Genomic DNA, 72089 nt, shown 5'->3' on the forward strand with positions numbered 1-72089 from the left:
TTTACAAAACACTGTTCTTAAGGGATTAAATGAAGACCTGCACACTGTGCTATACTGTACTGTCCAGACTGAAACAGAACACAGACTGGTTTAAGTACCTGCATTTGCTGCAGAGTGAAGCTACTGATAAACAACACCCTCAAGAACAAGTCTGATATTACTAGGCAGTAAAACCCACCCTTCTGCTGATCTGCTCCCTCCCCCAGCTGGGAATATGAAAGTCTTCATTTATACTTTGTCTGAAATGTACCTACATCCCCTAAAGATCCTGGAACAACACTAAGGGCTGCATTAACTCTTTATCATCTGGAGTACTTGGTAGCTACAGATCATTCAGCACTGGTTTCTAATAGAGATATGGAAAAATTATAGTGCTTCTTGGAAGAGAATGAAGTGTCCCAGTAAGCATGCCTGTAAGCATATGTTCAGCATATGTTCCTTATCACATTTTCCCCAATCCTGCTGATGGTAACTTCAGGGCCTATAGAGTTTTACTACAAAAAATAAGGAGCTGTGCTAACCACGCTTCTACCACTTTTCACCAATATCCAATTGTTGGCGTTTCCTTGTACTCCACAGTTTGGAACTGCATCATCTAAATTCTCATGAATATACCAATGTCAGCTGCTATCCATTCTTTGTTCTGCTGCACTCCACAAACTACACTATAGTGTATCCCTCAAAATAAAACAAGTATTACTATCTTTGACCTCTATTTAAAGAAAAAAAAATAATATTTGTAAGGAATGACACTGATGACAGCAATAATCTAAGCACTAAGGAAGAGCTACTGTAATACTTTCTCAATCACTCTTCCTTTCCAAGAGCTTCATTCAATCTAATAGTTACTGGAAGAAACTAATTGTTTTACAACTGTTTGGACATGATCCCTTTTATATTATTCCCACTGCAGGAATCACATGTCTATCCAAGAGCCACAGAAGAGATTTGCACAGGTATTAGTACATATCCACAGATCAAAATCTTAACTTCCTGCATTGTAAGAGTAACTTCGGTATACAAAAAAAAACTTTAAGGGACATATAGCATTATTTAGAGAAATACTTTCTAGAAACTAGTCTTTTCTCCTTTAGAATATTAAATATAGCATAACCTACTGAAACAAGTACAAACACTAGAAACATTCTTTAATTTCTGAAATAGCTTCATTGGAGTTATCTTAATTGAAAAATACATTTGAATACATGGCTATTAGGTATGTAATGTTCTTACTACTTTGTTCAGATTTAAGACTCAAAGAGAAAAATATTTTAATTGCAACTGTTTTAGGAAAGTAAACCCACCCCTCATATATAAGAAAAAATAAATACATCTAATAGTGAGAGGGTGTACATGCATGAAGGAGAAAGTGCAGGAGACCTACTTAATACAGTGGAATTTAAGCAGAACTTGAAGGAAACAGCTGCCCAGCTTTTATGGATTCAGCCTCTTAGAAATTAAGAATATCATGTACTGAAGTTCCAAATTCTTATACTTATTCAGGACCTAGTCTTAAAAATAGTATTAGTATTTGTAAAAAAAAAAAAAAGTCCAGGTATCAGCAATATAACAGCATTTCTGATAGTATGAAGAAAGTTTATATAGAATAAAGGGGTAAGATAGCGTTTCTCAGTGAAACTTATTTCCAGTGAAACCAAACTGTACTGTTGTCAAAGAAGATCTTTGCATTTGATGTAAAAAAGACATCCATTACAGTCAGTCATTGGCAAATAGATCAGTTATGAAAAACAGATAAGCATAACTTCAGTAAGCTACAACTGCACTGCAGTTGCAGGTACTTAGAGAGACAGTGCCACATTAATTATCTGTTTGGACAAATTTATCATAATACAAGCTTTAGACTTTAGAAATTTAAAGTATTGCAAACCTAAATAAGTTTATAAATTCTAGCATCTTCTTCTTAAACTGAAATATATAATATATGAAGTATTTTACATGTAATATTTTATATACAATTGTTTTTTCTTTTTTTGCAATTTAACAGGCAAAGTTAACATTTTTATTTTGGCGAAGGAGACTTCATTTCAGATGCTAGAGTTTGGAGCTCTTGTAACATTCTGAACAGAAGATGGAAGAATCATGATCAGATAGAAAGGGAGCAGTTGTAGCAGCTGTTTAAGGATGCACGGGTGCAAGCACGTTGCGACAAATAGGGCATGTTCCTGACTACAAGAAAGAGAGGAAAAAAGTGGGTCATTCACATAGTTTGCATTCCGTTTCATTGAAAAGCTGAAGTTTATGATCTACAAAGTATTAAATGTCTTAACAACAGTACTGTCTCAAAGCCACACTTGACAGGACAGATAACTGGAGCTAAGAAATCTTGCATCTCTGATGAAAGGTACATTTTGTTCTTATACCAGGTATATGAAGGTTACATCAGACTCTAGCAAGGTCTTCTTCAAAGTGAGGATTTTACATTTGGGAACTCTTTTGTTTGCCCCATTACTCCAATGAAAAACTTCGTACAACCCAAATCTAACAAAAGTATTACATCATAGTCATCGGCAAGAGCAGTTTACTGTGGCAGCAGAAGAAAGTAAGGCGTAATACAAGCAATATTTACCTTGAAATCAACACTATCAGGGTACAAAAAATATAAACCCACCAAGAATTCATGCTAGAGGTCATCTGATCTCCCTAGTCTGAATCAATTAACCTTTTTTGTTTAGTTCCTGAGGAAGCGATGCATTACCTTGTATGTTCAGCACTATTTCTAACAAACTAGTTGAGAGCCATCAAATCCAGGTTCATTCTGTCTGTAAAGCAGTGTGCAAGTGTGTGGACAAAAATACTAGTAAATCAATTACAGTTTTTAGTCTCATCTCAGCACGATGCTCAATATTTTGAGGGAAAAACTAATTACAAATGATTAAAAAATCTAATGCAATTGGTTTACTATAGGTTCACATTGTAAATTAGTCTACATGTATTCCAGCAGATTCTTACTTCCTCTTTGTTTCTTCAAGATTATCTGTTACAACAAATGGGCCTGACACATTCTGGCAGGACAGATACTTGGTTCTCTTCAGAGAAAACCAAGCCATTATCTTCACTTCCAGGAGGGGTATAGTAAAGAAAACTTCTCTTAACCAAGTGAAGTATAGCATCTGTCTTCTTCATTCTTACTGAAAGCAAACCAAGTTTTTCCACACAAAAGTCCTCTCCCGTTCAAACACCACTACGCTCCAGTCTACATAAATAAGCGTTCAGATTTAAGGATTTATAGTAATCAGTTTATTTATACTAATAATATTTTATTTACATTATTAACACCCATGCCTAACAAAGGCCAGGTCATTCCCCTTCAGGTGATTATGGATATAAATTAATCTCCTCATTTGCATTAGAGCTTGGTCCCATAGTGCATATAAATAACAGGTAGTTATTTCATGGCATTTGCTCCTACTTTTTCTACAGGTTTTAATAGGTTTCCTACTAGGACACAAGTACTCAAAAAAAACAAAAACATCCTGTTTCAATTACCTTCTGTAACCAAAGAGTGACACAGAGCTTGTGAAACAAATGATGACAGGGTAGCTCTGTTATGATTTCATCTTTCACATATTCACTGAAGCAGATAGTACAGCAACACTGGTCTTGACCTACAGCCATGAAATAGAAAAAGCATTAGGTTTTGGGTGTTGTTTTTTATTTTTATTTTTATTTTTACATCTAACATTAACTGAAGTTAAAAACAATATATACCAAAATTACCAATAATGCAATAATTATGAAATACAATCACACTTACTGAAGATTAATTTTCCAAACTGACCAAAGGTTATATTCAGTCTAGATCAAAATTCAAAACCTTACAACAGCCTTGTCAGCTGCATAGTGCATTAAAATACTATATCTATGCTAATATAAAAAGCTAAGTTTGATCTTATAAACTTTACAGAAATTAATTCTTAATTGTTTTGTCCATACCATTACGGTCATCCGTGATGATAATCTGTGGCAGACAATCTATGCTTTCTTTAGGAGCTGGTGGATGCGCCTGTTGATCATCAACTGCAAGAGACTCCAAATGTGCCAGAGCGTTCTGAAAAGGGTGAGCAGAGACCAAATTCTTACTCACTTTATATTTTTCCATATAAAAACAAATAAGAAAAGAAACCCTGTCAGACTAACCATTACATCATTTTTATTTTTGTAATGAATGAGCTGAAACTGAAGGTCAAAACAGTAACAGCTTGTTTTTAAGACTTCTAAAATATCAGTACAGACTCACAACTTATTCTGTAATGAATGTCTGCTCGTGTTACAAAATTTCAGAAAAGAGAACAAGTCAAAAATGCAATAAAACTTGCCAGTACATTTCACTACATTTCACGTTCCGGAAAGAAAAGTTTATTAATTTGTTTCTTGGCTTCAACTACAGCATTACTCAGATATGACAAATATCATGTACCTGGGCTAATGTAAGCATTCTCAATGGAAGCATTCAGGAAAAAAGCAGGATCCACAGAGATGTTTCTCATCTGTGTAAGATAGCCTGCTCTTTGAATTCATCCTGTTTTGAAACTTAAAATCTCATTTTTCATCATACAAAACCACTATGAATCCAATGCCAAAGCAGGCCAATTTGATGTTTATATCATACATTCAACCACCTAAGACACTGGAAGGGAAAGGATCTTCAGCAAAAAAAAAAAAAAAAAAAAAAGCATAGCAAGAAAGCAAATATAGCAAATCCAGGTTCTAAGAAATGTACAAGATATACCTGATGAAGCAATCAATACAGCAATACAGCAGACTAAAACTGAAGAGTCACCAACACGTAAGCACTGAGTTCATATCCCGAATGAACTATGCACAGCCCTCAAGTACAACTACTTTCTGTTCTAATCAGGATGAAATGCATTTATTCTAATAGACAAACTTCCAGGCAAGAATTTTAAGAGAAACTGCCATTTTTATAGTGTCAGTGGTTTACCTAATAACTGAAAAACAAACTAGAGAAACATTGGATTACTTTCAAGAGTCTTTCCTCTGGATCTTTACAGAAGGTTATCAGCTGCAGCCTGACTACATATCTGCTCGTCAAAGTGGCAAGGTAGCTCTGGCAACCATTCCACCTAACAGCTTTACACCTACAGTCAAATATTTGTGGCAACACAGATCAGCATGAGCTAACAAATACTTCAAGCTCCTACTGCCACAAGTATTCTCACCTAGAAATGCCAGTTTAAAGCAAACCCTGGAACAGTTTGGTGTGGTGGAGTACACAAGTCTACCTGCAAAACAAGTACCTTCCTCAAAGTCAACAGCTTAAAACCGATCTGTTCTGCCACAACAGACAATGCTGCCTTACTACCATTAGGATAACTGTAGTATTTGCAATGGTGTTTTGCTACTGCTGTGAAGGTCTGAGAAAAACTTGTAGGTAGTAGTATTGTAGTTAATCTAATTAAATACTACAGCTGGAAAAGCTAGATAAGCTCCAAGGCAGACAGAAGGATGCAGTATTACCTGTGTCAAACCTCTGTGCCTATATCCAATATTAGCACAACAAAACAGAAAACAATTTACATTGTACTGCTTGCTTTTTGAAAGCTACATAACAAGCACCACAGATGGAAAGCCTCACAATGACTTTAAGTGATGTTTAAAACTACATCTTCAAAAAAAGCAAACCAAAGAAAGGTCCATTTAATAACTTTTCTAACTTTGGTTTCAAGGCTTCAGAGATACCCTAATTTTCTTATTTCATATGTGACTGTTTACTGCTCCATGTTGCATAAGCCACATGTTGGACACTGCTAAAACCAGGGGTGTTATGGGCTACAGGTGTGTGAGCACTTCACAGCTGTGAACCCGCACAGGAAATACTCAGAAATGAAAATCACAAACAATGCAGGCACACCCCACCTGCTCTATATTGCTACTCTAACACTCCCAGTTAAGTAACTTCTTTAAAAAGTGATAGTAAAAAAAACCAAAACAACCCACATACATAGGTCATTAAGGACAAACTACTTAGCAGAACCCAAGAGTCTTATAGAACATGGCTTTTTTTTTTTGATTGCTTTTAATATGCATTTGCTTTTTCTCCCTTCCAGATCTCACAGTTGTGACAGAATTCTCCCTTCCCTCATCACCCAGATATAGCAAATTTGTTTTGCTGGATAGTTTTTTGTTTGTTTGTTTGTTTTTCCCCAGAAAACTGAGCTATAATAGAGTACAATAACAAGTAATGTCATCACAGGTGAGCTGTCTAGTTGAAGAATCTACTAGTTTCTTTAGGTAACAGAGCTGTGTGGGACTCACAAAGGGGGATTAAGTAAATCAGTAACAGGCTGAATAAGGTCACAGTTTTTGGACAAATTTTTAATGTTTTAATTAAGAACTCAATCCAACCTGTTCACCAAAACAGAGAAATAGAATCAGAGAATGGTTTGGGTTGGAAGGGACCTTCATGACTTTCTAACTCTAACCCCCTGCCATGGGCAGGGACACCTCCCACCAGACCAGGTTGCCCAAAGCCCCACCCAGCCTGGCCTTGAGCACCTCCAGGGATGGGGCATCCACAGCTTCTGTGGGCAGCCTCTGCCAGGGCCTCACCACCCTCTGAGTGGAGAATTTCATCTTTATGTCTAATCTGAAGCTAGCCTCTTTTAGTTTTAAATCATTACCCCTTGTTCTGTCACTACATTCCCTGGTAAGAAGTCCCTCCCCACCTTTCCTGTGGTACTGGAAAGCCACTCTAAGGTCTTCCTGGAGCCTTCTCTTCTTTTTTTTTTTTTTTTTTTGCTCACCAGTATCCCCAAGTCCTTCTCCACAGGTCTACTCTCAATTCATTCATCACCCAGCCTGACATCATCACCTATCATCACCCACTGACACTGGTGATTGCTCCAGCCCAGATGAAGGACCTCGCACTTGACTTTGTTGAACTTCATGAGGTTTGCAGAAGTCCACCTCTCAAGCCTGTCAAGATTCCCCCTCGAGGGCATCCCTTCACTCCAATTTGTCAGCCATACCACTGAGCTTGTCATCATCCACAAACTTACTGATTACACTCAATCCCACTGTCCATGCTGCTGACAAGTGTTCCATAATACTGGTCCTAATTCAGACCCCTGAGGAACACCACGTCACTACTCTCCACCTGCACATTGAGCTACTGATCACAGCTTTTCCAGTGCAACCATAGAAACAGTTCCTTATCCACTGAATAGTCCATCCATCACATCCATTTATCTCCATTTTAGACAAGGATGTCATGCAGGACTGTATGAAGTGCTTTGCATAAGCCCAGATAGATGACATCAGTTGCTTTCCTCATACACCAGTGCTGTAAACCCATTGTAGAAGGTCACCAAATTTGTCAGGCAAGATTTGCCCTTTTTGAAGCTGTGACGGCTGTCACCAGTCACCTGTATTTTCCATAGCTTGCAGGGAAAGCAAGCTCCATGACCTTGCTATGCGAGACTGACTGGTGTGTAGTTCCCCAGGCTTTCCTTTTTCCCCCCCCTTTTTAAGCATGAGGGCATTATTTCATCTTTTTCAGAGACACAGTACTTTAAGCTAGCCAAAACTTAGACTTCTACATTATGAAACCTCTGGTGCAAAGATACCTCATCACCAAGAAACAAATGGGTTAGTTTAAAGTCACAACAGAAGCAGAGGTGCAGTGCACATCTTCCATAAGGTAGAATCAGACTAAGCAAGATTTAAATAACATGTTGGCCCTAAAGACAGATCTAAATAACACTAAACGCTAAAACACTGTAACTGACAACTAGGTGAAAGTATTTTTGAATACTTGGACTACAAATACCACAACAAGAACAAATATTCTATTGGAAAGCTGTTATAAATATACAGATAATATGCCTGGGTTCAAACAGGGAAAGTTGTTCATACAGGGAAAGGAAAAACACATGCAAGCAGTAAAATCCGCAAGGTGAAAGCAAAAGATGTACAACAAGCAGGAAAGATATCTAGTGAACTGGAACCAAATCTCCCTGTAGAATAAGCAAGAAAAATGCCTAGCAAAAACAGAACAAGTCCTGATCTCCAAAATAAAATGCGCTATGTCAAGAACAGATGAAATCACTCCCTTTACTCTTGGGGAGGGAAACGAGAAGCATAGAATCACATCTTTATTCTTCATGACTGGCATTTTAATTTTTGTATCCTTCAGAGCTCTAAAGCCTCATCACCTTGACCTTAGTACCTAGGATATCCTTCCTAGTGATCTCTTTACCTGATATACATGTACAGTTAATTGAAACTGCAGAACAAAAATTGTTGTATTACATTTCCTATATAATGAATAAAAAGACTGTATTAAAAAGTACTGCATCAAAAATTGGATTTTCTAGTTTTAGAGAAGATATTTTCAAGAGTCTCTTATTCAAACTTGAAGTCTTCAGTTTGTTCTTCACATCACAAAATGTATTTATTTTTAAATAAAGTTCTTCCCCCCAAAAAAGTTTTGTATTCCGCATTTTGGATTTCTGACCAAGCACTGTGACCACAGTGAGAAAGATAAGGAAGAGGCTTTGTAACATTATGACATTTACGTCATTCACTGTTCCAGTGAACGATTTCTCATTTTTATATTTGTTGAACAGAATTCTACATCCTACGTCTACAGCTGCCTGATTACCAGGGAAGTTTATTTAGAGGTTGCTGTTCCAGCTTTCACACACAAATTTCTAGTCCTCGTTAATCCAGTGAGAGATAAAGTCACATCATATTTTATTAATACAGATTATATCAGAATAGCCATTCACAAGTCCAGAAAACATTATATCCTACATCTTGCTGTGATCGTTAAAAGATATGATCTCAAACAATCGAAATTAATTCTGGATGGATAGATAAGATGGGAGGTAATAACCCTTAAGAGAAAGGATATTAATTTTGTTTAGTCAAATAAAAATATGAGAATATCACCTTTAAAAGGTTGCTTCTTAAGTTAAAATTTCGAAGAAAGAAGAGTACTGATGGATTTGATCTGAAAGGACACACTATATTCAGGAAAGACAAGGAGCTGATATATTAATCAGCTGTTGCAAGACATCTAGCTATTTCAGGCAACACAGATATTCTAGATTTTCTTACAGAGTATTTTCTTTTGTGCCAACAATACAGAAATTGACACACAGATAGTACCAGTACACTTTCTAAAGGATACAGATTGAGAGCATTATATATAAAAACAATTAAGGATCTATCCAAGTATGACACTAATGTACTTCCCCTTAAACTCTGAAGACTAGAAACTTCTTATGGAGCAGTTATTTCCTGTTGACTAATTCCAATTATGCCAGACTTCTTATGCTCACCATAAAGTTTCAGAGATTCGAGTGCTAATTTCAAGTAGTAATACTATTTCAGAAAATTGGCTTTCCCTCTTGTCCAATATCCAGAGCGACCTGATCCACAGGCTCCAGAGAATAACTACATTTTAAGTTATCTAACTGCTTGCCATGCAAGTTCAACGGCGCTCAGTTCCTGGAGACACTAACATAATTACAGCAGCTCCTCATATATATATTCACCTACAGCTGTGTTTACAGGTCAGCCTGACAGAAGTCCACACATTTCTTCTGACAGAAGAGCTACAGAATGCTGCTGCACAGTAATGAGAAACAAAGTGTCAGATCTGTAATAACCTCAAGTCACCTCTTCAAGTGTTAACATACAGATAAAAAAGGATGGGATTAGTTTCCCCTCTCTACACAGATCCTTTCTTTGGTGGTAAGGAGGAGGTCAACTGCTTCTATAGTTCTCCCTTGTCTGATGTGGTGAGAACTGGCAGCTTATGAAAAGGGCATAGATTTTCGCCATACAACTTCAAAATACTGCTTTTACAATAAGGATATCAACAGACACATCGATAAACAGTTTTGAAATATCTCCAGATAAGTAACACTAACAAGATCCAACAAAGCTGAAGAGGACCCTGTGGTACTCTATCATAAATAATGCTAACCTCCCATATTCCTTGAGGGATGCACAATACACGGAAATTCAATGACTGCCAACTTCAGGGAACAAGCTTTTAATCCCCTTAGAAAATTCACAAAATGTTTGATTTCACTGCTATCTATGAGGAAAGAAAAAAAGCTTTATGATTGTTTCCACTGACAGCCAGCTTTAGAAAACATTTTAAAATGTCCTTGGAATTGTGCCTGCAAGCATCCTATGACACAGCCTGCCCTATTCACCCCTTTTAACTAAAAGCCAGTTGCAAAGCTGCCCCTTGCTGCCCTCTAAACTTCACGTAAAACAAAACCATTCAATTTAATTGTTGCAGCACCATATTATGTCTACCAAACACTTAACTCTTATTTTGGAAAATATTCTGCAGGGAAGATTTCTAGCAGTGCAGGAATTGTCACATTGCATCAACCTGAATTTCAGCTAGCTCCATATTTATTCTGACAGTGACCATCATCATGTAACTCAAGAAAAAACAAACAGGAAAACAAAGATTGTAACCATGTAACCATGACAGTTTATTTACCCAAAGTATGAAATGAAATCTATTAGTGTAAGGTAAAGATAAACAGGATTTTAAAAATACATATGGAGCCAAGACACCAGAAAAATCTTGTGGTGAAGTATAAAAAATAAAGACTTCCATTAAAAGCTCTTTAAAAAAAAAAAAGCTGGGATAATCTATAGGTACAGATTCAGGTATAAACTTTCTTTTGGTATGTAGGGAATTTAGCAACATCTTTACAGCAATTTACATGATGTGTTTATACTTGCAGAAATTATTTTCTCTTAGAGGAAAAAAGATAGTAAAGTTCTCAAAGTAGTGCTGATCATAACTTCTTGCTCTGTATCACTTACAACAGCTTTATTTTCAAGTTTGCATACCTGAAAATTCAAGATGGACCAAGAAATTAGTTTTTTAGTTCTCTGTCAACTTCTGAATAAGAAAAAAATTGTCACAACGCCACTTATATAATACTACCAAGAACACATGTACAATTCCTACTTTTTCCCCAAACACTGATTGAAATAAGGCCTGAACACCTTCATATCTATATTTTAAAAAAAGAGAATCTGAAACTTAATGACCTGAATATTTGCATACTAAAAACAAAACAAAACACAACACAAGAACAAAGGGCTCTGGTTTTATTTCACACAAAATTAAATTGCTGTGTTTTAATACCTCCATAGCTTGTGCTAAGCGTTCCTCTAGTGCCACATACGTGATAAACTGGGGGTCCACAGATGAAATGGCTTGAGCAGCTCCTAGGCCTTCATTAAACTCATCCAGCAGCCTGTAGAACATGAGTTAGGAAGCATGGTTAACATTACAAAGTTAATATAACAAGATGAGGGCTGGGCACATTAAGTTGTTGCACATCACCTGTTAATGAGCGTGTATTATCTCGCAAGGTGGTTATGGTTATGGAGGCAGCTCTGACCTCGGCTGGCTGCCAGACACCCACCCAGACAGCTCTCATCTTGGCTGCAGGGCCCAGCTGGAACCAGCATCCCCACTATCAGTGTCTGCACCGAGCACAGTGCTACAGCCCCAGCAGTGCAGACCTCAGATGAATTTGAGGTGAGCTTTGCTCTGAAGTGCTTGACAGTCAATTTGTTATATTATTAAGTAGAAGAGAGGCAGCTTTAAATCTTACTGAAAAACACTCCCTCTAGCTTACTTTCACTTTAAACCAAACCAAACATTATTCTAGGATTAGGCTTTGCAAGCGGCTTTGATTGCTTTCTTCCTACTATTTGCAGGACTCCTCTAACTGAGAAGAGTAATTGCAATAAAAATTATTGCAATTGATGAAGATTGATGCAATCGATGAAGAATATTGCAATAATGACACAAGATTGACTGAAATATTCAAAATTGTGATGTTAGGTAAGCAAATGTCGTTCCAAAGAGAAACAAAAAGTTTTACAGTATCTGAATTGTACCAAGTGCAAAACAGGAAAAGACCACAGTTAAAATGCTTTACTGACTTGAATGTTGACTACATTCATATTACTTTACTTTCTTTTATACTTCCACTACTCTTATCTTGAAAAATCAATTGAATAAGTATATCCATCCATCTTAGCGCACCAGAATTTTCTCAGATCAGACTGATTTAGCAGATCTACATTCTTCTTCCTTCTTAAAGGAAACATAACACTTGCAGTACCTTAAAACTTAAAAATCAGATTATCAGCCCTTGAAGCATATGCGTACTGATAGCCACATGTATTTTGATGTCTTTCAGAATAAAGAAAACAGTAACTACAAAACCTCCAAAATTAATGCAGAAAACTACAAGAGGCATACACACCTCCACTCCACATCCAGGTCCTCACTCACACTGGAGTCATCCTCAAGGTTGTTGTTTCCATCCAAAATAAATAAGCCAGGATGCACAAATTCACTAACTAGATGATTTTCCTCATCACTGCTACTTTCTTCAGGGTACTGTAAACAAGGAAACTCCACTTCCTCCAAAGGTGGGAGTTCCCTTCAAACAAATAAAAGTGTTTTTTTTCCCCTTTCAAAAAAATCAAAGAGCTAATACTAAAAAGTTAGGAGAACTTACAAATACATACCAGTGGGCACACATATTACAGATTATATTTTACAAATATATACAAGAGGGTACACATATTACATCAACAGCTGAAGCTGCATTTCACAGACTACAGAGTCCTAGACTGGGGATTTAATGTTGGCTGTGGGGAAAAAAAGTCCTAGTGGTATCAACTAACCCATACAAACTAAGAACTTAGTAAGATACATGATTCTGTGGCAAAATTATTTTTGTAATACTCAAGGCCAGCAGCATAGTAAGGGGACTTGCTTTGCATTTTCTCCAGTACAGGCAGTATCCCTGCCACAGCTGATTCGGTACCAACTTCTTTATTCATCTAAGCTCCTAAGGCAAAAAAAATAAATGCTCTCTCAACTCCCTAGAACAGCCTTCCATGGGGAAAGCTTGGCCTAAATGCAGAGATATTATTTGTAAGAGAAGACACGTACGTGAGGAGAAAGGTTTCTTTTTCTTTGATTCTCTAGAGGAGCACAAGTCACCAGGATGTTTAGAACCACAGCACTGCAAATCCTACTTTCCTGTTTATTTGTCCTCTGATGAGGAATCATTTTAGAAATGGGTATATTTGCAGGCTATTCACACACAGAAAGTTAAAGGATAAACAGCTCCATTGCTGCTGTTCTGAAACAGATTACTTTTCATAAAGCCATGCTAATTTTTCAAACCTCAGGAGACAGCAATACTAGCAAGGCAGTAATAAATCTGGACTGCTTGGTGCTGGATACCATCTGCCTAAGAGCAGAAGCAGGAGAAAGAACACTTAGGCATGACTTGTTGCACTACAAGCACTCAAACTAAGAATCAAAGGTCAGTATTAGATGCCTAGAAATATTTTCCTTGCCTATTTATAGCTACAAGTTTTGTCTTGCAACATTGGCAGACACTTTAAAAAACATGCAGTGGATGATTGGAAGTATTTGCTTGCTGAGAGCTTACAGTTTTTTTTTTTTTCCAGTTTACTTTAATCACTGATAGGGCTGCAGAAATAAGAAGTAGCAGTTCCATTCACTGGAATATGAAAAGCAGGGACAAACAGTTCTGCAAGGAGTACTATGCAGTATCAGAAGATGTATAATGTATGGTATGCCTCTTTACAATTAGCTTGTCTTACCTGGCATTTTAAGGTCAGTATATCCAGCCTGTTATCCCTATAGGTGCTACTTTTTCCTCATTATTGGAATGTCAGTGCCCTCTTATTATTTCTTTACCTTTCATAAAATAGTCAGTATTGTTTGTATGACATGCCATTTTTCGTTTGATTTTAAATGAGTAACTACTGTGGTTATTATGATGTAAGCAAGTGGTTACTGCTAAGATAGTGAGCACCTTTAGAATTTATTTTATTCTATCCACTGTCACACGGCTACTGTGTTACTGATGATGTCAGAGCTGACAGGAACAAGTTACTTAGTGAAATAAAAACATACCTTCCACCTAAACCGGAGCCTATATACACTTCTATACCACTGTTACCCTCTTCAGGCTCATGTTCCTCCCTGCCTGGGAGGGTCCCCCAGCTCTCATCACTTAAGGACTTCACTGCAGCAGCAAAACAAAGAGGCCCAGATGCAGACCATTCTCCATCACTACATTCTGAGCTGCAATATAAACAAAGCAAAGTATTAATTTAACCACTGCTTTAGTGGAAAGAAAACAAACATACAAACATTGTGTCCTCCTGCTTTTGTACAAAGCTTTGTTGTCAGTGTAGGCTACTTTTCTACGATAATTTTTTGGTATTTATAAATGTATTAGGTATATAATTAACCCACCAGCAGAACAGATGAATGGTAGTAAATTTTTCCAGGTACAATTGATCCTGCATTTCACCCACTAAAGTTGAACGTTGATGTTTTTGTACTTCGCCCTCTAAAAGGTCAACATACTGTAAGGCTAACCCAGAGATTGAGAACCGTCCTTTTTTTAAAAAATAATCTAGTAATGATTTCCAACACAGATTATAGTAATATTAATTATGTTGGTAGTCAACTTTGTTCCAATATTCTGCCTATAAAATTCTCATTAAAGTTAACACACATGCACTAATTCAAAATAGAAAAAAGGTTATGTCTACAGTCATTCAGAGCAAACAATGCAAGAACTTTTCATGTGTATATTTCAAAACTTAGGATTTAACTATGCCAAATTCTACAAAGATACAGAGCTTCCCTCAGTGATTATTGAGTTACATACAGACTTGTCACTTGCCAAAACATGACACATTAACTTAGCATGTGGACTTTCTGGAAGCAGACCTTCTAGCCAAACTGGCCTGTCCTTGCCACATGATCCCAGCACTACAGGGTGGGAGGTAAAGGACATGCTCCTTGTTCTATCACCCTTGCCCTCCCTAGGGACCCACCACAACCCTCCCAGTTCAGCACACACATGTATCTAGCAACTAGGCAAGGCTTCCTCTTCCTCATACAGTCTATACATGCTATCACCACAACAGCTGGGCATTTCCTCAAGGGATAAATGAGAGCTGAAGCCCCATGCTGCAGCCATCAGGATGGTGAACTTCTCTCCGGGTTGAAAAGTGAAACTTGAGTTGCACGATATAGTCTGACATGCCAGCTCTGCTCTTTATACAGCTACATATACATTTTTGAACACTTATATATGGACTAACCATTTAAACACAAAATTGCACCTTGTAAAAGTAGAAAAGTCTCTGTACAGAGTAGACACTGACAGTTTACCTTATAAGAGCACATCTTTTGAGGGTAAACACAGATTATGCTTAAGTTAAAGAATATGCATGCTTCCTGTTTAGTAGGTCAGTAATTTCCATCATGAAGAAGACAGTCACTTTTTCAAATCCAATCTATATTTCTCTCATGCCCTGTTACAACAAGCTATCACTCCATCATGGAAGCCAGCACTATAACTGTACAGTATTGTCTGTTTCCTCCACTGCATTTTAATATTCTAGCAACAGCATTTCACAAGTAGAAAAAAAATATTATATAGCAATGAAAATGTTAAAAAAGTAAACTTTACAGGGAAGGAAAGGATTCACTTGCAAGTCCGCCTGTATGTTCAATAGAAAAAAGTAAAATAATGTCTACTAACAGTTTACAATGCCTTAGAGATTTTCTTCTCTTTTAACCAAGACTCTGCAATATTTAAAGGATAAGAATTTATGCCGATTTTTCATGTTGTTTTCTCCACAAAGTCTGTGGTAACACAGGCTACTAAACTTATGAAACCTAGCAGCAAACACAGATGCACACAGATGAAAACAAACTAGAAGAAAAAAAGAGAAAAAACACTAAAGCAAGGAAGCACTACCACATTTACCAAAAACAGGGTTAAATGCATTTTTTTTCCCCACTCTCAAACAGATCATTTACTTAATTTTAATTCACAGCGAAAAGTGCTTAATTACCCTCATGTGAATAAAGTTCATCAATATAAGGTTTATTCAAATCAGTCTACCTTTTGGGTAGACAATCCAAAACAGAAGGAAGCCTGAATACTGCTCCTGGCTTCCAGGCTGTAGCCTGGAATCTGTACTTCTGAAACAATATTCATTCATAGTTATTTTGGAAACACCCACTCATCTGAAGAACCTTAATTAAAAATTAATTAAAAGCGCGGTATTAACCAACTCTATCAAATTATTCTTCAGAGATGACAAAGTAGAATTTTTTCCACAAAGTCTGAAAAGATTATCAATATTCTGCATGACAGTATATTTGACTCCAAAAAAATCCTGAAAATAACAAATCTTGAGGGAAACTCTCAGGAAAAGAACAGTAATTTGCCAAAAAGCATGTTGAACAAGGTCTTCCTTCTCTCCTCCATCCTCTCTTTAAAAATAAGAGAAGTAGTAGCCTTCCTGAGTGTTAAGGTAATTTGACCCTACACAAAAGGATAGTTGGTATTAATATAGTGAGGGAAAAGCCAGCACCAATTGGCATTCTCCTTTCTCCTATCTTTAGACATTACATATACATTTTTATTTGGTTTTACATTTTTACTTGGTTTTGGGTAACTTCTATCAACTCCCACATAAATTTTTTAACGATCATTAAAAGAACTAAGACAGCGATGTAAGACAAATGTTTCCACAAATACATTTTAAAGATTCACTCATGGTCTAAGATATTGTTCTTTACTGAGTTCTCTGCCAAAAAAAAAATAGATATCATATTAACTATCACAGTATTAGAACATAAAAAAACAGACTGAAAACTAAAAGTTCAAGATAAATGATCTATAGTATATATATCTGTACACACTAATACTACAAGACTGCATTTTACATTTGTGTCCCCATGATTTTTTTTTTAAGGAAAAATATTCAAGCAAAAAACAGTACTTTCCTCACATAATTCTTATGCACCTAACTCCACTGTTTTTTACAAAGAAAAATATTAAAATCATATTAATTTGCTACAATGCCATAAGTACCATTTCTTTAGATTGCCTTGGAGAGGGGTGAAGGAGAGCTGAAGGGATAAATCAACATTTCATTTTATGACTACATTCTAAAACTCCTCGAGTTACTATGTCCCATTTGCTGACAAATTATGAAGATGTGCACATTGCTTACACATACAATTCAGCACAATACAAATATAAAAATGGTACTTTACCTGTCTTCATCTTTGAGGGGCTGTGGTAAGTGTCTGCTGCAGCATTCAAGCGCATCCCAAAAATTGCTATTGTTTAAGTCATCATTTTGTTCTTGAGCTGTTGTGTTTCTACTTAGGTCTGTGCTAGTGTTCTTTTGAGAATCTGTGTACTTTTTGGATTTGAGGAACGCAGCGAAACTCAATTCTTCTTTGTCATTTCTCCATGTACGCTTATCATAGCCTTGCTGGATTTTAGCAGTTTCACTTCCCCTATTAGGAGTGCTTTCGCTTTCTTCATCATCAGACAGATGAGTCTCTCTCTCCAACCGGCTTGTGGGATTTTGCTTTCTTATTTTAGGTCTCACTGCTAGCTCAGGTGGATTTCCTTGTTCAGCCTCGTCATCACTGAGGTTTAATTCATTATAAGTTGTTACAGGGGTACAAATTTCAGTATCTACTAGATTTACCTGTTGTGTTTCATGAGTCAGGTTACTTTTTGGTATGGCTTGACCTTCGGCAGGGGATTTTTTAAGTGTTTTGTTGTTTGAATGGTTCATGTCTGAATCTATGCTCAAATATCTTGTTAAAGGCACTGGTCTTACTTCCTTACAACATTCTCTAGAAATTCTGCGGCTAAGAGTGGACAATTGGGACTCTAAGTCAGTGAAAGCCTCTATACCTTTTCCTAACTCAGAAACTACGTCATCTAGTGCTTCCTGAAATACACCTGCTTCTTCTCTTCCCAAACATAGCTGGTCTTGTCCATCATCATCTTCTCCATCACTGCTATCTGGCTCATAAGAATCGATGTTTACAAAAGCAATTCCATTGTGACCATTCAAATCATTAGACTCTCCAGAAGCATGTTCAGTGACGTGTTCAGAATTTTTATCAGGATTCTGAATGTTCCCTGTGATTTGGTTGCTTTCCACTTCATAAGAGGCTAGAGAAACTGGTAAAGCGCTTGTCTCTAAAATTCGGCTCAAATTAGTCTGACAAACAGGTTCTCCAGTTGCAGTATTTTTTAACAGTATCTCATCCCATAAACATGAACGAAGTTGAACTAACGGCCTGGAACCTACACAGAAAGTTGCAAGAAAATACGTTAGGAAAAAAAAAAATACCAAAACCAATGGAGACATTCTCAATTATAAAATCTGCTCATGAAAAAGGTAGTTTACTGAGGATGTGATGCAATTTGATGATGAATTTAGCAGAGACATAGCCATCCTTCATTAATATATTTAGTCTTATTTCTATAAATTAAGCCTAAAAAAAATTAAGTGATAAAATTTCAGCTCAGCATGCAACAGCAAAAGACAAATATTAAAGAAGCATGCTCACAAGCAGCATCCTTACATTGTTTAATTAAAATGGAATTTTAAGATGAGAACAGGAAACCTGAAATACACTAGAGGATTTAAGGAGCTGCAACATTTCTTTCCACATGCAAAAAAATGAACTAACCATTCATTAACCAGCTGAATTGTGCCTCCTGCCACACTCAGATAAAGCCATTTATTGCTCCAATAAATTACATACTAATAACATTGTATTTTGTACATGCAGCTGTGAGTGCAACTCTTCATGAGAAGACAATAATAGCAGAGATGAACGTGGAATTTACAGATGGTAGTTACCATCACTGCAAATTCTGTTTGGTTATATTACACTTGAACAACTCTTGCATAAAAGGGACAATAAATATCAGACTCAGCAGCAAGGTAAAAGAAGGTAAAAATATGTTTGTTACTAGCACGACAAAATGAATGTTTATTTCAAGTCATCTGTAAGCTTCAAACTGTTTCTGGACATACAGTGGCTTGCATTACTTGATGCAAGTACTTAAAAATTTTAAGTTGGTATTAACAGACCTGGAAATTTAACTACAAGAGAAAAACACTGAAATATGCATAGCCTCATAGCCTCAGAACTTCTAAAGTAACATTTTCTCTCTCCTTTGTAGACTGTTTTCTAACTGCTCTTTTGTTTTTTTTTTTTTTTTTTTTTTTTTTTTTTAAAAAAAAGTTAATACTATACTACTATCAAATTTATCATACACCATTGTTCCTGGAGACTTAGGTGAAGTGGATCATCTCTGTATAGCTTTATTTTATTTGTAGCTCCACCTCTATGACACTACCACCTTTTTATTTCAGATACTCAGACCTGTGCCAGCTCTTACTTTAGGAGTCATTAAAAATGTGCCTTTTGGACAGTATTATCTCCTTGTTTGTAATGATTGCTATGCATGTAAATTCTAAGAGTGACTTGTTTTCTACATTAACGAACAACAAAATGCTTGTTTATTTGATCTCTTTTCCTATCACAGCTTTTCAGATTTCTTTGAGAAACATTTTGGATTGATTTATTTCTGTTTTGTGCCGGGTCACTGCTAACTAAAATGAGCTGCATATTTCTTTATTAATTGACCTGACACCTTAAATGCAACTAAGCAACCATGCAAGATTGGTAAAAGGATATATTCTTGGGGATATTCAAAACCTGATTTGACACAGTCCTTGGTTACCTGCTTTAGGTCACTCTGCTTGGGCAGAGGTGCCTGGCAGCCTCAGGCTTTAAGCTGTTCTGTTTTCCCTTTTATTTTAAACCCTGGAATGGTTATTATTTTACATGATTTCCTACCTCTGCCTGTTCTTAAAGTAGCATGTTATGTAGTCCTTACAATGCATTGTTTTAATGTTTTTCTCTTGTAGTTAAATTTCCAAGTCCATTAATACCAACTTAAAATTTTTAAGTACTTGCATCAGACAATTTAGTGAACACTAATGATATTCATTTGATATTCATTAAGCCAAAAAAAATGAAAATGGCCCAACTGATATAAACAAAGGAGAGCTTTTAAGGTGTCATACAGGCTTAAACTAATTCCAACATAACATCTGCCTTCCCTTCCCCACCCCCAAGCACCTCAAGTTGCAGTTAAATGGAATATATACAGAGAGATGCACATACGTGAAGAAGTCTCTTCCTGAACATTGTTCAGCTCTAATCTCTTGTGTTCTCCACTGCGTTGGCATACACATCCATCTTGGCAATTCAAAGATGGTATAATGCTGATATAAGGATGTCTTGTTTCAGATCTTCTATCCACAATACCACCTACTCGTTTTGGCAACGCAGGTTTTCCAGCTTCTTGGCCCGCTGCTAGACAAGGTTAAGGAGGAAGAAAAACAAAACCAAACAAAAGAAGAAACAAACAAGAAGACTCTGTCAGACAGCATTATCTTAAAGTTTTCTTCCTCCCCAATTTGATTGTTTTTTTCCTCTGTTTTAGCAAGGAATTTCCCGCTTCTCTCCACTGAAGTTTTGAAATTCACTAACATACAGTTTTTTAAGAACTTAACATGCTCTGTGTATATGTGAAAGCACATAACAGGATTCTGATCTACACTAAATATTGACAAGTACCAGTATTTCCCTCCTCTTAACATGCTTGCAGCAAGTAACAGACTTAATAAAAAACTGAAATTAAGTCCAGATACTACATGACCTCATTTTTTCTTTGGATGTGATACTCCTCTACACCGTGATACATACGTCATCTTGCAAGACATTTCTGAGTGCTATAACAGAAGAGATTTCAGTTAATGCAGCACAATACAACTAGCACTAGCTGTCTTGTCCATGTGACAGGAAAAGCACAAATAATCAAATTACACCTTCGAGAAGAGAAGTCCAAGTGCATTACATAGTTCAGGCATGGCCATACAAGGCAACAGCCCATGTATGATTCCTGTTATTACCACACTAATTCAACTGGTTGAAACAACAAAGTGTAAACACAGTGACACTGCTTAATTGTTAGTTTGTTCTCTAAAACATCAGTAATCTTCATGAACAGATGTCCACCCAAGAGAGTCAAACTCTTGGAATGCAACTCCTTATTTTTTATTTTTAAAAATTGAATGCCTTCAATTAGAAGGCTCAATGCCTTCTTCGCCTCAGTCTTCAGCAGCAATACCGGTTGCTCTCTGGATACCCAGTACCCTGAGCTGGTGGAAGGGGATGGGGAGCAGGATGTGGCCCTCACTATCCACGAAGAAACAGCTGGCGACCTGGTACGGCACTTGGATGTGCACAAGTCGAGGGGGCCGGATGGGATCCACCCGAGGGTACTGAAGGAACTGGCAGAGGAGCTGGCCAAGCCACTGTCCATCATTTATCCACAGCCCTGGCTACGGGGCGAGGTCCCAGTCGACTGGTGGCTAGCAAACGTGACGCCCATCTACAAGAAGGGCTGGAGGGCAGACCCAGGGAACTATAGGCCTGTCAGTTTGATCTCAGTGCCAGGGAACCTCATGGAGCAGATCCTCCTGAGAGTCATCACGCGGCACTTGAAGGGGAAGCAGGCGATCAGGCCCAGTCAGCATGGCTTTATGAAAGGCAGGTCATGCCTGACGAACCTGATCTCCTTCTTTGACAAAGTGACGCGCTGGGTGGATGAGGGAAGGGCTGTGGATGTGGTCTACCTTGACTTCAGCAAGGCTCTTGTCACCGTCTCCCACAGCATTCTCCTCAAGAAACTGGCTGCTCTTGGCTTGGACTGGCGCACACTTCGTTGGGTTAGAAACTGGCTGGATAGCCGGGCCCAAAGAGTTGTGGTAAATGGAGTCAAGTCCAGTTGGAGGCCAGTCACTAGTGGCGTTCCCCAGGGCTTGGTGCTGGGGCCGGTCCTCTTTAATATCTTCATCGATGATCTGGACGAGGGCATTGAGTGCACCCTCAGTAAGCTTGCAGATGACACCAAGTTAGGTGCGTGTGTCGATCTGCTTGAGGGTAGGAAGGCTCTGCAGGAGGATCTGGATAGGCTGCACCGATGGGCTGAGGTCAACTGCATGAAGTTCAACAAGGCCAAGTGCCGGGTCCTGCACCCGGGGCACAAGAACCCCAAGCAGAGCTACAGGCTGGGAGAGGAATGGTTGGAGAGCTGCCAGGCAGAGAAGGAGCTGGGAGTGATGGTGGATAGTCGGCTGGATATGAGCCAGCAGTGTGCTCAGGTGGCCAAGAAGGCCAACAGCATCCTGGCTTGTATCAGAAGCAGTGTGACCAGCAGGGCTAGGGAGGTGATCGTCCCCCTGTACTCAGCTCTGGTGAGGCCGCACCTCGAGCACTGTGTTCAGTTTTGGGCCCCTCGCTACAAGAAGGACATGGAGGTGCTCGAGCAGGTCCGGAGAAGGGCGACGAAGCTGGTGAGGGGCCTGGAGAACAAGTCCTACGAGGAGCGGCTGAGGGAGCTGGGCTTGTTCAGCCTGGAGAAGAGGAGGCTCAGGGGCGACCTTATCGCTCTCTACAGGTACCTTAAAGGAGGCTGTAGCGAGGTGGGGGTTGGCCTGTTCTCCCACGTGCCTGGTGACAGGACGAGGGGGAATGGGCTTAAGTTGCACCAGGGGAGTTTTAGGTTGGATGTTAGGAAGAACTTCTTTACTGAAAGGGTTGTTAGACATTGGAATGGGCTGCCCAGGGAAGTGGTGGAGTCACCATCCCTGGAAGTCTTTAAAAGATGTTTAGATGTAGAGCTTAGGGATATGGTTTAGTGGGGATTGTTAGCGTTAGGTCAGAGGTTGGACTCGATCTTGAGGTTTCTTCCAACCTAGAAATTCTGTGATTCTGTGATTGATGTTCATAGCAGGTAAAAACCTTAAAGCTGGATGCAATGCCTTTTTTTTTTTTCCCCCAAGTAATTCCTCCATATGCAGAATATACATCTTGTATTCAGTTGTTCTTAAGAGAATTCTGTCCTGGAAGAGGTTTATTAGATCAAAATAGTGAAAGCTTTCACCTTTTACTGCATGTTTGGATTTCACATTTGGATTAAGGGAAGAGGAAAGATCTACCTAGTTAACAAAATAAGGAACCTACATGCCTCAAATAGGCAGCATTTAGGCATCTAAAGCTAGACGCCTGTCTGCAAGCAATCCTTCGCACAGTCAAGTTCCTTGCAACACGTAATAAATTTTCTCAGTTTCTTCCCCCAGCTAAGCCAACCATAGAAGTGGCCATTGCTCTACCTGGCAGCCAAAGCTCAGTTTGCTAGGCCCATTCAAAACACATTCAACTGCTGCTGACAAGGCAGAGCTCTGCAAAAGCGAACTCTTGGATATATCTTCGTAATACCCAAGGCCAGGATGAAAGGATGTGCTTCTCTTCTGATGCCACACACCGGTGATTAAGTAACTGAAGCATGTGAAACAGGCTAAAGACATTAATTACATGTCAAGCTAAAGATGTTTATACCCACACCTCCATTGTTTCAGAAGGATACTACTGTCACCTGAACTCCTCAAAGGCTCATTAACAGCAATTATTAAGCAGAGAAGTTTAAAATTATTGGATATGGATTTAACGAAGACACAGAACCCAGGAGAGTGGTTCCCAAAATGCACAATGAAAAGCTCAGATTGCAGAAAGCAATGACTTCATTAATGTCTGAAACATCACCTGGTTACACCTCCAAACAGACTGACCAATTTAGGTCTCCGGGAACCCAGTAGTGCAAAGGATCCCTTCTGCAAATATGAACCATGTATTTTTTCCTCCACTGTGGGCCTAACTTTGGAAATACAGTACAGGCAATTAAAGATATCTGAATGTTTGTTTGTGAAGAAAAAAGATGCTTTTTGTCACCTTGTCCACTTGAATGACAGAAATTATTCTGCATTTAACGTTATTTGGAGAGCTAATGAAAATACTAACTACATCAAGTTTATATTTTTGAACTCCAAGAACACAGCAAATAATTAATTGTGAAGAGCCCTGCAAAGTCATTTAAACTAAACTCTTAGCTTAGAAGCACGCATGCACACTTGGTGCCAACGTGTTTGTACCTGATGGGCACTACAAGCCTGACTATCAATTTTGATATAAGCAGGATCAATGCTAGTGACAGTAAAATAACAACACCGGGTGGCAATGTGATCCTATGCGCATGCAGTACCAGAATTAGGTTCTCACACTTCTGAGACACTTCCCTCAGTGTCTGCTCTGTGTGCCCTCACAGATGGCCCTCCCCACGCTCCCTGCAACAGGGCTTGCTGCATGGCCTTTCAGCTCCAGCAGCAGGAGGGTAAAGAGGTCAGAGCCAGACTGTACTTCTCCTTCTCTCTTCAATAACAGTGGATGGACATTAAGAGCTGCAGCACACAGGCAGGCATCTGGAAACAGGCAAAGAGAGGAAGGCTGGGCATTACTGGGGCAGAAAGGGAAGGGATGGACTCAGGTCCAGCGCACCCTTACACTGCACCAAGGTCCCAGTTTCGAAGGAGTATTAAATCAGATAGAGCAGTAAGATTGTTCTTTGGGAAAACAGAGGAACAGATGAAGGGAAAAGGAGACATCCAAAACCATACCATTTCCTAGAGATTTAATAGCGTGGTAATGCTTGGTGATCATGGATGAAGCACATTGCTAACCATTTGTATTTTAGGCAAAATTAATCAACGATTTAGATGACAGAAATCCTAAAATGCTGTTTCAGAAAAAAAGCTTTTTATGTCAACAGCAGAGGTCTACAGATGAATTTGAGGAAGGCTTAACACTCCTACTTTTTTCTTGCTGATGAATACAATTTGTCTTAGAAAGCAAATGCTCAAGTGTTAGACTATGTTAACAGAGCAGGCATCCCTTGGAATTGCCTAAGAAGGCAATAAATATATGAACAAAACCAAATACTACTAGCAAACAAAAAGAAGTTATCCCCCTCACACACATACTTTAAAATGAAAGACTCCTAGAAGAAAGGCCACTGCAAAATATTCTGATACTGATCTGAATCACTTTGCAAATAGCAAAATAGACGGAAAAGAACACCAATGAGATGTTTCAATTGATAGTGGCTTCTTTCCACTTTAATACTAAATACAGTTTCCATTTAGGATTTCTCTGAAAATGTGCAGTTTTATACATTCATTTTTGTGCTGTAAGTGCAAAATTTATTTTCTGATATATTGCAGTCCATTAAGGCATATCATACAAATAGTTCTATTTCTGCATTAGTCAATAGGCACACTAAAAGAAGATGGTTAATATCTGGGGCATTGACTGCATATCCGTAATATCAATTAATGATGTATATGCTGATACTCAGCATATACAATCACAACTCTATCTAAATTGTAAAAAAGTTTGCCAAAGGCTTTAAGGGGAACAGGCGCTGGTACTGCACAAGTAACAGTGAATTCAAATATATGCAGGAAACTCTAAACGGTTGCTTTGAACAAAATGCTTTAAACATAGCCACAGGGCAACTGGTATTTAGTTAAGATGCAAAAAGGAAAAACACAGAACTAGTTCAAGTCCAGAACTTCCTTTGCAAGTGGATCCCAGTCATCACCTCCCATGTAGAATGGGTCTGAGTCCGAACTGGTGAGCTGCTACAAACCAGCATCTTGACACAGCCCCTTTCTATCCCTAGACATTCTCCTAAAGCTGAAGATCCTGCATGAACTCCTAAGCTTCACCCAGGCTTTTCCAGACAGCATGGGTGCAGAGAATCCCCTGCACAGCTGTCTGTTCACTGCAGACAAGCTGCCAGGGTCAGGCAGGCTTGTTCTGATGCTGCTTCAGCTGTGGTTACCATAGCTGGCTGCCAAGCTGTAAATTGGACCAACTGAACTTACTAAGCTTCACCAAATCCCCCCTCGTTAAGGTCTTTTTTTTTTTTTTTTTTTTCCATTTTTTTATGCTTAGATGACAGTTGCATCAGCACAGCTGCCGTGACAGAACAGAGCCAGAAGCAAGCAGCCAGAAGCAGGGATCACCGGCAAACCACAAACTCTGCTACCAAATTCCTGCATCCCTTAGCTATCAACTCTCCACTGAGTACTAATCTGTAACCATTCCAGCACTGATTTTTCCACTGTCTTCCTACCAGTTAGCTCGTCCAAATGTGTGTTCAACTTCTGCATTAGGCCTGGTTTCTTCGCACTGCCTTGCTCATATTTTAGCCCCGCTCACTTTACTTTCTTGTAAAGTGAGACAGAACTGAAAATAGTCTGAACGCATCACTTTCCTCTGCCTTGACTTTGACTCAACCCTGACTTTGGTAGGACATGCAAATCTGTCCTACCAACTGCCAGCTCTGGCTTACCATAATAATTGCTTTTCCAGTTTTTATCCTGAGGAATACCTTCAGCAGAAATTCTACATTAAAACTCAACTCAAGAGACAGGAAAGATTAAGGAACTGAAGCACTAAAAGCTTTTAAAGATAAGGATGGTGTATGTATCGCATGCACTAACCAATTAAGAACATGTCCCACCCTGCCTTACAGAATGAGCATTACAGCTTGAAAAATAAGAAGCCTAGCTTTGGCAGCAGCCCCTGCAGTGATGTGTACAGTGGTTTAAACAACTGATGGGCAGATCAGCTCCACCACACCGCTGTCTCTCTCCCCCTTCTCAGGACAGGGTGAGAAAATAGGATGGCAAAAAAAAAAACAACAACACAAAACAACTCATGGTTAAGATCAGGAGCGGTTTAATCAGAGGAAAAGAAAAGCAAAGTCTGTGCAGAAGAAAAAAGAGAAATCAATTACTCTGTCCTTTCCACCAAGGAGTAAATTTTGTCCATGTCTCGGGAAGGAGGGCCTCAATGTGTTGCAGTTGCATGGGGGGACAGGCGCTTCCCTAACAACGCTTCCTTAACAAGAGCCCCTTCCCCAAATGTCCCTTTGGGAGGTTTGGGCCAGCTGCCTTGGTGCCTGCCCCCCTCGGGCTGCCCACCCCATCCTGCTGGCTCTGGGGGCCAGCCCTGGTGCTGTGCCAGCTCTGTCCCACTGCAGACAAAACAACTGGGGCCTGGGGCTGCAGGTGCAGGGCACAGCGCTGCGTGGGCTGCTGCGGGACAGCCAGCTCCATCCCAGCCGCCTGCCGAACCCGTGTGTCTCTCCTCCCTTCCTTTCCAAGCACTGAAATCTTCACACTCTGAATGTATACCAAAATAACGGTGTGGAAGGAGTTCTCATCTCCTGTTTTTAATTTGATATCCAGAAATTCACTCTTCTTTTTTTTTCAGACTGCCATCACAGGGTTTATCTCCTTTTCTCTCACACTCAGAATTACTTGTGCACTAAGCAAACACCACCAAAGCCTTCCCCCACCCCAATCCATCCTCTTTTCCCTTTGCCTCTGACTTTTGTACTGTGATTTTCAATTTCAGTTCCAATCACAAACTTTTGAGATGAGGATGTGTCTCTTTAGAGATGAAAAGGCCACAAGTAGAAGCCAGAACTAAAAGTGTCAAAAACTTTTTGAACAGTTTAAGCAGAGAAGGTTCAGGTTTATGTTTTGTTAGTGTAGGTAACCTCAACATACTTTACGAAGTTGGAACAGTCACTTCCCCTCTCCCTGGCAAACACAGCAACAAGGAGATGACAACAGAATCACAGGGTGGAAGTTCACGTGCTCGAAACTCTTAAGAGTGATACAGGTCAGCAGCAGATCATGCCCAAAGATGTATTTTTCCATTGTCATCTCTCTCATCTTACATAACTGCCTCTATTAAATTCAAGTTAACCCAAAACCGAATGAACCCTCATCTGCTACAAGAAGTACTGAAAGCAGTTTTCAGAAGTGTTTTTGTTTGTTTGTTTTTTGTTTTTTTCCCCAAAGAGCAGTGAAAACTCACTGCTTTGAACAACATTTTCCTTTCACAAGCAGTACTGTGTTCCTTGGATACAGGGCTAACAAAAGCCTCTGATTCAGTTGACAGACAGGAGAGCTCTCCTGAAGTTGGTTGGGCCTTTCAGATTTTTGAAGTTCAGAAGTACAATGTGAAGTGATCCTAATGCACCTGGGGAGAAATTGAGACAGCTCTGAAAAAGAGAAGAGCAGGACATTGCTGTCAGGTGGGGTTAAGCAATGGAGCAAACTGCCAAAGCAAGAACAATTGGTGATGTGCAGCTCCACAGGACTGCAGAGGCCCACATGTTACACCAGTCAATACTCCTGCTCTGTCGCAGCAAACACCAAAGAAGTGAGTGGTATTGGAGTGAGGGCTGCAAGGCATGCAAAGCAATCCTTCTGTGCTGATCAGTGTTAAAACTGGATCTAGCATTCTGCAAAGAGCTTTAAGCACCATACCTGCCCATACACACACAGAGGGGGAAAAAAAAAGTTGGTCTTAAATTGCAGCAAGGAAGATTTCCCTGACATTCAGAAACAACACAAGCGACAAAAGGGAAATGTTTCTACCTGCAGTAACACCATACAGCTTAGAGGGATTGCAGGGGGGGAAGAGGAGGATGAAGATTGTCATGCTGCAGCCCAGAGAGCAGGGCTCATACAAACACCCAGCGCTGGCAGAGCAGAGCGGCTGGGCTGGACCTTCCTGAGGCCCCCCCCCCACTCCCACAGCCCTACTACCCCCCAGGAGAGCCCACCTGACCTCCAGATGTATATGCTACAAGAACATAGAAATGGGGTTCACGTCATCCCTTACTATAGCAGAGAGGGAAAAATCTCCTGCACATCTTCTCATTTTACTTCTCACAAACTTCTGAAGTGTTACACAATTGAAATGCTCTATGAGATGGCAACAATTACACTGGGTATGGTACAGATACTTGATTTTCTTGTTGTCTCCTTTTAAAAAACAATCGCCTTTCACTGAAAGCCTCTTATGCCAGTCTTAGAGACACATTATAGAATTAATAGCTAGGAGTCAATTTTTAAGAGTGAAAAAAAATTACTGTTGCAGACTCCTGACTGGGAGAACTGCTTAAAATTCGTACCTGACCAGTTTTCTGAAGCTGCTACCAAGCTACAAATATCTTGCTCACCAAATATTTGATGGAGACTTGCCTGTTTATGATGCAATGTCAACCACAGAGCCATTAAAACAAAAGGTTTATTTCGGCTTTTTGCTGATGTTTAGAAACCATTTGAGTTATGGAAACTTCTCTTGATTATTTCAGGTTTATTTAACCTCTGACACTAAGCTGATAGGGAAGGACATTTTGGTGTAGCTGATTACCACTAATCTCCTGAGCAATCATCCGCAGTCCACCATCAGCATCAGATGCATTTCTCTGTACTTCGCTTTTCTATGTTATCAAGTAGTTATATCATTTTATATTCAATCAGTTAACACCTTGGATTTTTTCTTCCTGCACAGCATCTAGCACAAAGGTGTTGCAGATGTTGCAGCAATACATGAAAACCAGAGTGGATTTTAGCAGCTAAAACAATAAAGACTTTTCAGACCATTTTTTAATAATTTTAAATACCTATGAAAGAACACACGTATGTGCCAGCTGGAATTCTTTCTGCTTCCATAGTCACACACTTGGCTACCTGAAATACTGCATAATGGTACCAAAATATCACGCTTGAAATTAATCAGATTGGAAAAGCAGTTTCAAAACAACCCCTCAGAACATTAAATACTATTGGCAGCAGGATCTCCAAACATCTTCCTCCACAGTGACACAAGCTTTGAGGAATTCATGTGCCCACTCTGTTGTCCTTACAGATTATTCCACTCATTGGTGCAAGCTTGTTAATAATTACCTCTGTTTCCAGTATAAATAACTTATAACCTGCTCCACAGGTACCACAAAAACAGCCAAGCAGGCAGGCCTTTAAGGGAGCAGAAGTCTGACAGCTCAGGAAGTGCCCCTGTACTAAACAAGTACAGCATTACTCTGAGCGCTTCAGGATATTCCTGTGACAAACAGCATTAAGGGCGATTCATGCCAGTTCAATTCATGCCAGTTCAGGCTATCGAAAGGCACAGAGGCCCAAACCACAAACACTGACAGAAAGTACCACCCAGAGCTCAGGCCTGCATGTGACTTAAGGACATGCAGAGCATCGCTCCTCCACCAATGCTCTGACCAGAAGGCCGGGGTTAGCAAGCATTGCCCTCCCCCAGTGATGTGGATTTATATTTAGGACATGTTCAAAGGTTTTTGTGTAATATCTTGAAACAACGTTAAAATGAACTGAAATTTTAAAATGTTTGTATCAGTTCCGGGTGACAAATACAATCTGGACCTGTCCAAACACACCACTAAGTATATAAGAAGAAGGCTGCTGAGGCCTCACTACAACTCTGTAGTAAGCTCTGTCAGAGTTTTACAGCCCAACCCACAAAAGCGCAGAGTGCTCGTTAACATGTCAGTGAATACATCAATTTGAACACATTTACTCCCTGTACTTTGTTCAAAACGCTACTCAGAAATACTGTGATGAGAACCTTTTGAGCGGCAAATTTCATGCTTGCCACCTCAAGTGCACCCACGCCCCCACTGGGCTCAGCTGGCAGCCCGGCCGTACTTACACACAGGCAATCTGTGTGCCATGGCGCGCCCCTCTCACGGGCGCATTGCCCTCAGTGCGATGGGGATGGGACGCTGGCACCTGTTGCTGAGGAGCACGGCAACACTTCTTCTCCAAGCTTCCTGGGACACAAGAGGACCGAGAATCAGCACACGTGCAACCCAGCACGGACATCACCGGGGACACCGCTGCGTGCAAAGAGCAGCGGTGGCAGCTCATGTTTTGCTGCCAATGCACATCTGGCACGCTGCATTGCTGCACGGGACGGCTCTCCCACCGGGCAGCAGCACACACCTTGCTGCGACGAGGCCTGCACCCGCGGAGAACTTCTGCTCGCCACCTTCATAACCCATTCATTGCACGGCACTGACAAGGGGGCTAAGCCCCTCCGCGACTCATTCACTGCACTGGCACGGGGCTAAACGCCCCCGTTCCCCCCAGCTGCACCGGCGGGGCATTGCCACCACGCCTCCCAGCCGCGTTTTCACCCAGCCACCTCCCAGGCACGCTCCTTTCCCCGGCGACCCTGCACCCCCTGCACCCCCCCCGCCCCGTGCCCCCGGCCCCGCGCCCCGCACTCACCCGCCCGGTCCCGGAGCCGCCACCACCGCCGCGGGCGCGCCACCACCCCTACCCCCTCAAGTGGGCCGGCGGCAGCCAATGGCAGAACAGGAGGGAGGCTCGATGGCCAATCAGAGACGAGGGGCGGGACCTAGAAGGGGGTATGTGGCTAGGGGCGGTATGAGCCCTGCCGGCCGCGGGGTCTGGGCGGGAGGGGCGGGGCTTGGGCGGATGGGGGCGTGCCCTGTGGGGAGGGGGCGGGGCCCGGGCGGGGCTGGGGCGTCCCCCGCGTCCCAAGGGGGAGGGCTGGGGGCAGCAGGGGTGGGTGAGGGCTGGGGGCACTGTGGGGTAACGGCCTGAGGTAACGAGGGGAATAAAGCTAACGCTCACATGGTAAAGAGGATGTACAGCCTTGAAGAGGCTGTCAGGGTAGGGCGTAGCTGCGTTACCTCAGCGTTCCCTGGGCTCCCAACCTTAGATGTTAGTCGCGCTGGGGGAAGCTGGGGTGCGAGCCCTAAGGAACAGTACGGAGCGTGGAGTGGAGTGGAGTGGAGTGGAGTGGAGTGGAGTGGAGTGGAGTGGAGTGGAGTGGAGTGGAGTGGAGTGGAGTGGAGTGGAGACACCACGGCTAGGCTCTGGGACCACGTGGGGACTCAATTTTTCTTGTGCACACCAAGACCGATAAGCTGCACTTTTGCCACCCTGAGCCAAGGACCTCAATGTTTGGTTTTTTTTTTTTGTCAAATTTGTCAATGTTTTGACACATGCTGTACCCTAGTGCACTTTAGCTCATTATAATATCATTGTAATACCAAAACACACCTCCATGCCAAAAGTTACCCACCTCCAAGGTGCGACCACCCCTCACTGAGAATGCACTCTGAATTTCTAGAAGCCTATTACTTTAAACGGAGATGGGGGAAATTTTCACCAATCATAGCTAAGATATGCTTGAGCAGAGTCACTCAAGCTCCACCTAAAAGAAAGAAAATAATATAAATTGGCCTAAGAGAGAGGAGATGTCGGGGAAGATACCACCATCAGGGGAGATACCACCATCAGGGGAGATACCATCCCAAGGAAATACACCATCCCAAGGAAATACACCATCCCAAGGACCTCCTGACCCCTGGAATCAGTCAACGGGCTGAGCTTCTCTTCCCCCTGCATTGGGACACCTTTGGGTGAGATCTGAACACTTGGTTATACCGTGTGTCTCCGTGGAAACTTAGAAATCTCTATAGAACCTTTGTGCGTTTTAATACATTAATTTCCAGGCTGCACACCTGTGTCACCTGTGTCACCTGTGTATTTCATGCATGCTAGCTTGCTTTTGCAGACAGTCACTATCGCCAGCAATCCAAAGAACCTGTGTACCTGTTGCTGTAAAAAATTGCACTGGATTGCATTGTTCATAGTTGTGACGGTTCTCATCAAACGCATCTAGACTAAGGGTGGTTATATGTTATTGGTGAATCCGTGACCATGGTAGTTCAGTGCTCTGAACCCAACCAGCCCCCTAATGGTTAATGTTTTATTGGTGAATCTTTGACTGTGATAGCTCAGTACCCTGAATCCAACCAGGCCCGTAACTGTTAGTTGGCTACACCCCTTAATGTGACAGAGAAATTGGTGTAGTTGGCAGGATTGGTATGGATAAACTGCTGCAAAAATGCAAATGTTTCCCTTCCCAGGTGGGGAAGGAATGGGCCCAAGAATTTTGGAAAAATCAAGAGAAAGTGGTAGAAAATATTGATCAGTGTCAGACTTCACAAAAGATTGGTCAAAGAAAGGGTAAAGTTGTGATTTGTGCTGTGTTAGGGGCCTGTTTGTCTTGTGCTTAGGAGGAAGCTAAGGAAACTCCTGCTTCCAAACTGATTTCTGATGTGGAATATGCAGCTTTGAAATCAGAGAATGAGGTGTTGAAGTCGTCATTGGCCTTTGAAAAGGAGACAGGAGTAACATTAGGAATCAGATTGGATAAACTTTCGATTGAGAATGACAAACTTGTGATTGAAAATGATAAACTTGTGAGTGAGAATAGTCATCTTAAACAATTGCTGGAGAGAGTTAGTCATCTGTTAAATAAAGTACAACCTTCTGCTCCGGTCAAGCAGATTCATAGATTGCTGCATAGTGCAGACCCTGAAAGCTGGGATGGTGATTTCTGGTTTGATGGTGATGATGGTGTCAAAGAGATTGCTGATTCTGAACCTCAGTTGATTTCCTTGAGACCTTTGGTTAAGACTGAGACTGCTGTTGATGATGATGATGGAATCTGCACTATTGTGCAAACAATTCCATGGTCACCAGCAGAGTTGGTTAAAATACAGGAGAAGTTCTCAAGGCGGTCAGAGGAATTGGAAGTTGAGTATGTGTGGTGAGTTTCTCTTGAAGGAGATCGAATTATATTCAGTGAGGAAGAGACAGGAGATTTTTGGGGACCTGGAGCATTTTTAACTGCCATACCAGTAGACCATAACTACTCTATAACTGCACAGGCAGAATACTGGGCAGGTGGAATAGATCCTCAGGAGAGAGGCGAACCCCTGGAAATTAGAGCCACAAGCTATTCTGACCTCGCTGTAGCAGTACAGAAAGCAGCCTGCATTCAGGTGATATACAAAAGAGATGAATTCAGGAAATCCCCAATGTTAGCTCCTATTGACCCGGTTCAATTAACCTCTCTCATCCGTGGACTCCCTGATTATCTTAAGATGTTTGTAGCAAATACGCAGGATTGCATACTAGCTGCTCGTAGGGATGATGATCGTGGTCAAAGGTGGAATCCAAACTCCCCCATTCCCACCTGGAGTGAATTTGTACAAGGCATAGACAAGTAGAGACACTGAATGGGCTGGATAAGTTCATCTAGTATTAAGTCCCAAGACCACTCTTGGTGAGTCTGCCAAATCCACACTCAAAATCCCAGAAACCCCAAATTCAAAGAGGTTCAAACCTAATAGGGAACGGGGTGAATTGTGGCGTAAGGCCCTAGCTTTGGGTGTACTCCGACCATTCTTGTGTGGTGCCTCTATGCAGGAGCTCCATACATTAGTCCAACTTCTGAGTAAGAAAAATATTCCAGCTGGGGAGAATCGCCTAACCGGAAAACCCCCAACCCGTAAGGAAACTGCAACTTCTGCACCAAGCCCAATTGAGGAGGCAGAAGCTCAGCAAAAAAAAAACTCCTATCCCTGGGGAGGGCAGTGAGCCACCCTGCTAGGCAGGTATTAGCAATTCAATGGCTCTCTAATGAACATTCTGACCCTATCATTGCCGTTCCCATTGGACCCCAAAAAATATTGGTAATTTTTCTTATTGTCACACGGGACCCAAATGTCAGTAGTTACACGTGAGACAGGACAAACCCTGAGCATAACACCTGGTCAACACAGGGTTAAATTCACAGGAATCGATGGTGTGGAAAAACAATGCCCTATTGCAACAATTTCACTCTGGCTGCCAGAGGAACAAAAATTAACAAGGGTAGAAGTATTAGTTGGTGCTGCATATACTAAGATTTTAGGATTTGACATGCTGCGTGGCTGTATGTGGAAACTCCCTGATGGAACTGTGTGGAGTTTCATGACACATCAAAGGGATTCAGGCACAGTGAGACTGAGTCTGTTACAAACATCCATACTCTTATCCCCCACTAAAATCATTAATCGTTGGCAATATCTGTTGTCAGCAACAGCACTTAATTGACGGGGTGGTAACAGAATTGGAAGAAAGAGGCATTATTAAAAGGACTCATTCACCTTACATTTCACCGGTGTGGCTGGTAAGGAAACCAACCAGGCAATGGCATTTTACAGTGGATTACAGACAGCTGAATGCTAACACTACACCTTTGACTGCCGCAGTTCCAAACATGGCAGAGATAGTGAAAGCCTTCTGTGCATCTAACAGTAGCAATGGAGCTAACTACTCCCAAGTATCTCTACACATGGGAAGTCAAAGATTGCTATTTCACCCTCTATCTAACCCTACCGGTTGAATACAACAGAACATATTTTATTTTGTGTTCACAGGAATCCTGAGTGAACTGTGTATGGACAGCTGGAGGATGACGAATCAACAGTTTGGATTACTAATGCTATGCTTTACCCTGACCTTAATGCAATTACAGACCTTAAAGGAAACTTAGCTACTGGGGTTGTGCATGGAGCTGAGGTGTTTCACTGTGGCATCTAACCAGACATTATCATGGTATAGCACAATCGGAACACCTCGGAACAAAAAGGATCTAAATCTCTCTACTTTAGTTTTACATGGGGATAAAGTATTTTCAAAAGATGAATGGAGTTGGAGTGATTCCCTAAGAATGGCTGAACTTCAAGCCATGTCTGGCCAGACAATACAAATCAGTTGCTGAATAACTAACGGATCCACTTACAATAGGCCGACTGAAATTAAGACAGTTTATGCAGATTCTACCAGATCACAACATTATTGTACTGATTGTACCAAAATAACTGAACCAAATGTTGATTGCTGGTACAATTTTACTTTCACTAAACCTGTAATTGTGTACTTTGGGGTTACAGAGGCACAGAGTTACTATCTGAATTTATGGGTAATACAGAAACATCATCGACTGCAAAGAATTAGAAGCCTCTGCCCCCGCAGATATTTGAAAATGAACCATCTCGGCCTCCCATTGGTCTAAGTCCTTCTATCTTCAACCCTGGTCCTCACATAATTAAAAATGTGGGACAACAACAAGTCCTCTTTAACCCTAGCTGATCTTTAAAAAGGGTAGATGCAACTGTGTTGTTGGGAATAGGATTAGGTATATTAAATAGCATTGATGCTGAGGTCCTAATGAGTAGAATAACTGCTACAACAGATGACCTAAGGAAATTGGAACAACCAATACAAATTGAAAAAAATGATCATCAATTAATTGTGAATGCCCTTGGAAAAACTCAAGGCAATACCTCCCTTGCCTTGAGCTGCACCCAAGGGTAGTTATGGATACAATCTGTAGCAGCAGCTATCATTAGAGAAGGAGAAGGAGAAACTTTGCCCACTGAAATTCGAAAATTGATTTGGGATAATGCTTCAAATTTGAAAAGGAGTTTCAAGCATGGTGGCAATTAGTCAATTTTACCTATTATGCAGAAAATGATAAAATTGTTGCCTTTATACTTACTATAAGCAATGCCACCATATACAATGTATATCCAATCATTGCATTAGGACTCAGTCATAATGGAACTATACTTTATCCTGAGCAGCATAAAGTATGGGCCCATCAAAAGGGAGGAAAGTGGCAAACAATTGACACGAATGCATGTATTGTGTGTGAACAAAAAGGCTTCATCTGTGAGAGTAACACACCCAAGACATTTGTCTTGACTCTGAACAAAGTATTTGCCACTTTGAGATACATCCTAATGAAACCCTTGAAACTGTACTTCTATATATTGGGAAATGCTGTGTTTGCATGAGAACCCATTGTGATTCTATAGTCATAGATAATACTATTGTAAATACAAGTGATCACTCTAATATTTGTGTTTGTAATTTTACCAAAATTCTAGGATGTGGTTTTAGTTACACAGCTCCTGTCACCTTTCATCAATTTATTGTGTCCAATTATATTCTGCTTCATGATCTGCTGCCTACTTTTACTGGAATGAACCTCACCTTAGTGAAGAAATTGCTGGTGCATGAGGACTTGAAGCGGCTGATGACACGAGTTCGAGAAAATGGACAAAAGACTCTGATTACTGTCCATCATGATGTACAAGAAATACACAGAGTGATGCAAAGAGTAAAGAGAGATGAAAGACACAGTTGGTGGGACACTTTGTTTGGATGGTCACCAGCTGCCACAGGAATCTTCAACAAGATGCTCCACCCTGTTGTTGTTCTGTTAACACTCACTGTATTATGCTTTATACTGACAATTAGTTTGTACATTAAACTTTGGTTTATGGTGAAACGTTTAGCATCCCTACACAATGTACATACACTTGATAAACCTTGTACTGAGAATGTACATGATACCCCCGACATATTCCAAATGTCGTAAAGCTTGAGTGACTATAGTCACAGGGTGGATTAAACGGAGGCGGGAGAACTTTTCACCAATCATAGCTAAGATATGCATGAGCAGAGTCACTCAAGCTCCACCTAAACGATAGAAAATAATATAAAATGGCCTAAGAGAGAGGGGATGTCGGGGAAGATACCATCATTAGGGAAGATACCACCATCAGGGGAGATACCACCATCAGGGGAGATACCATCCCAAGGAAATACACCATCCCAAGGACCTCCTGACCCCTGGAATCAGTCAACGGGCTGAGCTTCTCTTCCCCCTGCATTGGGACACCTTTGGGTGAGATCTTGGTTATACCGTGTGTCTCCATGGAAACTTAGAAATCTCTATAGAGTCTTTGTGCCTTTTAAAGTGTTAATCTCCAGGCTGCACACCTGTGTCACCTGTGTCACCTGTGTATTTCATGCATGCTAGCTTGCTTTTGCAGACAGTCACTATCGCCAGCAATCCAAAGAACCTGTGTACCTGTTGCTGTAAAAAATTGCACTGGATTGCATTGTTCATAGTTGTGACGGTTCTCATCAAACGCGACTAAAGGGTGGTTATATGTTATTGGTGAATCCGTGACCGTGGTAGTTCAGTGATCTGAATCCAACCAGCCCCCTAATGGTTAATGTGTTATTGGTGAATCTGTGATTGTGATAGCTCAGTACCCTGAATCCAACTGGGCCCATAACGCTTAATCGGCTACACCCCTTAATGCAACAACCCAGAAGGCAGTCCTGAGGGGCAAAGGAGTCCAGGAAGGCTGAACACGCTTCAAGAAAGAAAATCTAAAGGCACAGGAGCAGTCTTTCCCCACATGCCAAAAGATGAGCCAGAGTGGAAGAAGTGTGGCCTGGCTGAACAGAGTTCAAGACCATTATGAAAGTGTGCTGATAAGTATGTATGTAGACAGACTGATAGACAGACAGGCCAAACTCAGGTATGTTGAGGCAATGTGAATTCCTGAGAAAGATTGAGATAGGCTAATGTTTGTAGACTGCCTCTACAATCAGTAGAGCCTAGATGCCTCAGCAGCAAAGGATACAGATCTTCAAGTTAGGCTCATGTTGCAAATTACCCTCTTATGGAGCCACCCTACAGATTGGTATACGAAGAAAAAGGAAAAATTAATCACCATGGGTTAAAATTAGCCTCTGTGAGTACTCTTCTTGGTACATCAACCCAGCACACCATGCAAATATAAAAAGAGTTTTGGCAGAAACAATCAGTCCAATTGGAAGGATCCTACCACTGTGCAAACATCTTGAGATTGTGTCCTCAGCGGGGAAGCAGCAGTGAATTCTTTGTGAAAATTCGCTTTTCTGATTGATGATTATATTGCAGTAAAGACATAATCCAAATACCCGTGGACTAACAGCTTCTTTCTAATAAATTTTAAGTGATTGAATAAGACACCTTCACACTGCTGAAGCATTCATGCTGTCATTCATATGGTATTCAAAAGACTAAATAAATACATAAATAAACATCAATAAACACCTGGACTTGTGTGAAGTGTTTGTAACTGTCCCACATGACATCCTTGTCTCGAAATTAAAGAGACATGGATTTGACAGGTGGACCACTTGCTGAGTAAGGGATTGGCAGGATAGTTGTACTCAGAGTTGTGGTCAATGTCTCAATGTCCAAATGGAGATTCGTAATGAGTGGTGTTCCTCAGGGTTAGTATCAGAGCCAGCATCATTCAATATCTTTGTCAGTGACATGGACAGTGGGAGTGAGTTCATCCTCTGCCAGTTTGCTGATGGCACCGAGCTGTGTGGAGCAGTCGACATGCTGAAGGGAAGGGAGGGACCTGGACAGGTTTGAGAGGTGGGTCTGTGCAGACATCAGGAATTTTAACGAAGCCAAGTGCAAAGTCCTGCAACTGGGCCAGGGCAATCCCAAGCACAAATACAGGCTGGGTGGAGAATGGATTGAAAGCAGCCCTAAGGAGAATGACCTGGGAGTGTTGGTAGACAAAAAGCTTAACATGAGCTGGCAATCCATGTTTGCAGCCCAGAAAGCCAACTGTACCCCGGGCTGCACCAAAAGCACTGTGGCCAGCAGGGCAAGGGAGGTGATTGTCCCCTTCTGCTCCACTTGCATGAGACTCCCCTGGATCATTGCATTGAGCTCTGGGGACCCCAGCACAAGAAGGACATGGATGTATTCGAACAAGTGCAGAGAAGGGCCACAAAGAATGGTCAGAGGGCTGGAGCACCTCTCCTATGAAGACAGGCTGAGAGAGTTGGGGTTGTTCAGCCTGGAGAAGAGTAGGCCCCAGGGAGACCTTATAGCGGCCTTCCAGTACCTAAAAGGGGCCTATAGAAAAGTTGGGGAGGGGCTCTTTGTCAGGGGTTATTGTAATAGGGCAGGAATAAAAGTTTTAAACTTTTAAAGGGTAGATTTAGATTAGATATTTAGATTTCTTCCTAGAGGCACTGAAGCAGGTTTCCCAGAGAAGTTGTGGATGCTTGTGGTGGTTTTACTTGTCTGGACAGCTGAGTTCCACCACAGCCCCTCTCTTACTCCCTCCTCCTCCTCAAAGAGAAAGGGGGAAATATATGATGGAAGGGGGCTTAAAGGTCAAGATAAGGACAGGGAGATGACTCAATGATTATTGTCACACACAAAACAAACTCAGCTCAAGTCCCTTTCACCTCAAGCCATTTCGTGATTTTATAGGAAGATTTGACATGTGAGCATTATTTAACATGTATATAAGGGAGAGCCACACAGAATTTTGTAATGTTTTCGGTGTTGGTTGTATTCAAATCAAGCTTTTTGCTCAGGAAGGCAAGGTGTAGCTGGACGTACTGATGCCATGCCTATTACGAACATACAGAACACCACCACATCCAGAGTGTCACCTCTTTTCCCAACTCTCGATTATTAGGCTGTATAACGGGAGAGGAATATTATGGTCATCCATCAAGTTCATCCACTTTCCTAGAGGAATTCAAATAAAAATATGACAGAGTAGTAAAAGGCAGACATGAAAAACAATATGTTGGTATGTTCCTCTAAAAAATTCTTTTGCAAACTTTAAGTATGTGGAGGGAGAGCATCTGCTCCTTTACAGCTGTTTGGTCAAGGATATTTTTCAGTGCAACAAAGGGTAATAACAAAAGGAAGAAGCCATAAACAAGAAAACACAGGGACACAAAAATGACCAGCAAAGGATAAGGCAGGCAGTGATGGCAAAAAAAACTGGTCAGCCACATGGATTGATGAGGTCATGGGAGAGGGTGAGACGAAATCCAGCAAGGTTTTCTGATCGGGAGCTGTTCTGTTGGGAAGCTAAGGGTAAAGGAGGAAGGACTGGGGGCAGCACCTGATTCTGCTCTTGGCATTTGTGGGGGACCCACATTCACCAGCAAACTTTGAGCTGGCCCAGCACAGGGGGCCATGCTGTTACTCAGGGTGTTGTGAGTGTGGGTGCTGGTGGGATGAGTGTGTGGGCACTGGTGTGTGCAGCCAGCCCCAAACGGGAGCAGTGGGTGAGCAGGGACCCCATGGGGGGGGCAAGAGGCCTGGTGTGTGAGCAGGGGTGCCGGGCAGGCAGAGGGGCTGCGTTGGGGCTGGGGCAAGTGGATGTGCCTGTGCTGGTGGCCTGGAGATGTTTCCTGTGGGCCTGTACCAGGGCTTGCTGGCTCTGCCAGCCCCAGGGCAGAAGAGGATGGTGCTGTGCCCCGCGGGGACAGGGTCCTGTGTGTGCTGCTTGCTGCAGGTACATCCCCCACTCCCCCCAAACTCAGATGGATATAAATTAATGAAAGCTTTTTGTGTTCCAGTGGAAAGCAGATAATCTTAAGGCAAGCCCATTGTGCTAAAATTCACCTGCCACTCAAGAACAGGAAAAGATTCATTTTAATAAAATGAAGGCAGAACATTTTAAGTTAGCTAAAATAATTTTGCTGAAACATTGTAAAATTAGCCAAGATGTATTGCTGCAAAGTAGCATTGCTTATAAGTAATATTATCAGTAGCTATGCTTAAGAACAAGGATTAGGATGTTACAAGATATACCTTGTTCTTTACATACATAATGTATATAAGGTTTAGGTTTACAATAGGATAAATAATAACTGCACTGCCATAAGTATGGAAAGAAGGATTACAAGTCCATGATCAGAATTTGAGATTTAAAAATATTTCATTGAATAGAATATTTTAATTCAATAATCAATATTTTAATTGATTAAAATATTATTTTTTTTTCCATTATGACAGTATTACCTCTACTTTTGTACTTCAGAGTACTTCCCCGAGGTCCTTTGATTCCTGGTGTCAATGCAAAAGAGATCTGAAAAATTTTATCATGTTTGGCCTTGTTTCAGAATGGGAATTTCTTTGTAACAAAACATTTCTATCTGTATTTGAATCAACAAAATAGAAGAATAAACAAGTAATCAAAGGTTTTAAACCAGCCTAATAAAAATATTTTCTCTTTCATACGCCTAAATCACTTATTGTTTTTTCCACAGCACTAGGACTCAGCCTACTATATTCTACATAAGCTATCTGCTATTTCAGACCTTTTTTTATCCTCTCTACCCCGCCCCCCCCCCCCAAAAAAAAAGGAAAAAAAAAATGGAAACAAATGGAAAATTATTTTATTCCAGGTCACCTGCAATAAGTCACATAGCCCAGATAATCTACTCAGATGCTAAAACATGGCTACAAGGCATCAAAAAGTCCTGAAACCTGTCTGAAAAGTAAAACTAGTTATTAAAGAATAACCGTATAAAAAAAAATGCTTTAACGGTGAGATGTAGCTTTTAGTCATAGCTGATAACCTAATGCCTTATAACTGTATCTTTTATATTGCAGTTACTTGCAACTGACTAGTTACACGTCAGTGTAATAACAGTGATTTTATCCATGCCTCATAAGAAAATGAGGCAGGGAGAAATCCCTGTTCCTGCTTATGACAGTGAATGTTTTCTCACGTATTTTGAAGAGGCTGTGAATTTTCATGACACCATTTGAGCCTTTTACTATCTTTGCCACCCACTGAATCTAAACTACAAACACAGATTTCTGGGATCATCAACTCTGACCTCATGTACTCTTAGTGAAAATAGAGGTTAATTAGGCAACATTTTGTTAAAACTACATATGTTCTTAAATGTAAATTGGGAACTTGTATCAACTGCATTCTATGTATTAGTGAGTTGGTCATGCTTCTATTGCCCAGGCCTCCTAATGCATCTTTTGGTATGGGTTTAAAAAAAATAAATGAGCTCTGCAGGATAACTAAGGGTAGTAAATGAAACATAACTACTGAAAAATTCCCAGGGCAACTGAAACAAATTAAAGTTTCATTAAAGAGGCTGAATATACTCTAAAGTGCGTGTATTTATATCTCACAATAAAGTAGCACACCATACTCAAGCTATAAAGTATGAACAAAATACTGCACACATCCTGTCTATAGTCTTAAGTATTCTATAAATAAAAACATTTTATAACTTCAATTCTGTGCAAATCTCAGATTAATTCTATTCATTCATTAGTGATGAGTTGAATCTAAGTTTACATTCTAGCAAACAGTGCTGTATTCTAAAACCAAAGCAAAACAAATGAAAACAACATCAACAAACAAACAAACAAACAGAAAACACCAACAAACAAAACAAAAAAAAAGAAACAAACAAAGAGACAAACAATCCATGAAATTCCACAAAAGTTACTATACAAATAGGAGTTTTGCTAATTAGAGATACAGACCTGGGACTCTCCTAATCAATATACAAACATAATGCCTGTTTATTGGTCAACCCAGCCCACACTAAGCTTAAAATTTGAAGGTCTTTAGTCAGGAAAACATTCCTTATCAGGTAAACATTCAAACAGATGTATGGATGTCTATACATGAAAAAGGCAAAAGCTGCTGTCTCCCTAGATTCCTGTATTTTTTAAGCTTGTGGTCAGCTTTGGAAAGTGCTCCCTGGACTTTCTTCCTAAATTACAGTACATTTAAACAGATGCAATAATTTTTTTCTGTTGTGAAGGAGGAGGAAAAAAAAAAAAAGAGTACACTGCTGAAAGATAACTACTTGCTTTTCAATTTACGCTTCATCTACTGTAGAAGTTACTTCTGTTGCCTTGAACTTGATACATTTTTGGCACACAACAAACTTTAAAAATATGCATGAGAGATGCAACAAAGAGGTGAGGTAAAAGCTTATAAATAGGCAAGACTGATGCCCTCTACCAAATTTCTGAGATTTATCAGTCTAATACTGTAGCACAATATAGTCGTGACAAGCATGCTGTAAACACAGCTACAGAAATGAATACTGTCACAATGATTGATCAAGTTTGTCAGCTCAAAAAATGAAATGACAATAGGATTAGTTTTTAAATATATGCAAAGATATTTTGGGTGCTTATTCTAAAAGTTTACAGTTTTGATACTTTATAGTAAGCTAAGCAGCAGAACCGGAAAGACCTAGCATTTGCTCCAAAATGGTTAATTTTTGTTCTTCAGAATAGAATAAAAAATATTTCTGATACCAAAGCCCAGAGTAATTGGAATAATTCAGTCAGTGTCCACTGGAGCTGACTGAAGTACAGTGCGTGTGTGCATGTGTTACATCTCAAAAAATTTGGCACATGGTCTCATTTGGCAGTTCTGTAAGCATGCCCCCCTTCTGGCTCTGAGTTGACAAAGTCAAGGCTTTTAGTCGAGGCTTGGACCTGGGTCCATGGTGAGCTCTTTCCCTGAGAGCTGGAGTGAAGAAAGCTAAAAATAAGGACTTGCTCTTCCTTTCCCTCGGGGGCAGCTTCTCCACTGTGGCTGTAGGGCTGGCCTTTGTCTGAGCAACACCACAGATGTGCAGCAGCTGGGTCTTTACCCAGTCCTGCACCTCTGCCAATCTGCCCTGGCCCAGAGCTCTCTAGAGATAAATAAAGAGTTTTAATCTGTTACGAGCAGAATGATTTATGAGGTCTGCTATGTTAACATTCTTGGTACCATGGAAATCATTAAAATAAAAAATAAATCTTGGCCTAATCAAGGACAAGGAGCAAAAGTTTTGGAAAAGTCTCTATCTCCTATAAAGCTCAATAAAAGCGTCTTCTGAATTTGCACAGTACAAGGATTTTTGCTGCTCTGTCTGAGAAGATAAAGATTACCATGCCCAAGCTCAGAGAAGATAAAGAATACCTTTCCTGAGGTAATGGAAAATGTGTCTGTGTCTCAAGAACTTCAGCCCACAGCCTGGTATTTTAGCTTAACCTATCATGGAAGGGAAGTTTGTCTTAGCTTATTGGTGATCTGTCAGACATATTTATAAATATTGAACCAAATTCTGCTCTAAAGTGCTGAGATGCAAGCTGAAGAATAGACAGTGTTGATGCATTTTTACTTCTGACTATATTTTTGGCAAAGACAGTATGATCCTGGGAGTTGTATTTGTATAACTGACATTAAAGTTGGGACTTTTTATTTTTCCAAGTTTCAAACAATTTTTTTTTTTCAGCTTTTTTTATTGACACTCTTGAATACACAATTGCTCAAGATACTTTTTTCTCCTTCTTGAAGGAGAGAAGGCAGGTCTAATGTGTTAAGACATACTTTCATTTAGTAGGTGCTCTGGGTAATGACTGGATCCTAACCTAGCAAAAAACTATGAGTCATTTAGTTGGGGCAAGCGTGTCTTTCAAAGTCTTATATGCAACGGTTGTTCAGAAAATATATAAAAAAAAAAAAAAAAAAAAAAGGTTATTTCGAAACTGCCTGCTTTTTGTGAGGATGTGTATGTCTGTGTCAACAAGAAGATTGATTCTTTTTTTTTCCCTAGGTAGAATGAACAGAGCTTTTTTTTTTTTTTTCCCATTTCCAGTCTTCACTACTCAAGTTATGAAATCTTCAGACTGTAGAGTGAGGGAAACTACTGCGTAGGGTTTGGAATCTTTTTTTTTTTTTTTTTTTTTTCTCATTATTTTACCATTTTACTGTTACTGAATTTGGGTGCTGTAAAGAATTTTTTAACTTTGTCCACAACCATATGTACCAAAATATGTCCTAGTTTAACAAAGGTCCTAATAAACATATTTTACATGGCCCTAATAAACATACTTTAGGTGGTGAATGCCTTATCACCTATGGTGATCTGACCAGTAGACATTATGATTAAGATTTTCATACAGGCTTGAGATAGGCATGAAAGTCCCTTTAGGACCAAAATTGGTAGTTTACATTTAATAGGTTCTAGTCTCTCATAACTTCCAGTGTGCAGTTTTTCTCAAAATCAAGACTACCTGAATTTTTACACTACAAAAGTAGTGTACACTATACGGGTAGTGTTTACAGGTAGTGTTTGAATGAGTTTTTCAAGCAAACAGCTGTGAAGGAATTTGGATGTCTCCCTATAGATACCCAGCCTGTAGTTATGTAGCCTCAGCTGTTACCACCCTAGGGAACTCAGGACAACTGCCTAGCACTGATAACATTCCTGCACAAAAAAAAACACCACAGAGTCCTCCTTACTCAGAACTGCACAGCAGAAACATATCAGGTATGTAGTCTGGCTGAAGTTACAAAGTCTGCACTCATGTTGGAACTGGAAATGAAGTTGATGGTTTTCCACTGACATTTTTATCCCTTTTATTAAAATAAGTCTAAGAAAGGCAAATATTTTGTAATGAAAGCTGGTTTATGAAGAAAGTAAAATCTGACAGTTCTCAGATATCACTTCATTTAAAAGCAAACAGACCCCCAAAATGACGTTGCCAAACTAGTAGAAAGTTATAATACTCAAATTCCATGGTAAAACTTGACATGTCTGCAATTTTCTTTCCTAATTAATCCATATTTTTTGTCTGTCTGCCTCAGAGTTTTAATGTTTCTGTGTGTTTTGAAGGTAGTGAGTAGGACAGACTTCACTGAGAAAAGAGCAGCATAGTGTGCCCCACATCAGATAACTCCCATGTTAGTTCAGCATCATTTTTTTCATCCACAGGAGACCAGACCCGTCAGTACTTGTCTTCATAGAACAACTGATTTTAAAATGATACAAACATCATAATTAGCACAGGGTCTGAACATTCAGAATGTAAGCTTTCAAAAAATAAATAGGATGGCATAATTCATTTGCTGGAGATTGATTTTTTTTTTTCGAACAAAAATCTGTCTAGGAGCTATTATAGGAATTATCTTGCTACTTATCTTCATTCTGTTTCAGTAACAGCACCTGTAATATTTTATTGATGTAACTAGCAAACCAGATGGCAATTTTGCTAAATCTTGAAGAAAAAAGTAATTGATTTTTATACAGTCATTGTGTATGACAACTTGAAAATATTAAACTGGATATACATATTGACCAACCACCAATCAAGCCATCTTGTTATGTTTGTTGATAACCTACTATACTATTGATTGTAAGACACTACCCTATCCTCCTGAAACTCCTGAGTGTGGCCATATCTTTTCTATGTAGAACTTCAGGAGATTGTTAGCAGAATCTGAAAGGTCTGTCTAAATTCTATAACCCTTTCAGATCCTACTACAAAAGCCAAGCCTATTTTATTTATTCTATTACATGTTTAAAGCTGATTTGTTTTCTGGCAAAGAAAGTGGAATACATACACAGCCTGAATATTTTTTTATTTATTGAGCTCTTAATCTTCCCTGGCCAGTCAGATTGCTTATTCAAACAGAGCCAGTTAATAAGGATACAAAACACAATTATCTCACTTAAAACAATTGCTGTAACATGAAAAATTATGCTCAACTTTCTTTATCTCTTTTTACTGCTTCCTGACTCTTTCCAACATAATGTGTTTATTTTCTCAGTAACAATATTTTAATATATGATCTGAAAACTAAGTAGTGAAGAATGTTTTCATTGCAGCAACAACTCATACAGTTTCAACACAGAGAAGTCTACCAGCAACCATTCTACCTTTATAAGCATGTTAAGTTCAGGTATTTTCCACCCTCCAAGTATACGGAAAAGTTACCGGTCAGCTCTGATTAAGAAGTTGCAGCACTGGGCAGATTTGAAGAGACAGCAGTCAGTCCTGTGTGTGTCCCAGAGATAACATTAAAGAATGAGATCCAGTACAAGTGTCCATGCATAAATCAGAAAAGAAAATAAATGTGGTGGTACTAGTCTCCCTATCTACCCTCAGAAAAAGGCTTTAGAGAGAAATTAACCAACAAATCACAGAGAAAGCTGGCTTGCAGAATTTCCCATGTTTTATTGCTTATAAAAATAAACCAGGGAACATACTGCAATACTGCAACCTGCAACATTGTAATATGCAGATAATTCGCAGGTTTTGGAAGCTCTCTGTCCATAGTGAATGTAGAAAACACAAAGTCCACTATTACCAAGAAAAATCTAATAAAATAAGAGGAGATATCTCACAATATTAGCAGATCTCCACAAATAGATTTGGAATGTGGGAAAAAAAAAAAAAAAAAAAAAAGGAAAAAAATACTATACAGAAAAATATAAAACATTGCTTTCCAAAATTATTGAACTTTCAAATACCTTAGTTACTTTATCTATTAATATTTATTTATTTATATATTTATTCATCCTGAATTGGAACATTTCTGTGGAGGTTTTCACAGTGAAGAACTGGCATTTTAAAAACAGAGAACATTTGCAAGCATCTCTGGTCTCCAAACATGTACAGATCTGGAAAAATTCCTTAGCCCTTGGGAATACGTATGCATGATAACACCATGTCAATATTTTTATTATCTGTTATCATCTATTGTGTGTTTTCTGTTTCCTTTCTTAGACAAAACAAAACACGGCTGTTTGTCCTAGTCCTGAAGAGCTCATGATGTACAAAGATATTGAGGCAGGTCAAGGAAATTCTTACAGCACAACAGAGTAATGTGAGAATGTTAGCTTGTGACTGGACGCATATGCTCAGTGAAGATTTTTGAAGTGGAATGGCTTTTTCCACAGCATTCAGCATGCAGCGTGTTCCTACAACCTCTCAGTGATGGTCAGCTCTCCTCCTGCGGATTCCCATTCAAATTGCAGCCTGTTATGGTGCTGGAGGCCCGTGCCCCCATGTGCTGCAGCTGTCGGTGTGCGGAGGGCCAAGATGAGAATTGCTGTGCTGCCTGGTGGGCTGGTTAGCCAGCCCTGCCACAGTTTCCAGCACAGCCCCACAGGCAGGTTACCCCTTCCATTTCCAAGAACGAAGGCTAATACCAAAGGATCAAGCTAAGTATCTCACACAGCCGATGGATTACCATGATGCTCCAAAGCATCCAGCTACTAAATGAGACAAAGCCGTGAGGCTTCCTCCAAAGACGAAGGCATTGAGCACCAGATCGAGCTCTTGGGTTGCAGAGGTGCAGAGACAACACCAGCTGGCCGCCCCCCACACTAACCCTCCAAGGGGGCAGCCACGGGAAAACCAAAGACACCTTCACGTCCAGAGAACCACAGCCCCACCGGGACGCCTTAGCAGGGCTTGGAGCCAGCGGGCAGGGCTACAAAAAAAGCGACCTACAGCCCAGCCCGGTGCCCCCCCGGGACTTCTGCCATCCCCGAGGCTCTCCTCAGGGCGCCGCGCCCCCGGCCGCCCTCCCTCCCTCCCTTCCCCAGGCCCCACCGCCCGCAAGGTGGCGCCGCGAGGCTGCTGTGGCAGCCGCTGGTGCCCCTGATCGGCCCCAAATGGGGGGGAAGGTGTCAGCCCGGCCCGAAAGCCCTTCGGAAAGCGGCCAGGGGAGGAACACAGCCGGGCCCAGCCGCCCCCCCCCCCCCCCCCCCGCCTCCTGGGCCCGGGGGCGCCATTTTGTGAGCGGGGGGCCGGGGGAGGCCGCCCCGGGGAGGCGAGGGTTTCCCTTGCTGTGTGTGTGTGGGGTGCTGATTGTGGCACGGGGCTGGGAAAAAGACACCATTATGGACGGAACTTCTGTTCTTGGGCTTTTCTTGCAAAGGGCGTGAAGTTCAGGGCCACCGCACACACACACAGGAGTAGTGAAGGGTAACGGGGAGACCTGTGCGTGTGTGGCACTTGCACGCCCTTCTGTGAGCAGGGTGCCACGGCTTTTTGATAAACATAACTCACACGTTCATTTCTCCAAGGGTAGGGATTGGGAAGCATAATTCATGCCCTGTTTTTTTTTTTTTTTTTTTTTTTTTTTTTTTTTTTTTTTTTTTTTTTGTTTCATTTTGTTTTATTTTGTTATGCTTTGTTTTTAATATGGAAAGTATCAGTGTTGTGATCCAAACAGCTTAATATTTCAGCAGTAATTTCATGACCCTGTGGTGATTTAGCTGCCTTTTTTTTTTTTCTTTTTTTTGTCCATAGACGAGAGGAACACTGTATCAGGCGTCCAACTCCAACGCTACGTCACCACAGAAAGAGGATTACACACAGAGATTACAGCTCTCAGCGTACCACATAAATATCTAACAGGAGCGTTTCATATCAGAATTAGAACTGCTACTGGAGAATTCAGCGTGCGGGTAACTCGATGACCGTCCTGTAAGTCATGTCAGCTACAGCTGGAGCACAGCACACAGAGGAAATCCATCAAGTGTCTGAATGCGTGGATGTTTGTGTTGCTGAGTTAGCAAGGGCCGTAACAATGGTGCATGATGTCACTTCTTATCTCTACCGCCTTTGCGGTAATCCACTGATGCAGTTGCTGTGGGATCCGGACATATGGTAAAAACTCATAAAGGCAACAGTCCATAAGGTCAACAGACATATGTCTGAAAGGCCAAAAAGCTAATATGCTGAGAAGTCTGTAAACCAGGAAGCTGAAAACAAAATAAATATCAGGTGTGTTTCCAAGAAGGGAAAAAGGCACTTTTGAAAAACTGGTAAGAAATTTATTTAAAAAATGTCTTTTTTTTTTTTTTTTTTTTTTTTTTAGTGCAGAACGAAGTTTGCATACAATTCTTTAGCTGAATAAATATCATTAAAGTAACAAAACACAACTTCAGTCTACTAAGAAGTGTGAGAGAGCTAGAAATAATATGTAAGTCAGTAGTACATTAACTCTTTCTTAGACTTATACTGTTTCTTACTGACTTCTGGATACTCCAAAGTGTTTGGTCTTGCAGGAAGCAAGCACATGGTGAAAACATCAATATTCAGAAGTGTTGAGGCTATACTGTGTAAAATACAAATGTAAACACTATGTATTACTTCAGGAAATTTTTAATTATACTATGCTGTTTCATACTCGAGATATATTTTTAGACTAGAGATAGGTTGTTAAACCCAGAGGTTGTTAAATAATGTTGGAATCTGATTAATGCACGTTCTGGCAGTTGCAGAACCCATTCACAATTAGCAGATAGTGCGGATAGCTGGCAAGATTTATTTGTTTTCTGTTGCTGCTTGGTTTGCTGGCTTCATTTTGGAATTAATCTTGGAAAATGCTATAGATGCCATTACAGAAGTAAGGAGAACTCTATGCGGCAGCTTTACTTGTCTCTGACTTCACTTAGCCATGGAGTCCAAGATGCCAAGCTGTGCTTCTTTTCCCACTGTCAGCGTGTACTTCTGGTCCGATGCAGTGTCCAACAGCATTGAAATCCTCAGGCCTATTTGTCTTTACATTCCCTTTATTTCCCTTTTATTACCTTTTTGTCTAAGTCCTCCTCTTTCATCTTCTTACCTGCAGAACACCTCAACCAATCTTATCACTCAGACTAAGAATAGAAGCAGATCACCTTGAAATGACTCCCCAGTCCTTTAAGAATACAGCTCAAAACCACCTCCTTCTTTCAGAAATCTATACGGATTTTCTGCAGTTTACCTCATGTATATAACCTCTAACTTGCCTCTCCAGCATCACTTCTTTTTTCTTTCTGTCTTCCTTTCTTTTTTTTTTTTTTCAACCTGCTTCCTTTTTTTTTTTCTTTTTTTTTTTTTTTTTCCTTTGCAGACTGTGCAAGCCATTAATGTCATCGTTTTCTTCTCTACATTTCCTGCCATCTGTATCTTGCTAACTTAACACATCCCACCTTCTTTCAGACTGTATTGTATAACATACCCCTTTTCCCTTGTCAGTGCCTCTGGTTGCTTTCTGCCTCAATTCTATCTGTGATAGAATAATTTATTCACTAAATTACATTTTATATGTTTTCTGCAGTCTATACCTTTTGTTGGTACTCTCAGTGTAGAGTGTTTTCTCCTTACAAATGATGGATTGAGAGAGAGGCAAAGTATGTTAATCACAAGCAATCAGGGCATTGAAACCGAGAAACATTTTACCAAAGTGGCTGACAGATGGCTCTGTGCTGTAGTCTGTTTATTTCATAGCTATCTTGCTCTTCCTTACCGTCCCTATCTTCCAAAAGTTGACTGGTCTCGTTACTGGGAGCAGAGGTCAGGTAACAGCTGTGGTGCCCAGTGCTGGTGCTGTTCCAAAGGTCATACTTTACAGTCTGCAAATTACTGCTATCAATAAGGGAGGAATGGGTAGGAGTTAGAAAAAGTCAAGAAGGCAGCAGAGTGCTGTCCTGACATCCAAACAATTTGTTCCTGATCTCCCCACGGGTGTTTAGTCTCCTCATGTTTTCTTGAACAAATATTCTGACTAGGACTGTATCTACCTAGAAAACATTAATTTTTCCACAGAGATTCTTCCAGGATAAGCTGTTTTTTCTGAGCATTTTAATCAGAAACAAAACAAAACGGAATGGCCTTCCTGGGAAACTGAAAGCTGCTTTGCAAAAGTAGTGTTTAAAGTAAAATAGCACTGTAAATTAAGCTTTTCCTGTATTTTGTTGACGCTGTGTGTTACACGTGTGTTATCCTACTGCTATATGCAGTACTGCCTTTAAAAGAAAGAACACCAGTAGCAGTTTGCTACAGATTTGGTCTAACAAACTCTCAGTTCCCCAAACGTTAAAAAGTCTTTTTGAACATCTGTACTCCTTTCATCATGCAAATACCCTCCTACTGGTATAGTTACAGCTAATTCCCTCTGAATAATACTGCTGTATTCAGGAATAGTGGCATGACACTCAAGCTAATAGTCTATACATATTCTCAGCTTCACAAAAACATGAGGAATGATAGATTTTTACAGCTGTTGCCTTTGGCATCATTTCTGCAGAGTGAACATGGTATCTTTTAGTGGTGTTTTTTTAAGAAGACTTGCTTTAGGACTTTATATTTGTTTTCTTACATAAATTTTGCTTGCATTGTAGGTAAATACTAAGGAGAGATAAATGATGAAAAAGACATGATCTGCTATTTGCTGTCGGAAAGGAGTATCTCATTTTCAGTGCTTGTATCCATGAATAGTGATGTCCTTGTGACTCAGCACTGTTATACAGGAAATCACTATAAAATTTTAAGGAGCGTATGTGAAAATAGTTTCGTGCACCAGAAGTAAGGCAGTAATTTGTTTAAATTTACAACAAATACACAGATTACCTCATCCCTAATCTACTGTAAATTTTAATTAAAATAAATGCATTTATAGTCAAAATCTATTTGCAAAAGTTATAGTTCATTTGGGCAAAGAAGCTGGGTGATGTGATACTTCATAAGGTTGTTAGCTTCTCCAGAAGTTCTTAGAACAATTTTTAGTAATTCCATTCCTTTTCTTAGGATAGCCTAGCAAAACAGTTTCAGAAGGATTATTTGCCCTTGTTTTTCCTGCAGATTATGCAAATCTTAAAAGATGTGGAACCTCCTCCAAAGAATCTATAAAACACATGGAGTACTGTCATCATTTTAGCTATGTGACAGTCTGCAGAGCCTTGCTTATTTCTTTCCATCTGAGGAGAGAGCTTATGCTTAGCATACCAGGAAGAGGTGTGTAGGTGGGCTTGCACTTTTCAGGCCTTCAGAAGTTACAGGGGGAAGTATAATAATAGCAATTGAAATTTAGACTTTGGTTAACTTCACACAGCTTTGCGAGAGGATCAGGTGGTGTAAGGAGATTTCTTTGGCAATTTTATTTTTGTGTGTAAATCATATCAGTCTGTCTTCTGGTCAGTGTACTCTGCAGCAAAACTGGGGGATACTTTTGCTGTAATTGTTTTGTAAAAGTGCCCGGTATGGCTTTTTAAGAGGTAGCGTGGGTATCTGAAGGAAGATGTCTGAAGCCAATCTTCACATAGTTAAGTTTCTCTTCAAGAAGCTCATTTAAAGTGGACTCTGATATACTGAGCTCCTCTTAGTAAAACACAGATTTTTCTTAAACAATATTTTTTCTCATTAAGCCATTTGCTGCAGGTGTACTTGTATTTTCTTTTGAAGAAACTGAGACTGTTGTTGGAGCATGACATTTCCAATGACCATTTCTATTTTTTGTGCTTATAGAGGGCATTTGACCTTGTTATAATGCAACCTGGGATATGCAGAAAGGTGTTTTTCAGTCCAGAGAGAAGATGAGCAACAATTGTTCACAGAGGTAAAATGTCATATGAGAACTGTGATAAAATAAAATAGTATTTCATACAGATCCTTCATGTCTTTTTATTTTTCTCTGTCATTATAAATAAAACACTGTACTAGATCTTGTTTTAAAGTAATCCTTCAGACAAGTAACACAATTATTCCATCTGGTATATTGCAAGCACTTTAGAAAAAGTGATGCAAATTGTGATGTATTTCAAAAAAACCTATGTAAATTACACATAAGCACGTACACATGCAAATGCAAGTTCATATCACAAACAGGCTTATTCAGCACCCCAGCTGTCAGTGTGATAATGGTTAAAACTCACATTAAACAAGGGAATTCATTTTAAAAATGATGCTGTCTAGCTGAGCTGTTCTGTCCTACCCATGTGCTTCACAGCAGGACTTCTCTAAAAATTTCCTCAGCTCTCCTGTCCAACTTCTTAGATAAAAAGGAAAAGTAAATAAATCTTCACTTGCTCCCTCAAAGGTGACTTGTACAAATGGGAATGACCTTCCAGAAGCAACGTGAGGTCAGATCTCTCCATTGGCATTACTGTATCCAAACATGTCACACAAAACAGAGCACGATTTAGAGCTATTTGAAGTGTTGTGTTCTGCCACCTGGCCCCGTGAGCCCAACAGGCACTGGTGCTGACTCTTGAAGGACTGACTATGTAGGACCACCATAAATAAAAGGGTCTTACAGCTTTCTGTATTACCTTGGCAAGCAGTAGAATTTCTGTGCATTTGGACATGAGGCAGTACCTGAGAATCCATGGCTACTTCTCTTATTTTCTGCTGAATGGATCATACGTTCACTTGATGTTGTTGCCGTAGTGTGCATTTCCAGTAATGTAGGCAAAAAATGGAAAAGAATTGTGAGTTTCAAGGCTGGCAGGGGAACAGGAAGATGACAGAAACAATACTGAATTTGCGCTATTTACAGCATTGTCACAGCAGTATTCACAAACATTCTCACCCAAGTGACTTTAGCTTTTCTTTTCACCTTTGGCATTCCTCAATTGTTGTAAAGGATCTCTCCTGGAATTTCCATTATCCACTTATCCTCTACACTTGGATTGCCTGTCAGCTACTGCCGCCTCTGTAATACATTTAAGACAGAAGTTTGACATTTGAACTAGTAGCTATGGTTGCGGGCAATCTGCCTTGTTCTTGGTCTAAAGGAGCCACAAATTAAGATAGCTTTGCAGCATCTGGATAAGCATTGCCTTTCCCCGCATGGAACATCCATCTTTAGTGTGACCATATTTACTGGTCTGCTGAACAGTTCAAATTTGCATAGATTATGTGAGTAGATAGAAGACAGATTATACTTCTGTTTTGGGAAAATCTTTTGCTTTCCTCATCTGCTCAAGGATTATTGTCTTATGCTTCACACCCATCTCTTCTCCCTACCGTAATTCTAGCTATGGGTGAGAGTTTATTTTTAAACAAAGAAATATCTGGAAATCATTCAGCTGATGGGCATTTTCCTGTAACAAATGCTGGGTCTGAGTGTTTCTAACTTCAAAGATTTATTTAAATTCAAGCATGAGCTGTGCCTCCCTGAGAAGAACAAACTGCTATAGCAGCAAAATGTCATACAATACACACAGGATTGGCTTAAAATTGGTACCAATGAGAAAGGGATTAGGTACATAATTTTGATCTTTCATTTAAAGAAGCATGGTCAGTCTATTAATTAAATTATACCATATATTTTAGTGGGAAAATAGTTTTGTTCCTTAAGCTATTACAAGACATGAAAGTTTTTATGGAGCTAGGAGAAAAAAAAAAAAAAAAGAATGAAAGAGAAGGAATGAAAGAGTATGCACAGTCTTGGGCTTATATTGCACATTACTCTTGTTTAAAGAGAATAAAGCATTGGCTTAAGCAACAGAGAACAGAAGACATGGGACAAACAATGTTAAAGCTTGCTTTGATACCAAGGTGATATTAACCTTGAATTTCAGTGTTTCTGCTCTCCTGACATTAACCCTTGAATCTGCAGTCCCAGTGCCTATTGCTAGGAGGAAATGACTGGAAGATGGACACTTAAAATCCTGCTCCTCATCTCCAGTCTTTGCTGGTATGTTTTCAGTGTTACTTTCTGCTAATGTCAACCCTTCTTCTTACATGTAATGATGTCCACCACACAAACAAGAATTGTAGCCATTTGAAACCTCAAAAGCCATAGGATACAGGGAGCTTAGTGTTTTGTTGGATTCAGACTCAAGAATCTGTGCAACCCTCATGGGAGAATTTTACTGCTAGCAGACATGCATTGTTCAGCTGGGCTGTAGCCATTCAACTATTCTACTTGAAAAGCCTGTATTCTGTATTTGCATTACTACTGGCTGCTCAAGATTTTTTATTTTTTATTTTTTTTTTTAGAGCAGGCAGTTGCATTCAACACTCGCTTCTTTATTTCCTCCATGGTGACAGTTTAATTCAGCATTTCTTCTGTGTAATTATGTTGTTATATTCAAATATATAATTTGGTCTTTTGTATTGATTTGGTCATTGCTGTCTTGGATACCACATCAGGATTTCTGTAACCTGTTTTTCCAAATGTCCTGTCCTGGTGAGCCATGTATGCAATACCCTTCAGAGCATTTTGACAAAGAATATTAGGTACATCAAGGAATTTCTGATAAAATAACATAGTGTTTAATATTAATGTGTTTACTCTGTACCATATTTGCAGAACTCCTAGGTCTACTTTGAAATTTACTTGAATAAATAGTTGATAAAAGAAGTAATATCTGATGTGAACAAACTCCAGAATACCAAGTGGGGGAAACAGAAGCTTATGTCACTGCAGTTTCTCCAGATTGGTCTGCATTTTATACTCGAGATTATTAAGAATTATTCATAGAGTCATCATTGTATTTCATGCTGGTAACAAGCTTGATTTGGAAAGACTTGGGAAAATACACTTGTCTTTTCTGTACCTACCTTGTTAACCTTAATTTGAACGGCAGCTACTAGTAAAGTCTGAGACAATTTAAAAACTGAGGTGGCATCAACCAATCATATGGAACAATATTCATCAAAATGTGCCATGAAGATAATTCATTAGATTTTACAGGATAGCAAAACTCACCAAGGGGTGTGTATGTGTGTGTGTTTATGTGCACAATCTGCCGAAGCTGAAAAAAACAACTGCTTGATGAGTGTTTCTTCCTTTGTACCAGCCTACCCACTGAGCTGGTAATTATTCTTGCTTTTTATCTAATCATTATAAGACAGCAAACAATCTTTTCTCCTGCTTTCCTCCTTCACAAATTACATACAAGAAAGTCTCTGTATTCTGAGTCCATTTTTAATTTTCTCCTATCCGTCACAATTAATTTTAAACATTTTAAATTATATATACAGTAATTAATGCTCTTGAAAAAATAACACTGTTTTTATGAGATAGTTATACTCATCTCTTATTCCATTCTACCAGGCAATGGTCTGAGTAAAAATTCCTGAAAGGTAAGGGAAATATGATCATGTGTATTCAATCAAAGTGTGTCAGAAGATTTAGAAAGGCATTAAAGAAAAAATAGCTTATCCCTTACTTCCCTCAAACACAGCAAGTTGATTATACCAATAACACTGAAAGGCAACAATGACAACTTATTTTAGATTCACAACTCTGAACATTTAATAAAATATGATTTTACAAATCACGAGGCTTGAATTTCAAGGGAGACCATATCCCACAGTCTAAAATCCCATGTAGTGATACTAAGTCCTATTGAATTTCCCTTTAAAAATATTGTTTCTCGAGTCATTCAGTATGGACATAATTTATTTACAAATAACTTAGTATACAAAACCCATGTCACTTTATAGTGGAACAACTATACCTGAATGAAATGTATATATTCTAAGTTCTTCGAAACAAAGGCAGCTTGTTTTCTCTGTATTTGTACATAGCACAACATTACCAGGACACCCAAGCTCATTACACAAACATAATAACAACAGCAGCAGCACCATTAATTTTGTTCTCCATGAGGTTAATTATATTTCTTCAAAATTTTATACATTATATTTTACAAAATATCATACACACAATATATAAAATGTATTAGAAAAAGTCTCTGGTAGTGGTAGTAGTAGTGTATACTCCTATAAGTACATTAGGATTATATACTCCTATAAATACATTAGGATTAGAATGCAACAGATTATTACTTCAATTAAATGGGAAAATGCATGTGAACCAGAAAACAATACGTATATATTCTAACAAGATAAAAAAACAACTCAGGGAAAAATGATGCTGAGAAGGGTTCGTATAGTTCTATGAAACTGAGAGTTTCTGTCATTGGAACACTGATTCAAGGTGATATCTTAGATGTCAATGCCTGTAGAATACATTCTTTCATTTTGTTTTGTTTCATTTTCTTTCCTCCTTTTTGTAAAACCAAAATGTGATAAAAGACCTGTAGTGTATTAAAAGGGTCTCAGAGCAATCAGTACCTAGAAAAAAAATGAGAAATGGAGAAATGTTAAGAAGAAGAGGGAGATAAAAGGAGGGGGAATAAGAAAAAACAAAAGAGGGAGAAAGTTGGAATGGTAAATGTGCAGTAAAGGAAGAAAGCAAAGCTAACACATCAGTATTTTGGATAAAGATTTCTGTCTGAAGTTGCTTTTAAACTATTTCAGTCAGTAATGTATTATCCTTCTTATCTGACCCTTTTCTTAGGCAGCTACTGAAATCTTGCAGATTATTACTGGTAGGATTTTTAAACACCTCTCAGGTTTGTCCTAGAGGTATACATCTTACCTGTAACCAATCATTATTCCTCCCATAGAAGATTAGTATTTTTCATTAACTTACATATAAATTTTGCAGTCTCCAAATTCGATGTATTCTATTTAAACTGTTTGTATATGGAAGGTATTGAAAAAGTGTTTATATAGTCTTTTAATAGCACTGGCACAATAATATCCTCTTTCCATCAAGTCCTGCTTGAATTCATATTGCTAATATTCAAAATTGCCTTGGTATATGTAGATGAAAAGTAAATCAATTAATATAATAATGGCAGTCATCACTTTTGAAGTAGAATTATGCATATTTTGTGATATAATACATCTAAAATATATACCAAACCTGAAGAACAGAATCAAAAGAACCAAAATGAAATGAGTCATGTAGAAATGCTGAGAAACAACAAAGCAACCAACATCCAGAAAGGAATCTAGGGAAACCACATGGCTTGAAACAAAAGGAAAACAAACTGTGTAATGGAAGGCATGCTGTGCAGATCAAGCAAATACAAACAGCATACAATAATGTACAGAAATGACTGAAATAAGATATGAAACACAAGAAAAGGATTAATGAGGCAGACAGAAAAGTGGGGTCCTGAAGTGCCTAATAATGACAAGGAGAGGGGGAAGGAAATGGAAGAACAGTATGGCTAAAGGAAATGTACTCTACAAAGCCGATCACCCCACTGTTCTTGCTTTGACACTTCTTTAAAATAATGGGGCTTTTGTCTAGGGGTCTAATCCAAGGATAAGGCTAAGAAAACAAAATTTGGCACCCTGATACCTTTCTGTGAAAGGAGTCCAGAAGGAATATTGAACTCTTATTCTGAGAGCATGCATTTTGCAGAGGTGTAGTATTTTATTCAGGATTTTATTTTTTAAACTGCTTTCTATTGACAATACAGTGCCACAGCATCTGTCTAACAAGACAGAAAGGTAAGAAGAAGGAATGTAGAATAGTAAAGGGAGGCAGATTACGGAGCTGTTTGAAGAAGCAGGGTGCCACTTGTCTATTTTCAACAGCAGTTTCATTTCCAAACTGACTCCTAGTAAATGGTGTCAAACACGTTTCTCACCAGCCCAGACTGCAGAGAAACCTGCAGGCTCTAAAGTGATGGCTATACGAGGTGTAAGGAAGTGACCAAGCAGACCAAACCAAATGAACTGAAAGTTTGTAAGTTGCTGGCATTAAGATAATAAACTGATTAATTACAGATACTTGAATGGCTTTAAGCAATCAAGAAGATGTAGGGCAAGAATTTTGGGTAAAAATTAAGAAGTTCAAGCAGTGATAAATGGGTTACTGAATCCAGTGTAAATTTTGCATTTAAGCTTCCATTTCTATTGCCCAAATAGAAGACTTTTATTGAATTTTTTATTAAATACAATATTTTTTGACATATTTAATGGGTAAATGCTTTAAGAATAATGATGTTAGAACTGGTACCAGTATAGATCTGCTGAGCCTACCCTTATTAACATATTGATATAGATTGATGTCAATACCAGCACCTTGTGATTTATCTCTTCTTAGGGACATATCTAGCATGAACAGCTAGCCAATAAATGAAGTGGGTACTGGTAAAAAAGATGTTAAAATCTTGATAACAATGAAAGAAGACAGAGGAAGCCTTTGTTTTACTGCAGTTTTGGTGACAAAGGAGATTACTCTGAAGGAAAGGCAAAACAGAAGTGTTAAATCACTTATATATTTCAGAAGGCTAAAAAGCTGAAAAAAAAAAAAAAAAAAAAGTGAAGGTCAAGGTGAAGGCATCTTCTACAATGATAAAGGCAGCCATTCAAGCATGGTCTGAAGACAGAAGTCTGTGTCTAAGGAAGGGCAACAGCATTTTCACAGCTGGACAGCTTGCAGTTCCCACCAAGGCAACCCATGAACAGAGGAAGTGGAACCACCTTCACAAGGAATCAGCTCTCAGGTAAAATGCACAGGACTGTGGCTCAACATCACCTTTTACCCTGCTATCTCCTAAGTGTTTGAGACATGATCTGTGTGTGATGCAGGCTGGTCCCTTTCCATAATGGAGAAAACAATCACACAGAATCACACAGAATTTCTAGGTTGGAAGAGACCTCAAGATCATCGAGTCCAACCTCTGACCTAACGCTAGCAGTCCCCACTAAACCATATCCCTAAGCTCTACATCTAAACGTCTTTTGAAGACTACCAGGGATGGTGACTCCACCACTTCCCTGGGCAGCCTGTTCCAATGCCTCACAACCCTTTCAGTGAAGAAGTTCTTCCTAACATCTAACCTAAAACTCCCCTGGCGCAACTTAAGCCCATTCCCCCTCATCCTGTCACCAGGCACATGAAAGTGCTACAATGCTACACTGTTTTTTATTTTGTTTTGTTTGTTTGTTTTTGTTTTGTTTTGAAAGAAGTATAATTATACAGAGGCTACAGTGGGACAATTTTGCCTTCAGCATAGGACGAATCAGCAAGTGTCATCTTATATCAGCATATGCTGATTGATTATACCTACCTACCATCACAGGCAAGTACTAGAAATGGTTGTACCAAACCTAGCTTTAGTAAGAATGAAGCCCTAAATAAGTAGTAGGAGTCTGTGTTGCCATTAGCAAATCCAATGAAAACAGAAAACACTGGAATGGAAAAGCTGTTCATTATTGGAAGCATTGGTGGAACTAATTTTACGTTTAAATTTCTGTCACTTCATTTTAATTTTAGTTGCTTTCTGTTAATGGAAATTATATTTATTTACAGTATTTGCAAAAAACTTTGAAGACCCTTTCTTTCATTCAGCTTAACCAAATTTATCACTTACTCTCCCTTGTTGCGTGTGTGTGTGTGTGTTTCTAAACACAAGATTTTTCACTAATATCAAACTCTTCAAATGCTTTGTTACTTCAAGTAGGCACTATGTATCACTCGGCTGTTCAGTTTATAATGCAGGCTCATTACCATACTCATTATTGTGAATTATAGGAGTTGCCTGGCTGGCCTTCATTAACCATCTGGCAGTTAAACACTGATTTGTGTTTATATATAAAGTTAATTTTACAGAAGCACCTGAACATCCACTGGAAACATGGATTTAATCTGTTTCTCAGTATTTCTGCAAGACCTCAATGATTTTTCCAAAATCATATTTTGCTTTACCTTTACTACCTTTATTATTTTATCTGTATACATGGATGACATCACATAATTGCATGCCTGCAATAACAGAGATTTTTTTTTTTTTCCTCTCCTTCTGTTGCCTGCTAGGTAAAATGGTTGTTTTTCTGCCATAGACAGTGGCTGACATAATGAGATCTTGACCAGGATCAGCTTTTCAGATGACTATTTTCACAGAACAGTAGTTTTGGGCTTAGAACTTTGCAGTTTTGCTTTATTGCTTCAGAAAAAGTTGACAGTTTCTTTTATACTTTTATTTATTTTTTTTAATTAGTATTATACTTTTTTTTCTGAAACATTCAGGAAAATATAATTCAAAACCTACAATTCCACTCTGGTGCTCATAAGCCACTGGAAAGGATCTGAAGGAGAAGTAATGCATATTGGATATAGCTCCTTTTTCCTTCTGAATTCTGAAAAATTACTTTTCCTCTAGGTCTTGATCATTCATAATCTTCAGTGGAAACAAAATCATTTGTAATTACTACACTATCATTATCAAATATATGAAATCATCAAGGTTTCCAAACATTCACTTAAAAATATTTCAAAGATCTTATAAATATTGTATTATATTAGCAGCTTGAAAATCTCTAACGTTAGAACCATTCTCTCAAACTCTTGGGAAATATATTAACTTCAAATTACAATTTTGCATCTTCAAAAAAGTCTCCATCTTTCTCAATTGTATATTTCTTCAAATTATTTGCCTGAGCCTAGAGACTAGTATTTTTTTTCACAAGGTTTTCCATCTGAGTGGTTGCTTTATCTACCTCATGGCCTTGTGCTTCTGTATCATTAAGAAAATTCACCCTAGCATTGACAATGTATATAGTTCCCCCAGGCCAACAATACTCCATATAATGAAGCTCAGAGATGAATCACTCATTCTTGAAGGTTTCAAAAAAAAAAAAAAAAAATTAAAAAAAATGGCACTGTGAGCAGTCTCTGTGTTTTCTTCTACTCTGTAGAAGAAAAGTCACTAATCCATTTAACTCCTTTGCAGCACCTGCTGGTGAATGCAGATACCAGGGCCCCACAAAGGTGGGGTGGACAATTCAGAGAACTCGTGGGGACATGAGGTAGGCTAGATTCAAGAGGAGATTAATTGCCTGAAGTGGGATTTAGTGGTGGGCTATAAGTACCTTGATCTACAGCTAGGATTTTGAAAGGTGATCCTAATTTTCTGCCTGATCCTGGATGAACCTAAAGGTGAAAAGCTTCTTATGTTCAGGCTGTTTCATGGGTGCCTGAAGGAATGAATGCCCTTGAGATACATGGGTCTGCCCTTTATTCAGCTAGCGCAGGACAAATGTTCAGAGTCTGCTTGAGAGCACTTGCTTTGCTTTGAAATCCATGGGGTTTCCTTCTGTTTCCATATCAATTTAGGTTCTCACCCTCAAAGTATATAAACACTCATTTTATTCCTTTCTTAAGAGTTTGCCATGTATAGTAGTACAGAATTGCAGTAGTGAATCATAGACTTGATGAAAATTAGGTAAATTCCAAATTTCAAATAGATATTGTCCAGATTTAAATAATGTAAACTCCCTTTCCTTCCATTTCCCCTTAGCTGTGCTATCAAGTAGATATACTAACCATTCTTCCACTGGGAACATGCAATTTATCTAGAAAGTTCATGATTATTTTGGCCTGTTTCTTCAAGTTCAGTGAAGTGGATATGCAGATACATGGCTGACTTAGTGAGACTGTCAGTATTATCAGTTAGGCTGACAGTAAACTAATCTTAATATAATTAAATTGAGTCCTGCAGACCCCCTGCAAAAGCTTCCTTTAAAATTGATTTACCATTGAGATGCCATATTAGTGTTCTCAGCAGGTATGCCCTGTAAACCAGGATTAGGACTGCTGCTGGTATCACTGTGCAAGGGTAAATGATAAAACCCACATGTTAGCTATGGATCTGTGAACAAACATGTGGCCTTTTGACACTTGGTAAAGCTGTCCTGGACTCTGAGTCCCTCAACGGGATATAGTATTCATCATCCTCAACAAAACTGACTAGAAAATTGTTCCTAGGAAGCAGAAACGGTTCTACAAAATCTGTGTGAGCCTGCTCACATTTTTAGAATAAAGCTCCAAGTGTATTTTGGACATCTGACTGATAAAATTCAAGCCCTAGTCTTTAATCTTCTCTTCCTAATAAAATAACACAAATATTGTTCCCTGGAGATAATTTCTCTATGCAGAGATTGTCTGCCTATCAGGAATTTTCTGCTGAGTTTCTGTACTTGTGCCCTGCTCTCCAAAATCCTGCAGGGCTGTTGAACACAGAGGTGCTGGGGATAGGGTTGGGAGGTGGCAGGGAGTGAGAACAGATGTTTCTGCATGGCTCCGCTCTAGCTGTCCCATGCTAGCTGTCTCCTTTTGGCCCCCATTAGAGGTTGAATTGGGCTGGCAGACTGATCCCTCAAGGCCTCTTTTTTAAGTCCTTGTGTGCTCTCTCCGTACATGAGAGAACTAGCCTCATTTCTTATTTAAATAATGTAATTTTAAGTAATGCTTTCATTATCTCATTTTGAGTTCCCACTTGTTAAATTCTTCTGACAGCAGAAACAGTGCAAAGAGCACACTTTCTGGATTCGCTGTTTGTACGACAATTATCTTATTTAATTTAAGGCCATACACGATCACTTCATTGCAGTAGATGGAACAGATTTCCATTCATAATAACACCTAATGGCTTTTGAGCAATTTTCATTATTTGTCAGCTCTTGTTCTGCCTTCAAATTCTCAGAAGTCAACATTTTAAATAAAGGATTTCTGCTCTTTGCTGTACTGATATATACAATTAAGCTTAGAGGCTAATAGGTCTTTGGATTGTGAAGGGATCAAATAGCTATGCTATTCCTTCCTGTAAATTGCGAGAATGATAGAAGTACCATGATAGAAAACAGAAAATTGTTTACTTAAATTAAACTCTTCTTCTTACCTTGCGTTATTATTATCAATGGCAGTTGTAGCTGTGAAGCAGTAGTAGTAGTAAACGTCGTAGGAATAGGAGTACTTACTTAATAACAATAGAGAAATAAGCTTGATTGTAATCAATATGCAGTGGCATGTGCTTCCAAAGCAGTCCACAGGATAACTTGTAATGAGGATTTCCACAGCACTGTTACTTTCTGTTTCTCTTAAACCAATACTCATTACTTCTTAAATCTTCTTAAATATAGTATGATTTTTCATATAATCAGCACTGAACAATTATTAATTTAAGTACCTTTGAGACATGAATTGCCATTTAGAATAACTATAGCATTTTCCAAAGAATTGAGCCCCTAATGTAGGTATATACAGAACTTTCAATTACATTTTATAGTACCTATTGCAAACCATTTTGTTCTACTAGAAAATCACATTCATTTTTGAATAGTACTGTCACTTTTATTGATCTTTATTGCTTTAGTCATTGCTGCCATAGCCTCTCTACCTTGTTCAACAGAATATATCAGTGTAGCCCTTTCCTTTGAAAGGCATTATATTTTATCAAACGTTAAAGCTGTCTTTGTATAAACAGTTGTTACTGCTCCTGTTAAACTTACCTGTTGGGAGACTGACCAGTTGTGCACATTTCTGATGTGAAGCAATGTGCATACATTTTCCAGGAGCATTGTTATTGCATGGATAAACTTCAAATTAATGTTACTATTCTGTGCAGCTGCACAGTATGATTAGGAGGCAGTAGCCAGTAATCACTGGTTTAGCTTTACTCCATATTTTGGAATATATATTTCTGGGACAGTTTGTGGGAGTCATTATAGCAGACATTCTGTAGGAGATAGTTTTGAATAGGTGCCTTAGCCATTGCCTTGATTGTTGGTTTGCACAAAGCATTGCATGCTGTCTTCAGCCTGCAAGTTCCTGGAGAATGGCTATTTATACTGTATCCTTTCTGTATACAATAGTGAAGCAGCAATCTCTGGAGGACAGCAGTATTACCACTGCTGAGTGAGATTTGGCTTTGCATAATTACCTATGTGTGCTTCTTTTTGGATGCCACTTGTTCTGCTTAATCTTGCATTGCTTGCCAGCCTGAGGAAAAAGCACAGTTAAGACTGGTGTTGTGTTGCATCGTCTCTGTGCTGGCTCTGCAGACTTCCCAGTGAGTCACAAAAGCTGTCAGTCAGCATTTTAGAATCTTGCCTTGGCTCCATCACAGCACCACGAGCTTTTTCTCATGTTCCAAATGAACATCAAACTGTTCAAAGTCAGGGTGTCAGCTTCTGCCTCCCATTTGTGAACATAACTCAGAACGAATCACCTAAGAATCGCATTGGACTGCAGAATGTGAACTGTACAAGCAACAGTTTGGGCTGTGTTGGCTGTAGGAAAGAGTTACAGATTCATTTGAGGCATAGATAAATAGTTATCACAGCAAGAATATATATCAAAACTTGCACTGGTTCTCTTAGCTTTTATCTGTTTGCTGAAATACATATATGTGTGTATTTTTAATCTAATATTCCTTTCATATTCCTGGGTGTAGTGTGATTATAGTGGACATTATTACCTTCAGACAAAATAGTCCATCTTTTTCGGATGTTTTGCAAATTACATGCATATACTTAATGTACTTCATCATTATATTACATAAGTTTTTCATCAAATACAGAGCCAGCTGAAACTAAATTGCATCAGAAAACTTTCTGTAATTACACAGGAAGGACAGTATATTTAGATATCTCATACATTATAAAATAAATGACTCCTCTTGCAGCTCAGTAGATTGGACTGGCCTTTAGGTTTCATTTACAATGATCCAGAACACTGATAATTAACTTGTGGAGTCAGTCCATGAATATATAGTTGAAAGTATCTGCTATTTTGAGGAAGAAGATTTAAAGGGAGGAGAGCACAGAAAAGGGCACATTCATTTTTTCTGTCATGTTTTGATAGTCCAGAATATGCAATGAGATTGCTTTTGTATATGGACAAATACACTTACACTTAAGAAAGGCTGCCATATGGATACCAAATAGTTGAGAAAGGACATCTGGTGATATACTATTTAAAAAGATTAATGGTTATTTTTTCTTACCAGTGCTATCTCATAGTGCTAATATGAAAAGCTAATTTTCAAAGTTACTTATAAATGTCTGAAGTTTAGCATCCACTTTCAAAATTACATTTCTTGAGGTTTGCTCCTTTGTAACTGGAAAAAAAAAAAAACTTTAATGGTTGCCGATATCCTGTATTTTAAACAGCCCACCTCCAGCTCTCACCCTCACTCCTCACCCCTTCCTTGCCCAATAGATCTGTCTAAAAAATAGTTTTTACTAGCATTATTAAGGTCCAGAATATGGTGGTCAGGAACAAAGAGCTAAGCTGAAGATAGCAGAATTAAAATGTGGCATGTGCTTTGCCAAGAAGCAAGCCTTTGTGGAAGGAGGACTTGTGCAGTTTTGCTGGTAAGGAGTTCATTCCAACTTCTTTTACTTACACAAGAAGTTTTATTTATTCACTATATTTTTTATCCTCTAGCAGGAGAAAAAAAAAAAAAAGAAAGTCATTAAAAACTTGCTTTAAACTGTTGTTCAAGTAACAACATGAGCAATGAGAACAATAAAAAACAAGAGCTACACATATCAGCCACTCTGAAGTACCTAAGTGCTAATTAGAAAACTTTGCAACTTTGACTGAACATGGTGAAACCAAACTAAAAAAGAGAAATTGCCACTGAGTTTGGGCATTTTCTGTGTGGACAGCTGTCATTGACAGAGAATCCAAAATATACAAACAAATGATTATGATTATGGTGATAATACACTTTTCTAAGTGTCATTAGCAATCATGGCTGTAGAGAGCTCAGCTAAACATACTGATCTACATTTGTTCCAAGAGTCATTTAACTGAGGAAACAACAAAGCAAAGTCTTCAGTCCTCTTACTCACTTTGTTAAATAAGTAGATCAGATGTCAGTGATGGTTGTGGGAGGAAAACAGTGGGACTATTTGTTGAAAATTTTCCATCTTCATTGGAACAAAGGGTGTAGAGAAAAGAAAGAGGTAGGTGTGGGAAAATCTCTGGTTACCTATTACCTAAGGAAAACAGCTCACTGGATGTGACTGTGGAAGATGATCTACTTCATGAGGGAAAGCTAAAACAGTAATTTATTCCTCTTTAGCTGAAAATAAAATAGTACTGGAATACACTTCTGTCATGGGCCACTCAGTTACAACACTGCTGAAACCAGTGAGTCAATGTAGCCTAGAAAATAAAATATTCTAATTACATTGGGTTGAAAATTATAAACTCAGCCCTTGGCTTTATCATGCATTAGAATTTCTTCCACAAGCCATCACCAGCTAATTACTCACCCTTATCAGGGCCCAGCTACCAAAGACCTCTCATGTTGTCTCCAAATACTAATGACTATCACACCTTTTCCCTTGTTAATAATAAGCTTCTTTGCTCCTTTATATAAGCAAACTGTCTCACAAACTGTCTCTCTCTCTCTCTCTCTTTTTTTTTTTTAATTTAATCTACTTATTCTCCCCTCCCCACCTCCCCCTTTGCTTTTTTTTTTTTTTTTTTTTTTTTTTTTTTTTTCCTTTTCCTTGGTTTTATAACTGGTATAACTGGCTGAAAGAATCGAAAGAATTAGTTTACAGTCATAGCAATTGTTCTCAGCCTGAAAAGAAACCTGTTGTTTCTCTTTTAGACTTGAAGAATGGATTGTATGTCAGGTAGCTTGTTTTTTCCCAACAGTATCAGTTAGTATAACATGGGGTGTAATCTCTCCCAGCAATCCTTTCCTCATTCTAGACCTTGGGGACTTTAAAATTCATTCAAGTACTGTTGCTGAATTATGAGTACTGTGCCTCTAAGACACAGATGGACACTTGCAATGTTTGTTTGTAGAATTATTGCTGTATCTAACAGCAGTCAGTCACTGGGCAGACACTATCTGGACTGACAGATGAAAAAGCTTAAAAAATGTTTATTGACATTAATATTGTCATGGGCAGCAAGAGCCTGTCACCTTACTGCGTTTGGACACATTTTCCTAAAAACTGGCCAACATGAGAATCATAAAGCAATTTTGCCATGTAAACCAGAGATAAACCATTGCAAACAGATTTTTTATGTTTATCAGTCACACATCCATTGTAAAACACAGAGGTCTCATATGTGGCTGGTCAACACGGTATTATTTGTACATGGCTTATGTTTATAAAAGTCCTGTATAGTGCAAAAGCGAGTAATCTTTTTTTTTTTTTTTTTTTTTTTTTTTTTTTTAATGCAAAATTACAAAGCCTGCACTTTTATGTATTTTTTTGTTGCTGTTTGTTTTATGAAAAAAGCAAAAGCAGAAGCAAACACTGCAGTAAATATCTTGATATAGATTTACTGTTAATTGAGAACTAATGGGTGAAAAATGTAAAGCAGATTTAAAATCGTCTCCCTCTCCCCCCACCTCTGTAGCCATAACAATATATCAATATATCCTGTAACTTTTCAGGGCTCTTGCTTTTCATAGCCAACAAACTAGGTATGTAACCTGTGTTCTGTACAAAGATCTTCTTACATGAGTGATCGGTCCAGTTACAAACTACAGGAACTCATTGTCGTGTTTTTTGTTTGTTTGTTTGTTTTTTCTCTCTTTCTGCTCAAAAGTGGAAAATCCTATTCTATTGGTCTATTCTTGAAAACACTTATGGCATAACATTTTAATTCTACATAATTAAAAGTAAAGCAGAGGTCTTGCATCATGCCCTTCACTTCTTTCATTTCTTACTTGAGGCCAAGGGCTTTTGCTGAAAGCTAGAACTTCTGCTAATCACAATCTGAACAGCATTACCATAAGCGGCACACTCTGAAATCAAGTTGGGTGAGAGTTTCTGTTCTGTACTGTATTTTAATACCAGTCTGTATGACTACTTTTCCGTGAATGTGCACAGAACTCAAATATTTGCACATGCAAATCTAGTAAATCTAGTAGCTGCCTGAGCAAACATGAGCACACTATTGAAACTTCCCATGAGCTTTTAGAAAATCTGCTGTAAGATTCTGATCCAAGTCTAACCTGATGTTACAAAATACTCAAAGTCCATGAAGACCAAAAAACAACATTATTTTCACACTCAGAGGCTAAATTGGTAGGCATTGGTAGGTAGTTGCCATTGTACTATTTATGATGTATTTATAATGTCTTATCTATTATGCATTTAGATATTATCTATTTGTCTCCCTAGTGCCCAGTCACACTATGTGAGTCTTGCACGTAGCATTGCTCTTTTCCTACCACCACCTCTGATCTGTCTGTGCCTCTTCTCCAATGGCACCTTTTTGTCCTGCAATCTTTTATGCCTTTTCCAGGATATAATTCAACTACACAAAGCGTTTGATTCTCCTTCCATTTACAGAACGGAAGAGAGGAAATAGTGGAGAAGTTCAGGACTACACCTGCCAATTTCCATCACAGGCCAATTTCCATGAAAATAATTACCCCCTCTCCTTTCCTTCTTGTCTCTTCCCTCCTCTATAATTCCTTCCCCCACCTCCACTGTTATGAGTAATGAACTCCTGGGACTTGGATAATAGCCACTCTGTGCACCAATGTTAGCATCAATGTCCATGGGAGAAGATCCTTTCTGGGGTGGGTAGGAGGGAAGGAACACAGATGGGAGGACGAAGGTGATGCATATGTGCACACAGGTGTGCATATCCATGCATAACTGTGTTTACAGGGATTCCTTCGGTCACAGGGAAATTCTCACGTGTTTGAATTCCATAAAACAGAGCATGTTTCTTAAAGTCTATGAAAAGTTCAGCAGGCAACAGCAGTGTATCAATACTGGATGTAAACAGCCGTGGAAGTTTTTGATTTTCTTATTTTCTGAAGAGGTGATTCAATCATTTAGGTTTCTCTGTTTGAATAAATTATTTTTGCCAAGCATAATCAAAAATGCTGCAGTGTACTTGTTATCTTTTTCAGCTATTGTATTGTAGACTATAATATTAGAAATACGCCCAAGTAAGGATGAAGACTCTCCTGTGTTAGGCAGTTCTCCATTAGTCAGTAAGTCATTTATTTATGCTGTGCTTTGAATGGCCCTTCTAACATTTACAGCGTGAGTCTCAGCGATTGTTATATGTTATAGATTTCTGAATTGCTATGGTGAAGTCTCTGAAGAAAATTAATCGCTTTTATTGCAAAGGTAATTAAGCTTGCTTGTAACAATTTTCAAATCTGATTGGAAAGCAGGCAAGATTAACAATTGTATCTGAAGTTTAAAAAAATGGTACAATATGGTTTCATTTGTCCTTCTTAGCTTCTGATACGCTGATAGAAAAGTAACTAATTTAGGGAAAGATCACAGACTATTTTAATAAAGATGTGATACATCCAGCTGTGCGTGTATATTTATAGTTCTGCATTCTATAAAGCATATTTCTCGAGAGCTCATAAAAAGTGAGGGAAATACGACAGCATGAAACTTAGATGATAATCAACCAGGGCTTTTTGTCATTTCTTATTTTGTGAATAGGCCCGCTAATGGCAGAAATACTTTAAACACAGGTGTTAACAAAAATGCTGACAGATATTTCTAATATTTATATATATATGCATATATACGCATAACAATGTGTGTTTATATATGCATATTAATATAGATGTGTATCTCTGTGTACACAGAAAGAATAATACAAAAGCAAAAATGTTTGCACTGCATGTATAGGTCTGCAGTCCCCATTCACACAAACGTTTTGGCTGTTCTGCCAACAGTAGTGAGGCATAAGGCTTCTGAGTCTTGATTCAGATATTTGCCCAATCAGCTTGTTTACTTCTAGTTTATACAAAACTCACTGAAAAATAACTTCAGAAATAATTTTATAATTTTTTAGAGCCTGAAAACTTAATAATCATGTTTTTGAGTATGAACCTGAAGAACTTTTTTATCTTGAAGTCCAGTGAAGGATTGAATGATAAATATACTGCACCTTGGAGACAGAAGAGCTGTGAACTTTTCAAATGCTTTGGCAATAAAGTGATTTGTCAGAAACAATAAAGGACTTAAATATGTCATCCAACATGAAGCATTTGCTCTCTGGGTGAACTTTTCTAAAAATCACACTAAGTCTGTGCTAAATTAATCCATGAGATTTCAAGTACGTAACACAGAGTTGAGTATGTCTTGGTGTATCTAAACCTGTGATTTACCCTAAACTTATGATCTAGAGGCTCTTAGTGAAATTTTACAGCTTGTAATCTTTGAACAGAGTTTATGATGATTACCTGAGGATGTACATCTTATGTAAGAGAAAATCTGCAAACAACAAAAAGGGTTTTTTTTTTTTTTGGTAGTTGTAAAGATGCCTTTTTAGGTTATTTTATAACAAGTATTACAAGTCAATTCAACAGTGCTGTTTGATTATGTTAGGTTTGACCTAAGCTTCATGTGCTTTTTTCTGCATGTGAGGAAAACCTCACACCCTGGAAAGCCCTGCCTTCTTGACCTGCAAAGCACTGGAAGCAGGGACCTGTTCTTGGGAGTTATCAGTACTAGTTTACTCTTTTCTTGTGTGCTTCCCTACACATCTGCGCTTATGCTGTAGGCCTGAGGTAGGATACTGCATTGGAAGGACAGGATACTTGGTATGATTCATTATGATTCGTTTTATGTTCTCATAGTCCATTTGAACTCACGTCAGCCCAAACAGAGCATAGCTCTTCAG

At 39.2% G+C, this 72089-nt stretch overlaps 1 protein-coding gene across 1 annotated transcript; it reads right to left on the reverse strand.

Moving 5' to 3' along the window:
- Positions 1-2010: 2010 nt before the first annotated feature.
- On the reverse strand, positions 2011-31071 carry PJA2 (praja ring finger ubiquitin ligase 2). The gene is made up of 9 exons (XM_032206035.1): positions 31042-31071; positions 30461-30581; positions 20135-20326; positions 17180-18236; positions 14003-14173; positions 11171-11282; positions 3955-4069; positions 3508-3626; positions 2011-2187 (listed from the first exon to the last, which is right to left on the reverse strand). Exons 2-9 carry the CDS (start codon positions 30480-30482, stop codon positions 2137-2139), a joined length of 1839 nt encoding a protein of 612 aa, XP_032061926.1. The 5' UTR covers positions 30483-30581; positions 31042-31071; the 3' UTR covers positions 2011-2136.
- Between the last annotated feature and the right edge of the window lie 41018 nt (positions 31072-72089).

The sequence above is a fragment of the Aythya fuligula genome, chromosome Z (assembly GCF_009819795.1).
Source record: "Aythya fuligula isolate bAytFul2 chromosome Z, bAytFul2.pri, whole genome shotgun sequence".
Lineage (NCBI taxonomy): Eukaryota > Metazoa > Chordata > Aves > Anseriformes > Anatidae > Aythya > Aythya fuligula.

Excerpts from the sequence above, each read along its gene's own strand:
- PJA2 (XM_032206035.1), bottom strand. The coding sequence starts at position 30,482 with ATGGCACACAGATTGCCTGTGT. Across the intron at positions 20,327-30,460 it reads GGCACACAGATTGCCTGTGT|CAGCGGGCCAAGAAGCTGGA; the intron begins GTAAGTACGGCC and ends AACCTTGTCTAG. Across the intron at positions 18,237-20,134 it reads TCAGGAAGAGACTTCTTCAC|GTTCCAGGCCGTTAGTTCAA; the intron begins GTATGTGCATCT and ends CTTTCTGTGTAG.